This window comes from Schistocerca cancellata, chromosome 3, assembly GCF_023864275.1.
Source record: "Schistocerca cancellata isolate TAMUIC-IGC-003103 chromosome 3, iqSchCanc2.1, whole genome shotgun sequence".
Classification (NCBI taxonomy): Eukaryota; Metazoa; Arthropoda; class Insecta; order Orthoptera; family Acrididae; genus Schistocerca; species Schistocerca cancellata.
The window spans coordinates 214,533,443-214,605,531 of NC_064628.1; the positions used below are offsets into that span (position 1 = coordinate 214,533,443).

A 72,089-nucleotide genomic window follows, 5' to 3' on the forward strand; every position below is an offset into this window, starting at 1 on the left:
GGGATGTTCTCATTCGTATGAAGAAGGGTGATCAGTTTGTGGCAGTACGTTGATCAAATTATTGAGCAACAATTTCTACGTTTTGTTTTTCTTTTATCCGCAACTCAAAAGCACAGAACTGACGTGACTATCGCAGCGACTGTTCCTGTCTCCAGACTTACGACCCTTTTCCAAGTCAATCTACTTAACATTTTAAACATAAAGACTTGGCAACTTACCAGGACAGATCCGCGATCCTTATTTGGAGAAAATATACATCTTCAGTCTGTCGATCGCTATTTACTGTGCAAAAATAACCAGTTTCAGGCTATGTCACGCATCTTTATGTAATATTCGTAGTTACGCAATACGACGCCTTACAGAAGTACTGTCATCTTGTGGTGCAGTTCCTCTTGTTTTGCCCGTCCTTGGTACGAAAATGGGATGAGAAGTTCCGCCTTATGCAAGACACCTTTTTTCTGTTTTGTTTCATCCAGACATGTTTCAGCACTTTCGTGCTATCATCGGTGGGTTTAATTTTTTATTTTTAACTCACATGATGCTATTATCCATTCGTTTTGGCAGCGAAAACTCCGCCTATGTTTTGAGGAATCGGAAAAGTGCAGTGCCAAGCGACCATAGGTCACGAAGTAATCCTATTTACTTCGCTGACAACACAGGAGAACGCACTAAAACTTCCAAACTATGACACGTTGTATATTGTGCAGCACAATAGCTACCAAAATAAATGGACAATAACATCATGTAAGTTAAAAATAAAGATTAAACCCACTGATGATAGCACAAAATTGCTGAAACATGTGTGGGTGAAACAAAACAGGAAAAAGGTGTCTTGCATAAGGCGGAACTTCTCATCCCCAGAAGTACTATCTGTCTCACTGCGATATATACTCAAACAGTAAAACTGTTGTGTTTCTGTGAGACTTGTTACTGTGTAACTAAGTGTATGATATGAAAGTGAACGACGTAGGCTGATTAGGTCACCTTGAGACAATAAACAGTGATCGAGAGACTGAAAAAAGTGTCTTTTAAATACCTTCGCAGGAGAGCTTATGTGAAGTTTGGAAGATAGGAGACGAGATACTGGCAGAAGTAAAGCTGTGAGGACGGGGCGTCAGTCGTGCTTGGGTAGTTCAGATGGTAGAGCACTTGCCCGCGAAAGGCAAAGGTCCCGAGTTCGAGTCTCGGTCCGGCACACAGTTTTAATCTGCCAGGAAGTTTCATATCACCGCACACTCCGCTGCAGAGTGAAAATCTCATTCTGGAAACGTGCCCTAGGCTGTGGCTAAGCCATGTCTCCGCTATGTCCTTTCTTCCAGGTGTGCTAGTTCTGCAAGGTTCGCAGGAGAGCTTCTGTGAAGTTTGGAAGGTAGGAGACGAGATACTGGCAGAGGTAACGCTGTGAGGACGGGGCGGGAGTCGGGCTTGGGTAGCTCAGATGGTAGAGCACTTGCCCGCGAAAGGCAAAGGTCCCGAGTTCAAGTCTCGATCCAGCACACAGTTTTAATCTGCCAGGAAGTTTCATATCACCGCACACTCCGCTGCAGAGTGAAAATCTCATTCTGGTTCCTCGTATTTATTCAAAAATGCATTGGCGACACAATCTAAGGGGATAGGCAAAATAATTTGAACACCTGTACTTACTCGGGAATAGTTTATTAATAATAGGTTGGACCCCCATTTGCCCGTAATACAGCTGCGATTCTTCTTGAAATACTGGCATATAATGGTTGTAGAGTCTCCAATGGAATGTTATGTCACTCTTGGATCAGAACTTCTAACTCCTATAGTTCAGAGGGTGGCGGAAATCTTCTCCGGAGTCTGTGCTCCAATACCGCCCACAAGGGTTCGATAATGTCCAAGTCTGAGGACTGTGCTGCCCAAGGACGCCGCTGCAGTTCAGTTGCAGTTGTACTGTCCTGACTGTATGAATGAGAGCATTATCTTCCTGAAATATGGCATCAGTGTTGGGGAACAACATTTGAATCATGGGGTGCACCTGATCACCTAAAATGTTCACATATTTGTCGACTGTAACACAGCCTTTGAGAGTAATGATGGGACCAGTACAATATCATGATATGGCTGCCCACACCATCACAGTTCCACCTCCATGCTCTTAACCGTTGGACTCAAGCAATAAGGATTGTAGGATTCGTTTGGCGTCCTCCAGAGGTGAACTCGGCCCGATGTTGAACCATGTGACGTATTTCCACTGATCGTCCGTCCAGGATTTACGCTGCCGACACCATGTTTTACGTTTCTTTGCGTTGGTTGTCGTCACTAATGGTTTCGGTATACAGCTCGTCCATGAATATTTGCTTTATGGAGTTCTCGGCGGATAGTGTCGATAGATGCGGGGGCTCTAAGATGGCTATTGAGCTCTGCAGTCAATTTAGCCGCCGTAGTTTTGTGTTGTTTTGACACAATTTGTGTTGGGTTACGACGATCTCTGTCACTTAGTTTTGATTTTCACCCACTATTACGTTTACACGATGATGTCTTTCCGTGTTTCGTGTAGGCTGTCATTGTTGAAACAGTTGCTCTTGAAACATTCAATAAGTTGGCTGTCTTGGTTATTGATCCTCCAGAATCCGCCTCTCACAATCTGCCCTCTTTTGAACTCTGTTAGATCTTTCATTGCACGTCGACCTCGGCCTCTGAATGCAAATACGAAGTGTGCACTACTCGTAAACAACGTGCACTGATGCTTAGTCAAGTGGTTCAAATGGTTCTGAGCACTATGGGACTTAACATCTGAGGTCATCAGTCCCCTAGAACTTAGAAGTACTTAAACCTAACTAACGTAAGGACATCACACACATCCATGCCCGACGCAGGATTCGAACCTGCGACCGTAGCGGTCACGCGGTTCCAGACTGAAGCGCCTAGAACCGCTCGGCCACAAAGGCCGGCGATGCTAAGTCAGAACTAAAGAAGACGCGCAGTCCAGCGCGACACCTGTCTTACCTGCGTTGTTCACGGTCAAACACAACCATCCACTGTTCACATTAATTTGCCTATCCCCTGTATGGCCGTGACAGACAGCTGAGCGGTGGCAGGGTCTGTTGTGGCATCATTAACTCACCTTGCTAATCCAGGCACACACCCGTGATCCTCACCGTTCATTCTAGTAATCGTGCACCATCTCAATCTCAGTATGGGAACGTCCAACGGTCATGCGCTTTTCCGGGGGCTCTTTGTTTGATTATTTGTTTCCTGGGTTTGTTACAAGATTCAGTTTTTCACTAGCATTCTGATTTGCCTTTCCATTAGCGCTTCGTTGGTGGTATGGGCTTGCGACAAACAAATCGAATCTAAACAGCATTATCGCGACTACTTTGTTTGTGGTTGGTTAATTATGTAGACTTTAAAGGCAGAGTAAACCGCAGTGATTGTATAAAGTTCCTCAGAGATAATTACAAGGTGGATACAACAAAGGTGAACCTGAAAAATACACTCCTGGAAATTGAAATAAGAACACCGTGAATTCATTGTCCCAGGAAGGGGAAACTTTATTGACACATTCCTGGGGTCAGATACATCACATGATCACACTGACAGAACCACAGGCACATAGACACAGGCAACAGAGCATGCACAATGTCGGCACTAGTACAGTGTATATCCACCTTTCGCAGCAATGCAGGCTGCTATTCTCCCATGGAGACGATCGTAGAGATGCTGGATGTAGTCCTGTGGAACGGCTTGCCATGCCATTTCCACCTGGCGCCTCAGTTGGACCAGCGTTCGTGCTGGACGTGCAGACCGCGTGAGACGACGCTTCATCCAGTCCCAAACATGCTCAATGGGGGACAGATCCGGAGATCTTGCTGGCCAGGGTAGTTGACTTACACCTTCTAGAGCACGTTGGGTGGCACGGGATACATGCGGACGTGCATTGTCCTGTTGGAACAGCAAGTTCCCTTGCCGGTCTAGGAATGGTAGAACGATGGGTTCGATGACGGTTTGGATGTACCGTGCACTATTCAGTGTCCCCTTGACGATCACCAGTGGTGTACGGCCAGTGTAGGAGATCGCTCCCCACACCATGATGCCGGGTGTTGGCCCTGTGTGCCTCGGTCGTATGCAGTCCTGATTGTGGCGCTCACCTGCACGGCGCCAAACACGCATACGACCATCATTGGCACCAAGGCAGAAGCGACTCTCATCGCTGAAGACGACACGTCTCCATTCGTCCCTCCATTCACGCCTGTCGCGACACCACTGGAGGCGGGCTGCACGATGTTGGGGCGTGAGCGGAAGACGGCCTAACGGTGTGCGGGACCGTAGCCCAGCTTCATGGAGACGGTTGCGAATGGTCCTCGCCGATACCCCAGGAGCAACAGTGTCCCTAATTTGCTGGGAAGTGGCGGTGCGGTCCCCTACGGCACTGCGTAGGATCCTACGGTCTTGGCGTGCATCCGTGCGTCGCTGCGGTCCGGTCCCAGGTCGACGGGCACGTGCACCTTCCGCCGACCACTGGCGACAACATCGATGTACTGTGGAGACCTCACGCCCCACGTGTTGAGCAATTCGGCGGTACGTCCACCCGGCCTCCCGCATGCCCACTATACGCCCTCGCTCAAAGTCCGTCAACTGCACATACGGTTCACGTCCACGCTGTCGCGGCATGCTACCAGTGTTAAAGACTGCGATGGAGATCCGTATGCCACGGCAAACTGGCTGACACTGACGGCGGCGGTGCACAAATGCTGCGCAGCTAGCGCCATTCGACGGCCAACACCGCGGTTCCTGGTGTGTCCGCTGTGCCGTGCGTGTGATCATTGCTTGTACAGCCCTCTCGCAGTGTCCGGAGCAAGTATGGTGGGTCTGACACACCGGTGTCAATGTGTTCTTTTTTCCATTTCCAGGAGTGTATAACAAGCCTCCGTCCCTGTCTCTGACGAATGGGTGTGCTTCGAGGGCTGCTCTATATTTAACAGCATTATCTGTGAAGACGGTTAAGTGCAAAGCTATGCTACAGCTATCAGGGAAAACTGTTGGCTGTGCGTGTTGTGGCTAGGTATCCTGCATACTCGGTTCGCTAGACAAACAATCAATCACACGAACAACTCGTATTAATGAGTTTTATTACAACACGACAAGTACAAATACTTAACTTTGATCTGAGAATTCTTGTAGTCCTTTATACACGATCTCCCACAAGGGCACTTACACAGATGTGTCGCAAGCAAAGGGCGACATACAAAGTAATCAGTCTTCTTCAGAATAGACAAATACAAGTAACACTTCTGGTCATAGCGACAGCTTCTAACAAAAGTTTGTCAACTGAACTGCCATGCCTGCTGATCTCTAACTGTGCTACGGAGATGATGAGGCTACGATGCCAGGGCTAGCGTTGAAGCTGCTATCGAAGTGGGCCGCCACCAGTCAGGCGCGGTGCTTATGTTGTCTTCACTTAGGGGCCGCTGCCATCGCGTTGTCGTCCTGGAGGGAGGTAGGTCTGCGTGCGATTGGCTGATCTCTTCTCACAACCGTCTCTTCTCAGTCGTTCCTGACTGGCGTGCCGGCGCTGGCTTTACGCCGAACAGTGCGATCACAATGAAAAAAGTTAGGAATTTAGTTTATCAAGAAGAATGACACGAAAGAAGAATGGTCAAATGCTTGAAAATGAGCCGGTTCGTTTTCAGTTTTTAATGGATGTATGTGCTCGAAACATTTTACTGATTCGTGTCATCAAAGGGGTTTGAAAAGCGAACGACTGAATCTCCCTCCAAAAAAACAAGTTGAAGTTTGATACTGTTCTAACTCTGCAACCTCTGTCCCCCACGTTTAACTTAGGAAGCAGGTGTTAGCCTAGTAATGAAAGCCAAATTCGGACAGAAAAGCGAAGTTTTTAGTAAATGTATTATGAAGTAATGAGGAAAATACTAGAGAGAAAACGTTACCTATGAAAACAAATAACGATGTAAATGCGACAATGTGCATTTAATCCAACAATTAGACACTGTGAAAAAAGAAATGAAACAATTTAGAGAATACTGATTTAGAGGATCGCACCTCTCGGTGTAATACTGGATTACTTAAAGTAGAAAAAAAATTTCAGGAAGTTGTTGAGGGTTCTTTTTCTTTACTGTCAACAGAAAGTAGTTATGAAAGGACCATTTACTAATTGCTCATCAGAAGATATTGCAAGATCATATATCTTACATAGTTTGTTTTTAAATAAAGGACTGTCTGCGACTGCAAGTGATTCAACTCAGTGACTCACTGGATGATTGACTCTGAATGGCTGACTGGGTCTTCTGGTCTGCGGCGGCGATCTAAATACTGGCGGCCGAGAGGGCGTTGGTGGCACGTTTCGTGCGAGTTTGTCTTTGGCCTCACTTGATCTGGTGCCTACTACTGATCTTTTCACAGCCTCTTTGCCGATCGGCGTGCTGGCCACAGCTTACGCCAGCACACAATGATCTGCTATAAAATGAAAATCCCTGAAACTGTGTATGATTTAGACACATGTGTGCAGTGAGTGTGTAAGTTTCTGTATGGTGCTGTGACGCGAGAGGGTCGATGGTGACCTCACACTCACAGCACATCTGCATGTGAAACCTATCATGTATGCTTGTTTCTGTGGGATGTGGAGACACCGAAGCCTGCGCACACTGTAAGAGCCATTCCCATTGTATGCACTTCCTTATCTCTCCGTGTAATGGCCAGATGCCCCTAGTGCGTGTGGAACGTTACACAGCTGTAAATGCACCTTCAAACAGAGTTATACAACTCTGTTGCATCTCCCACAGCAGAGATGAAGAAGTCAATTTCTCTATGTTGAAGCATCACACACAAGCAGTATAACACATTTTCTGGCCACCCATAAATACTGTCCACTTCGCAGTCGCCTGAGCCAGTTTCAGGCTGCCGGGGAAATGAGCGACGGTTGGTTCAGTGTTATGAACATGGACCAGACTCTCCATAATCTTCTTCAATGGGTGGTGGTTGTATGCGATCATGCTGACATTGAGGGCGAGTAAATTCGCCATGGTGGCCGCTGTTTTCTGACACCTATTGCAGAAAAAGTTCTTAAAGTCAGTCAGAAGGCAACACCTTTCAGAGGTGCTGTAAGCAGGAGCAGGGGATAGCCAATGAGAATGCCTACATGCTGCTCCTGATTTTGACTAGTCGAGAGGCACGTACGTTAAACAGTTTTCGAAATGATTTTGGTGCTCCCAAAATCGAGGAGTCGGCTGTCACCCCTCTAGGACGGAATTCGTGTTTTGGTGTGGTTGTCATTGCGGAAGTCTGCAGGACGTGGTCGTTCGTTTTCAACAAAATTACTTTTCTGTTACGTGAAGTCTACAAAGCAATCGAAATGGGTCCCTGGCATGAAACCTTCCCGTCGAATAAATAAAAGAAATAATGATTGAACTTAATGCGTTTAGACGATAACCTTCCCGTCTAGAATAAAATAATTTAACTTACTTTCCATCTAATCAAAGAAAGAAAGAGAACGGAACTTTTTGTGCCTTGCAGCTTTCCTGTCTGGACTTGCTTTCGACAACGTGTCTGATCTGATAGTCTTTAGCGTACACAATGTTGTACGCCTTGTGCCTTTATTGGTAACAATATTAATGTGACTGATCAAAAGAAGATTATTTCGACGTGAACACAGAAGCTTACGCTATGGCCCTTAGTACTGGTTGTCTCTGCAGTGAACCTGAATTGCATGTCTGAATCTACTCACTCTGATCTATTGTTGATAATTATTTGGGTTGTTATTCATTTACTGGGATTGCAAATATGTGAGCGAAAACTGTACTACTTATTCATTTGCTTTTTTGATTGAAGTTACTGATGCAAAATTCAACGTCATTGTTGTTGTTGTGGTCTTCAGCCCTGAGACTGGTTTGATGCAGCTTTCCATGCTAATCTATCCTGTGCAAGCTCCTTCATCTCCCAGTACCTACTGCAACCTACATCCTTCTGACTCTGCTTAGTGTATTCATCTCTTGGTCTCCCTCTACGATTTTTACCCTCCACGCTGCCCTCCAATGCTAAATTTGTGATCCCTTGATGCCTCAGGACATGTCCTACCAACCGATCACTTCTTCTAGGCAAGTTGTGCCACAAACTTCTCTTCTCCCCAATTGTATTCAATACCTCCTCATTAGTTACGTGATCTACCCATCTAATCTTCAACATTCTTCTGTAGCACCACATTTCGAAAGCTTAGAAAACTCAACAAAAGTTAAATCTTGTGGTTACTGGGTTCAGTGAAAAATAATACGATATTGACTGAGATAAACTGATCTATTCTGAAAATGATTGAATATAAATTTTTAACTCTTTATAATGATTCAATTTATAAAACTTTAGTTTGGGGATCGTTTACATAAAACAGATTAAAAATGTAACAACGAACTTACAATAAGCAGTTGGTGCTTAAATACGTTTGATGTATTCATGAAGTCGATTTTTAATAATTCATAAATAATTACCAATTATATAATTATAGTATTCTTCAAGTAATATATAGCTGTCTCTACACACAACTTCACTGCACAAAGGTTGACTCAAGAGTGTTCTATCGACAATGCTGCGCGCTTCTCGCCACGCTCCCTATGTATCAATGCGCGGGCTCTCCCGCCAACAATGATCTTGGTACGGATACTTCACTGTCACCATCGATATGCAAAGAACTTAAATAAATTTTACAAAATACTTTTCTTAACATTTTTCTTACACACTATAGTTGTTATTTACATATTTCGTAGCTTATAAATATTTTTCATCAGTTTATTACTTTGATTTATTTACGTTTTGGCCTGGCTGATTTTCTATTGACATATTTCAGGCCGTCGAATTGTGCTTAAGGACTTTCCAGTTTTTCTCGGTGAGTACTGTTAAATTAGTGAGAGTGGAGTTGTTCGGTAAACAGAAGCATCAGAGCCAGGAGTGGTGTTGGATAAAAGTGATGGAGTTGATACCAATAGACTTCTTTCCGCGCAAATTTGAATGTGGCGTTTTCGAGAGACTTTTCCGTGTTGGTGTAAACTGTATTACTGTTTTATTGTTGTGCTTACTATCGGCGGGAGTTGCCAATAACCAGTTGGGGGCCTGATGTAAATTGTTACTATTTGTGGCAACCATATTGCACTCCGGTGGTCCGATCGCGAAGTCTTTCTTGATAGTAGTTACATAGATACAAGGCTTTTAACTATTGACCTTCGAGTTGTCAGAAGTTTTCTGTTTAGCAGGGGGCTGGGAGGGGGGGGGGGGGGGCGTTAACCTCAGTCGGTAAAAGCGGAAGCGGAACCCTTGTAGGATCACTTGGTCGTCTGTCGAACTCTTAAGAATCCTTATTCTCAGGAACGGGTAGATACGTCAAATTGAATTTTATGTCGCATATTGAGATCTACGGTTCATTGGCAGTGTAAAAAGTGCAAGCTTAAAATCAATGGAGTTATAACATACGGCCATTTAGGTCACATATTTTGATACGGACGCACTCAGTCGTCAGAACCTATAGGTCACTTCCCCTTCACAGTACAAGAAAAAACCGAAAAATATTAATTCCTAATTATATCACGCAACAAAAAATGTATTTTTGCTGTTTTTTGTCCGTCTGTGTGTCTGTACATCAATTAAGAAACCTTTTTCTCACGGACGGGTACAGGTATAAAATTTAAATTTATGTCGAGGACTAAGATTTACGGCCGGTCCATTGGTGGCGTAAAAAATGTGAACTTTAAGTCAATGCAGTCAAAAAAATAAGATTATTTATGTCACACATTTTGATACCCGCCATCTTACTCATCAGAACCTAAACGGTACTTCCTGCTGACATAGAATCACAAAATTTGGCAAGAAGCGAGGTTTGACAGTACAAGGAAAAATTAGAAAATCGTTAATTTGGAATTATAACACATGCAAAATACTTTTTTGGTAGTTGTTGCCAGTGTATCTGTTTGTCTGTTAAGTCACCTTTTTCTCAGGAAGGGGTGGAGGTATCAATGTGAAATTTATATCAAATACTATGTTGTACAGTTGCTTCGTGGTGTAAAAAATTTAGGCTTCTAAGTCAGTGTAATCAAAAGATACGGACATGTATGTCATATATCTTGATATTTACAAACTCACTCCCCCATACATATAGATAACCTATATACACTACTGGCCATTAAAAATGCTACACCACGAAGATGTGCTGCAGACGCGAAATTTAACCGACTGGAACAAAATGCTGTGATATGCAAATGATTAGCTTTTCAGAGCATTCGCACAAGGTTGGCGCCGGTGGTGACACCTACAACGTGCTGACATGAGGAAACATTCCAACTGAATTCTCATACTCAAACAGCAGTTGACCGGCGTTGCCTGGTGAAAAGTTGTTGTGATGCCTCGTGAAAGGAGGAGAAATGCGTACCATCATGTTTCCGACTTTGATAAAAGTCGGACTGTAGCCTATGGCAATTGCTGCTTATCGTATCTCGATATTGCTGCTCGCGTTGGTCGAGATCCAATAACTGTTAGCAGAATAGAGAATCGGTGGGTTCAGGAGGGTTATACGGAACGCCGTGCTGGATCCCAACGGCCTCGTATCACTAGCACTCGAGATGACAGGCATCTTATCCGCATGGCTGTAACGGATCGTGCAGCCACGTCTCGATCCCTGAGTCAACAGATGGGGACGTTTGCAAGACGACAACCATCTGCACGAACAGGTCGACGACGTTTGCAGCAGCATGGACTATTAGCTCGGAGACCATGGCTGCGGTTACCCTAGACGCTGCATCACAGACAGGAGCGCCTGTGATGGAGTACTCAGTGACGAACCTGGGCGCACGAATGGCAAAATGTCATTTTTTCGTATGAATCCAGGGTCTGTTTACAGGATCATCTTGGTCGCATCCGTGTTTGCGACATCACGGTGAACGCACATTGGAAGCGTCTATTCGTCATCGCCATACTGGCGTATCACCTGGTGTGATGGTATGGGGTGCCATTGGTTACACGTCTCGGTCAGCTCTTGTTCGCACTGACGGCACTTCGAACAGTAGACGTTACATTTCAGATGTGTTACGACCCGTGGCTCTACCCTTCATTCGATCCCTGCAAAACCCTACATTTCAGCAGGATAATGCACGACTGTATGTTGGAGGTCCTGTACGGTCCTGTGGACACAGAAAATGTTCGACTGCTGCCCTGGCCAGCAAATTCTCCAGATCTCTCACCAACTGAGAAAGTCTGGTCAATGGTGGCGGAGCTACTGTCTCGTCACAATACGCCAGTCACTACTCTTGATGAACTGTGGTATCGTGTTGAAGCTGCACGGGCAGCTGTAACTCCATTCCAGCTCTGTTTGACTGAATGCCCAGGCGTATCAAGGCCGTCATTACGGCTAGATGTGGTTGTTCGGGGTACTGATTCCTCAGGATTTATGCACCCAAATTGAGTGGAAAACACATGTCAGTTTTAGTATAATATATTTGTCCAATGAATACCCGTTTATCTGCTGCATTTCTTCTTGGTGTAGCAGTTTTAATGTCCAGTAGTGTAGTTCTAAGTCTAGGGGACTGACGACTTCAGATGTTAAGTCCTATAGTGCTTAGTGCCATTTGAACATATGTCACAAATTAACCCGGATCCCCCAGAAACGTTCCCGTTTAATCTGCGGACTTTGCCTCGCGCGACGCACGTCACCAAGGGTGTGTGAACAGAGGTGGCGGCCGCGGTTGGGACTTCGCGTGACGCCACTGAAGCTCCGAGGAACGTTTCAGCAGAACATGGAAAATCTTCTACCCTCCTCCTCCTTGATCGCCTTCTCTCCACCAAACCGAAAGCTCTGAGATAGTACCTCAATCGTTTCTCTCGGAAAATTAAGTGAAACGCTGAACACGAGCTGCGCCACGGTGGGTGCGGCGTTCGGCGGTCGGCGGCCGGTGCTGGGCGAGTGTCGGCCACGCGGCGGGGCGGCGTCCGGCCGCGACCGCAGCGCCGCGCCTCTGCCTGCGCCTGCGCTGGCTCCTCTTGTCTTCTGCGGTCTGCAGCGGCCGCGGCCGCGCCTTTCCCACACCGCACCAGGTAACTGCCGCCGCACTCTATTTACGGCGCCGCGCCGGCCGGCTCCCGTACGCACTGCCGCGCTGCGGTCGTCGCTTTCTTACAATCCGCGCGGGCGATACCTGCTTGCAGCGCGGTCGTCTCACACCAGCTCATGCCATTTATACCCGCGGAACGGTTTGGTCTCTTTTGCTCCATTTGACGATTTCTTTATGATGTATACAGGGTGCTCCTTTGATCGTGACCAGGCCAAATATCTCACGAAATAAGCGTCAAACGAAAAAACTACAAAGAACGAAACTTGTCTAGCTTGAAGGGGGAAACCAGATGGCGGTATGGTTGGCCCGCTAGATGGCGCTGCCATAGGTCAAACGGATATCAACTGCGTTTTTTTAATTGGAACCCCCATTTTTATTACATATTCGTACAGTACGTAAAGAAATATGAATGTTTTAGTTGTAACATTTTTTTCACTTTGTGATAGATGTCGCTGTAATAGTCACAAACGTATAAGTACGTTCTATCACTCAACATTCCGCCAGTGCGGACGTTATTTGCTTCGTGATACATTACCCGTGTTAAAATGGACTGTTTACCAATTGCGGAAAAGGTCGATATCGTGTTAATGTATGGTTATTGTGATCAAAATGCCCAACGGGTGTGTGCTATGTATGCTGCTCGGTATCCTGGACGACATCATCCAAGTGCCCGGACCGTTCGCCGGATAGTTACGTTATTTAAGGAAACAGGAAGTGTTCAGCCACATGTGAAACGTCAGCCACGACCTGCAACAAATGATGATGCCCAAGCAGGTGTTTTAGCTGCTGTCGCGGCTAATCCGCACATCAGTAGCAGACAAATTGCGCGAGAATCGGGAATCTCAAAAACGTCGGTGTTGAGAATGCTACATCAACATCGATCGCACCGTACCATATATCAATGCACCAGGAATTGCATGGCGACGACTCTGAATGTCGTGCACAGTTCTGCCACTGGGCGCAAGAGAAATTACGGGACGATGACAGATTTTTTTGCACGCGTTCTATTTAGCGACGAAGCGTCGTTCACCAAAAGCGGTAACGTAAACCGGCATAATATGCACTATTGGCCAACGGAAAATCCACGATGGCTGCGACAAGTGGAACATCAGCGACCTTGGCGGGTTAATGTATAGTGCGGCATTATGGGAGGAAGGATAATTGGCCCCCATTTTATCGATAGCAATCTAAATGGTGCAATGTTTGCTGATTTCCTACGTAATGTTCTACCGATGTTATTACAAGATGTTCCACTGCATAACAGAATGGCGATGTACTTCCAACATGATGGATATCCGGCACATAGCTCGCGTGCGGTTGAAGCGGTATTGAATAGCATATTTCATGACAAGTGGATTAGTCGTCGAAGCACCATACCATGGTCCGCACGTTCACCGGATCTGACGTCCCCGGATTTCTTTCTGTGGGGAAAGTTGAAGGATATTTGCTATCGTGATCCACAGACAACGCCTAACAACATGCGTCAGTGCATTGTCAGTGCATGTGCGAACATTACGGAAGGCGAACTACTCGCTGTTGAGAGGAATGTCGTTACATGTATTGCCAAATGCATTGAGGTTAACGTACATCATTTTGAGCATTTATTGCATTAATGTGGTATTTACAGGTAATCACGCTGTAACAGTGTAAGATGGCAAGAACTATGCCCCTGACATGAAGTCATTAAAGAACACCTAACTCACGTTGAGCGAACAGTAGGGCTGAACAAAAAATGACTTACAAGGCACAATGCATCTTGTAGAGGGTATAGTGTGGACGTGTTGAAATGATTAATGTCGGGTGATGGTTTTAAAGTAATTCACACGACATGAAAACTTTGTGGAAACGAGTCGATTTACTGGACTCTAGTTTACCCCAGGGAAGCATTTAGAGTTGACTGTGGCCGGCTGGGGAACGGCGAAGGGAAGCGACAATAGGCAGCTTAGGGCGGCTCAAGCTCTGAGAAAGCAGTAACGCGGTGTGGCCTCCAGCTGCCTTAAGATGAGTGACAGTGAGTGGGTGGTTGACCCCAACTCCATGCTGGTGTACCGGGAAACAGACAGAGAACTTGTACGCCTGTTGATAAATGTCCATCGTTTCGTTTTCTGTGAAACATGCGAGAAAGCCACGCAAAGCTACAGTGGAGCGGTCAACAGAGGTCAAAATATGCGTGTTCGTGACTATAACAACTTCACGCTGAATTCACGGTCCGCAGAGCCTAAAGTAAATCAGGTGAAGAGCGACAGCATGAAATACGCCGGCCTCCAATGGGAACGTAGGACCAAGGAATTTGAAGTACTCTCCTGGGAGCCAGAATTCCGGAAAAATTGGTGTTTGTGCAGACGCTAACGTTGATGGGTGGCCTGGGAGGAGCGAAATAGCAAAAGTTGAGAGGAAGGGAAATTTTGTGGGAATTTGTTCACTTCCCAGAGCAGGCATTGGTCGGCGCTGGGAAGCAACGCATAATTAACGCGACTTGCGCTGCAATTCGCGCAAGTGATTTTGCTGGAGGGGAAACCGAGGCGAAGAGCAGACTGTGAGAAGTCTCCGTACAGGTCTTCCATTCCCAGCTTGCCTAGAGTGCGGACGTGGCGTTCTTTACTCAGCTTGCATGAGAAAGAGTGAGCATCTCTGCAGTTTAGGACTTAGCAAATGGAACGATTGAGCTTGGAGATAGGAAGTTTTGGTTCAGCTACGTACTGAGCAAGATAGCTAGGAGTGAATAGACGAGCGTAGCCTTGCAGCACCACAAGGTCGGCCGACGTCCACACAACGACGCCGCTCCTTCACGCTGTATTCGGTGATATTGCGCCCGCTCCGGTCACTGATTAATTTGTTGGATCATGTCGGCAAAGTTTCCACGAGGGTTTCATGGGCCGTGTATTGGGGGAATTCTTCTCGCACTTCGCATTACGCCTGGGTAAGTCAATAGGAATTAATTTTGATTTATCGCGCTTTACTCCACGTAAACGCAATTTATTACCACTGCCTGATGGGAGAGTCATGTAATGTGATGATTGAAGGTCGGGAGTTAAAATAATTCAATCAAGTAGTTGAAATCCCAAGTCCCTTTCTTAATTAATTTTATGTTCAACATTTGCATCTGGTGTTCAATAGCTGAATATAACATCAATGTGCACCCCTTTTTAATTAAAAATGATCAATTCTGAATAAATTAATGTCAACACTGCCACCGCAGTTCAATCAGGAATCACAGGGCCATATTACTTTTTTGCGTTATCCGATATTGCGGTAGTTTTGCACTCTCTGTTGATCTGTTAGTCAATTAGTTGGGGTGAACACACGCCAAAACCAGCTAAGTGACGGGTGGGGAGTTACAACAGGATGCGTTCTCAGAAATGATAAGTTCACAAAGGTACATGTATCACATTGGAACAACCGAAATAAAATGTTCAAACGTAGCTACGTTCTGTATTTTAATTTAAAAAACCTACCTGTTACCAACTGTTCGTCTAAAATTGTGAGCAGTCGATATCCATTTGACCTATGGCAGCGCCATCTAGCGGGCCAACCATAGCGCCTTCTGGTTTCCCCCTTCAAGCTAGACAAGTTTCGTTCTTTGTAGTTTTTTTTCTTTTGACGCTTATTTCGTGAGATATTTGGCCCGGTCACGATCAATGGACCACCTTGCATATGCAGACTGAAGCGACAACTGAAAATTTGTGCCAAGCCCGGTTTCGAACCCGGGTTTCCAGCTTACTAGACGGATGCGCTAACAACTACGCCTCCGTCTAATAGTGGCCTTGCACAACAGCCTCTGTGACAGGGTGGGATAGTGGTTAGCGAATTTCGGCCTCGGTACAAATTTCATTCTTTGCTTCAGTCTCCATACATGCTGTTCGGAAATTTCCGTTACAAACTTCTATGACTTGTTGAGAGGAGTGAGTACATTATATTCTGAACAGGAACCCATGTCCGAACACGTACCGTTTCCCTGCTAGGGCAGTTTGAAAACGTGATTGCTAGGTACGTATGCAACAGGGTGGTGACGGTGGGGATAGTTACGTGGGATCGGCTCACGTCGTTCGACGTCATTCGTACCTCTCTTACCTGTTTCGAGCCTTATTCACGTGTCCGTGAGTTTTAGAGCAACACGGTTGAGCACACGTTTTTAGAATACGCCAACATGATCCTTCTGTATGCCGAAGCTCCCTGTAATGGAAGAGCTGCTCGTCGCCTTTACCAAGATCGTTCTCACAACGTGTGACTTCATAGCATACCCCTTTCGCCACAATTACGCAATTGCTTCGAGAAAGGGGTAACTGTCGTGATTGTCGTGCTCAAAGGAGACGCTACACAGCCGAATTGGAAGAGGCCGTTCTGCACCACGTTGAAGAGAAACCGTCGTCTAATCAATTATTTGTAAAAGTGGTCGCATTATCGACGTGCTTTCAAGTGGTCGCAGCACGGAATTGATACGTTTCCGGACATAGGTTCCAATCCTAAATATTGTCTACTCACACACGTCTACAAATCCTAATAGTGTAACGGGTACTTCAAAACATCATAGATGTTTCAGACTTGAAAAGGTCTCTGAAACTATACAGGCTTCATTTGATTAAAGCACCTACGCTTGGGTTTCAGACAGGATCCCCCATTTCATTTGATGCTGAGTTGCTATTCCAATACAGGAGAGCCTCAACAATGATCTTCGAGTTTAGGGAGAATTGAAGCGTGAATGGGCATTTGGGTTGATGAGGGAGCCGTGCTAGGATAATCCACGCAGTTGTGCAAAGACAACGCGCAAGCTGCAAGCTTGGTGTAGTGGTTAACGCATTTTCTTACTAAGCAGAAGACCTGGGTTCGAAGGCCAGCCTTGGTTTAAATTTTCATTTGTCGCTTCAGTCTGCATATATAAGCATAGATGTTTGAGACTTGAACAGGTCTCTGGAACCACATAGTCTCATTTGAACTCGTTCCAGCACCCCACAGACCAACATTTAAAGGCAGTCATTCAAACCTCAAGGTATGAGTAGGGACGCGAAAGGAATCACATGGAACTGTTCGCAACTGTTGTATCATTTGTCCACTGAATGTTCAAAAATGGTTCAAATGGCTCTAAGCACTATGGGACTTAACATCTGTGGTCATCAGTCCCCTAGAACTTAGAACTACTTAAACCTAACTAACCTAAGGACAGCACACAACACCCAGCCATCACACTGAATGTTCACTTATATTTTCCATGCACTTGATAATACCAAATAAAATAGAATAATCACCGAATTTCTCTGAATATAAGAGATTGTTAAATGAAAAAAGCAAGCCTTTTCAAATTTTAACCACAAATTGACATGACTAAACTTTGAATTCTTGCTAGTCCAAGGAATCAGTGCCGGCGACAATAAAGGAATAAATCGTAATAAAATCTCTGTTAAACAATAAGTAAGTAAAAGATAACTCTTGCACAATCTTCTTAAACAGACACAGTTATTAACTAAAGAACTGGTAATTTATAATAAACTCCCAAGCATGGCAGATCTGATAAATTTTCCTACATTCACAGGACGGACACAATGACAAATTAAGCTCACGCAAAGAATGATGATGATGATGATGATGAAGTCCCATCTCAGAGGGCCGTTGGGGACGATGAGGGATACCCGCACCGCCGTACTAGGCAAGGTCCTAGTGGAGGTGGTTTGCCATTGCCTTCCTCCGACCCTAATGGGGATGAATGATGATGATGAAGATGCCAATTAAAAATAGATGTCTAAGGAGATGGAAATCAGAACAGAAATAACATTAAAATTTTCCTGAGTACATCAAGCATGTATACAAATATATGAACAGGAAAAGGAACTACCTCAAAATTTAATTACAATAATGGTTCAAATGGTTCTGAGCACTATAGGACTTAACATCTGAGGTCATCAGTCCCCTAGAACTTAGAACTACTTAAACCTAACTAACCTAAGGACATCACACACATCCATGCCCGATGCAGGATTCGAACCTGCGACCGTAGCGGTCACGCGGTTCCAGACTGAAGCGCCTAGAACCGCTCGGCCACTACGGCTGGCATTTAATTACACCATTGCTCACGTATAGGCCTTTAGACAGAATACTTAGAAGTTAAAGCAACTACGTCCGAGCCTTAAGAAGGGAAATGCGAGACTTAACTTAAAGAAAGCAAGCCGCCAAGTTGAAATGCATCATTAAAGCAACAGCGGACACGCCTGAAAAGCAGGAAGGCGCGTGCAGGGACACAATAGCAACAGGTCCTAGCTGACGGCAATCGTCGAAATGTAGGACTCGGGCTTTACAAGGCTAAGAAGCGCTGCTAACAAACGCCACACAGTTGAGATACAGACTACAGAAATACAAATTACATCTAAGAGATTACGGCTATAAGCCCAAAAAAATCCCTCTTGAAATAGGATAGCAAATATGATTCCCAAAAAACTGCCTAAAGGAAATAAATCTTAAATCATTAGTAAGGGATGATAAAAATATAATAATTAATGTCTGCTCAAACAATTAAGTAAATTTTACACTAAAATTGCACCGCCAAGTGCCTACTGATACAAAGAGATAGAACAAATAAATGATTATGCTTACCTCATCAAGGGAATACTTCGTGACTGCATTACAAACAGTTGTTTCCTTGAATAATTCCTCAGGCTTGACAACCATCTAGAACCTAGTTTCAAAGCGTACATAGACTATTAATACATGGAATTCTGCATAAAATGTTAAAAGGCAAATTTACAAATATTACAACACGAAAAACATTTCAAACTCAGTGAACAGGAATTATGCCACAATGCTAATCACCAGGTTAATAAAACAGAGTAAAGAACTTTATTAAAGCTCAAACAACGAACTGTTATACATACGAGGCGAAATTTAAGTTTCACTAACAAACCAGTGAATTTGGAAGTGCTGCACGGCTTACTGGCCTCAGCAATGCACAGCAAGTGAAGGTCTCAGTGGTACACTTTATCGCCAACGAAGGGACAGTCACTAATTTACACCCAAAATTTCAACTAATGAAATAAAAGTGTGGTGTCACCGCCAGACACCACACTTGCTAGGTGGTAGCCTTTAAATCGGCCGCGGTCCGTTAGTATACGTCGGACCCGCGTGTCGCCACTGTCGGTGATTGCAGACCGAGCGCCGCCACACGGCAGGTCTAGAGCGACTTCCTAGCACTCGCCCCAGTGGTACAGCCGACTTTGCTAGAGATAGTTCACTGGCAAATTACGCTCTCATTGGCCGAGACGATAGCTAGCCTAGCCTTCAGCTACGTCGTTTGCTACGACATAGCAAGGCGCCATTATCATTTGCTATTTATCTTGTGATGCATGTACCGTCAGACCGATGTTCACCAATTATGGATTAAAGTTAAGTATTCCATCAGCTACGTACTTTATTTGCTACTATAAATTCCCTTAACTGTTCCAGACCTCACGCCAGCCTGCGTGAGCTTAAACGCGTGCCTTTCGGCTACCGGTCATAGTGGCTTGGCTGTCTTGCCAAATCACAACAAAAAGCAATGGTACAATACGGTTTCGGCGAAAATTAATCGCAGTAAATTAAAATATTCCAGGGATCCATAAGGCACCAACAGAAGAAGCACAGATAGAGCGAGAACAATGCTGAGCACAAAATTTTCCAGTAATGGTCTCTGCAAACCCGGACACGATGAGAGCAAAACTGCAAGCGTACAGGTGGGCATAGCACGGATGAAAACCGTCTATACAGCAGTGTGATTGGCACTACCCAAAGGAGTGAGTAGTCTATCTCGGCACAAACAGAACTAACGGCCAAAACCCACGCGTGATACCCCCACGCTGCGCGCCTCATACCTGTTCTCACCTCACAACCCACTGCCCGCTTGTTGCGGACTCTCTGAGCATGCGATCATCGACGAAAACTGCAAGTTCAATCGCGTCGCCTATTGGGGCGCCAGTGGAAGAAGCAACCAGGAAGACAGACATAAAATGAACTGCAGCCGCCACGGCTCAGTCATCAGAGAATATATACTCACTGTCGCGACACTCACTATTGTGAAAGTTGTTACCGTGAGGGCTGTTTATCGGTATATAGATAATTATTCCAAAAAGTATCGATATCTACCGGCGATATTTTCGCCGCTGTATATAGACGAATCGACAACCAAATGGCATTACAGACTATCGATATTTCTATTTTCATTAATTTTTTCCCAAGGTTTGGTAAATATATGAAATTGTTCTTTTGAAATTGTAGTAGAACATAATTTTACTTTCACTGTGTGACGGAGTCTTACTACTTTTTGAATTTTCATCACGTCCAGTCTTTCTCTTTCACTATGTGAAGTAAGTACATTTGGAACAGAAGAAGAAGTCCTATTGCACTGGGTGGTGGCATTGTGAATGGAATAACAAGGTTTCCTATGTGAATATATAGCACACCAGCTGCGTTAAAGAACGATTTTAACGCAACTAGTGCGCTATTTCTTCATATCGGCATTCTTCGATAACAGTTCCTGAAAATGATGAACAAAAATCTAGATGACTAGACTGGTCTATACGGTGAGCGGAGACGTGTGAGGGGAAATGCTGATATAATCGGCGCTCGCCACTGCCAACAGAAATGGAAACATTTAACTTCACCGAGAAATTTTGACACTAAACTGCTAGATCACTCTGCTATGGTCGCAGGTTCGAATCCTGCCTCGGGCATGGATGTATGTGATGTCCTTAGGTTAGTTAGGTTTAAATAGTTCTAAGTTCTAGGGGACTGATGGCCACAGCTGTTAAGTCCCATAGTGCTCAGAGCCGTTTGAACCATTTGCTAGATCACTGGCATTGGTAGAAATGAGAAAACATGGAAGTCGACATGAAGAGTTCCAGACAAATCCGAAACCAAGCGACGGACCCAATGGACACCTTTTATTGTGCCACTTATATGCAGTTACCATTGTTCACAAAGTGGTTATCGCCAAGTGTGAACGTGCATCGTTTACCTCTCAATTCTTGCTCTAAGGGGGATAAACAGGCTACTAGCTTGTTGATGTACGGAATATGTAATAATAAATCAGTACTTAAATATACAGCTCTAAAACCTGATTGTAGGCTTATATTTACAACGTGCAGTCGATATTTTTATTTTTCGGTACGTCGATGCTTCCCCTTGGATATATCGATACATCTTTATGATATATCGAGTGTCTGTAATGATATTTTTATAAATATCGATTTATTAATTCCCGACATCTTTAGAAATATCAACAGCCCTAGTTACCATCGGACAGCAGCAGCAACGCCAGGGCGCCTAGAGAACAAAATCTTGGCCGTTTGTTACAGTCATATGCTCCGTAAGATTTTTTATTTCCATATCTACGTAATTTACGGCACAGTATATTTTTGTATGTAGGGTACACAAGCAGTGTACCGTAGTACATAATTCTACTTCATTTCAACAAAAATTTTTATTGTTTACAGTAGTTTTGCTGTACAAAATATATTTCAGTACTACAATACTCGCCTCTTAGTAAGTTCGTGAAGGGGGCTAGGAAATACGATAATAACCTGACTATAGCAGATGTTGAAAATGACCACCATTCATCTCTTGGCACTGTTGGGCCCTGCTCAGCAAGCTGCTGAAGGTGGATCGAAGCTGGACTGCTAAAATTGCTGCAGTCTCATCCGGAATGTTCTGCTGCAGCACTTGAAGACTATGAGGATTGTTGTGATACACCTTAGATGCTTGTGGGCTCCCACACAAAGTATTCGTATACTGACAGATGCGATGACGTGGGTGCCCAGCTAGGGCCCCTGCTAACAACTCTGACGGGTGTGAGGATTTTGTACATGGCTACAAGGTTTGGCCGGCTGTATGGGCAGTTACTCCATCGTGTTGGAAGTAACTGTAGGTTTTTTCCTCCTCCGTTAATGCTGCCACAAATGGTTTCAAAATGTTGTTAATGTAACGCGTCGAAACCAGCGACTGATGAAAGAAGATGGTACCAATAATGCGGCGTGCAATGAAGTTTCGTGAAAGTCATGCGGATTCTCGGCTGCCCAGAACCTGTGATTTTGTGAGTTGACATAACCACTCAGGTGAAAGGCTCCATCAGAAATAAATAACTGATCTATGCCCAAAACATTCAGTGGTATCTCAGTGAAAAGCCAGTCACAAAACTGCGTCTCCTGACTTCAATGCATGAACAACAGATACTTGGTAGGGATGCATGTGTAGGTCCAAGTGGAGTGTTCGTCCGCGTGACCGACGTGATATGCCGGTCTCTTGCGACAGTCGTCGGTTTGATTTGGCAAGACTCTGAAGGATTTTCTGGTGAAATGCAGCCACATCTTCTGGAGTTTCCGAATTTCTTTTGGCTTATTTAGAACAGACCCCGTCTGACGCCGTTTTCGGAATAAGGTTCGAATGGCTTTCTCTGCTGGCCCTTCGAAATCATTAAACGCCTCAACGAACACGCGCTGCTCCATTGTGAGTACCATTGTTCCGTTTGCGCTGCTTCACTCCCACTGACAAAGCCCGCACTACGCTCTGTGGATCACGTGGCGGGCGTACACGTAGTGTGCGCGTCACAGGGTGTGGTTATATATATATATATATATATATATATATACGTCAGTCGTATCCACTCTTCCGAGGCACTTTCATTTGCCCCACCCTGTGTAATACAGCCAGCCGGTTTCAATAAGATTTAATTTGACCTGGTTTCAATACCGACTATAGGTGTCTCAATCAGAAAATCCAAGCCGGCCGCTGTGGCCGAGCTGTTCTAGGCGCTTCAGTTCGGAACCGCGCTGCTGCTACGGTCGCAGGTTCGAATCCTGCCTCGGGCATGGATGTGTGTGATGTCCTTAGGTTAGTTAGGTTTAAGTAGTTCTAAGTCTAGGGGACTGATGACCTCAAAAGGTGTGTCCCATAGGGCTTAGAGCCATTTGAACCATTTTTTAGAAAATCCAAAATAATTAATTGTAATGACAGATGAACAGATAACACGAGCAAAATGCTCTCATCATATAAAATAATTTCTTAAAGTGGTACTTAAAACCACATAAATTTGTAATTGTTGGAACTGACAAGTACCATTGTTATGTCAGTTCCAATACCTGTAATTATTATATGGTTTTAAGAAGTTATTTTATATGACTAGAGCAGTCTGTTCATCCGTCACCAGATGTCATTGTTTTGTATTTTGTGATGAAGATATCCATAGCCGGGGTCGAAACAAGGACAAGTTAAATCTTCTTGCAACCGGTTTGGTGTACAATAAAAATCGTACTTTTTATCCCGTATATAGGTTTTTCACTTGGGTGTTTGTGGCGCCTCTGACAGTTTGGCGCCCCAAGAGGCCGCCTATGCCGCGATGGCTTTAAACTGGCCCCGTAGTAAAATGTCAAGGTACGTGATAATAAAATAAATGTAAACAGAGAAAAAACTTGTGATTGTAATGACATACTCTACTGCACCTTACAAATCAAATAAATAGAGTATAAACAAAGTACTTCACGCATATGAAGCATATAAATGCACTTGCTCCGATCGACATTCCGTCTGAAGTTTTGCTCTGGTTTTTAGTCATTAGGATGTCCTTGTCAAAAACACAGTTGACGTCTTATTATCCCGTGCAGCATGAGGTTCTTAGAAAAAATGGTTCAAATGGCTTTGAGCACTATGGGACTTAACTTCTGAGGTCATCAGAACCTGCGCCTAGAACCGCTCGGCCACACCAGCCGACTCGACTCCAGTTTTACGACCACTCAACTCATTGCAAAATTTGGCTGGACTGTGTTATCACATCGACCGTACAGTCCCGATTTAGCGCCTTCAGACTTCCGTCTGTTTGGGCCTCTCAAAGATGGACTGTGTGGCGATCATTTTCAAAATTCGGATGCTGTTTTCAAAACTGTAAGGAAGTGGTTAGCTTCAGCTGGTTCCAATTTTTACAAGCGTGGCACGCAAGCTCTGGTTCATCGTTAGCAAAAGTGCATAAGGAATGGTGGGGACTATGTGGAAAAATGACACCCTGTAGCGCCGGCCGGTGTGGCCGAGAGGTTCTAGGCGCTTCAGTCTGGAACCGCGCGACCGCTACGGTCGCAGGTTCGAATCCTGCCTCGGGCATGGATGTGTGTGATGTCCTTAGGTTTAAGTAGTTCTAAGGTCTAGGGGACTGATGACCTCAGATGTTAAGTCCCATAGTGCTCAGAGCCATTTGAACCATTTTTGAACACCCTGCAGCTGAAATAGTGTTCTATTTAGCTGTGCTGTTGTGATTTACGGATCTCCTGTAGTTTCCATGCATAAAATTAGGAGGCATTACTTTCGGAACGACACTCGTATATTTAGCGTTTATTTTTGTTGGATTTGGATGTTACGGTATTCAGTGTCGACCGAAGACCATGTGGTCATTAATCCTCAAGTAACGGGAGAATCGTGCAGACGTCCGTGGCGGGTCAATGTGTTAGTGACAAGTAGTTAGTTGTAGAGGGACGGGGAGTGTGGAGTCACCCAGCGCAGTGCAACCTAGCGTAGCGCGGCTGCTGTGTGAACAGCGCGGCGGCAGCAGCAGCAGTGAGCAGGCAGTAGGGAGGAGGTAACGGCCGATGCGCCACGGTCGCGCGCCGCAGTCACGACCCCGCCCGGCCGGCCACCTCCTCGTGGATGCCACGCCAGTCCGGGATTCCTTAACGCTAGTACCGCCCGCCTGGGAACGCGGCCGCCACCGCCGCTCCATCACAACCCCCCCCCCCCCCCCCACAAGACCCGCGGATTTTGTCGCGATTGCTCGTCTCCCAAGTGAGTACCGTTCCCGTCAATGAGCCTGGCCTGGCCGCTACTTCCATGCGACTGTCTCCCGCAAGGAGGAGCGGAGGCGGGAGAGGGTGTGTAGCGCGCGCGGGAGGGGGAGAATGGTTAGCCATATTAACTAAACGTCTCCATTTTCTACATTAAGTTGATATTGTTCTGTTCACACGCAGTTTATTCCCAGACGTGGACTCATGTTTTTACTCTGATGAGCCAAGACATTACCGGCGGAAAAATTCGAACATGTTAATGTTTATTAACCGATTCCGACTGAAAAATTGGGGTACCAGCTGTGGTTCATTCTATTGTGTACCTTCTTGGGCAACTATAAAAATTTTCGCATGTGAACATATTCGTGGCCGCGCGGTTAGAGGCGCCATGTCAGTGACTGCGCGGCCCCTCCCGCCGGAGGTTCGAGTCCTCCCTCGGGCATGGGTGTGTGTGTTGTTCTTCGCATAAGTTAGTTTACGTAGTGTGTAAGTCTAGGGACCGATGACCTCAGCAGTTTGGTCCCTTAGAAATTCACACACATTTGAACATTTTTAGAACATATTCGTGCTCTTTTTTAACATGCATTTGTCAGGGCCATTTCAAGCATTCTGCCCAAGTCGACTGTTGGTGATGTGATCGTCGAATGGAAACGCGAATGAACAACCACAACGAAACGAAGATTTGGTAGCACAGTGAGTCTGCAAAGGGAGTTAAAAAATGGGTTAACATGGTGTAGCCACATTGCTAAGCGTCACTTGAGGTGGTGTAAAGAGTTACGCCACAGGACAATAATGACTGGAAACGAGTGATTTGGCTTGATGAATAACATGTACCCTGCAGCAATACGATGGAGGGGTTTGGGTGCGGCGAGTGTCTGGAGAAAGTTACCTGCCATCATGTGTAACGCCAACAGTGACTACAGACGAGGTGGTGTTATGACATGGGGATGTATTCCCTCGTTGGGCTGTTGTTCCCTTATTGCGCTTACGATTTACATAAACGATCCGGTTGATGGTATTGACAGCGGCCTTAGACTGTTTGCCGATGATGCTGTAGTCTACAGGAAAGTAGTATCACAGGAAAGTTGTGAACAAATCAGTGAGGATATGCAGAAAATAAATGAGTGGTGTAATGACTGGCAATTATCTCTCAATATTAGTAAGTGTAATCTACTGCGTATAACAAGGCGAAAATCCCCATTAATGTATGAGTAAAAAATAAATGATCAGTCTTTGGAAGCGGTAACATCAGTCAAGTGTCTGGGTGTGACTATTCGAAATGATCTCAAATGGAATGATCAGATTGCACAAGTAACGAGTAAGGCGAACTCTAGATTGCGGTTTATTGGTAGAATCCTGAAGCGATGCAGTCCTTCAACAAAGGAAATAGCTTACAATACGTTAGTTCGTCCAGTCTTAGAATATTGTTCGTCTGTATGGGACCCTTACCAGTTGGGTCTGGTTCAAGAGATTGAGAAGGTCCCAAAAAGAGCGGCAAGATTCGTGACTGGTACATTTAGCCATCGCGAGAGCGTTACAAATCTCATAGAAAGTTTGAAGTGGGTCACACTTGCAGATAGACGACGCGCTAAACAGAAGGGGCTGCTCTCTAAATTCCGAAATCCAATTTTCAACGAGGATGTAGAGCATATATTATTACCACCAACTTTCAAATCGCGTAATGATCATCATTCAAAGATAACGGAAATAAGAGTTCGTACTGAGGCGTTCAGACAGTCGTTTTTCCCCACGCGCGATTCGCGAGTGGAACAGAGGGAGGGGGGGGGATACGACTTTCGCGCGAATTGTGCCCTCCGCCAGACACCGCTTGGTGGCTAGCGGAGTATATATGTAGATGTAGATGTAGAAGACGACCGTAAATATGAAATGATGTGAAAACCGTTTACAGCGTAGTGTACTGCCTAGCGTAGGAGGACAGTTCGGAGATGATGATTGTTGTATCAGCGTGACAGCAGCGCATCTCGCCATAAAGCAGCATCTGTGAGGCAGTGTCTGTGGACAATAACATTCCTGAAATGAACTGGCCTGTCCAGAATCCTGACCTGAACCCAATGGAACTATTTTGATATGAATTAGGAAGTCGAAACTCAATGAAACATCTTTGGTATGAATTAGAAAGTCGACATCACTCCAAACCCAAGCATCCACCATCACTACCTTCTCTGGGTTCGGAACTTGATGTTGAAAGGGTTGCCGATCCTCCTTAGGCACTGAGGCACCTCACTGAAAGCACTCCCAGGAGAGTTCAAGCGTCATAAAAGCGAAGGATGAACACAGTCATATTAATGTTTATTAATAGATAGGCAGATACTTTTGATCAGACAGCGTATATTACCGTAAGGATGAGGTGGATTTTTAAATGTCAATTGAAGTTGGAAATGAATGTGATTTCTCCGAGATTTTGAAGAAAATTCTCCAAACTCAGGTTCCTGATTCTGAGACGGTGTCAGTGTTATCTAGTGGTACATGGAAAATTGTGCTTCATTCAGAGCATTTTTGATATACTGTTCAGGTAGATATGTTAGACTGTAAAAATGACATCATGTGACACAGTAAGCTGTTTAATTTATTCTTTAATGTACAATCGCTTCGGTCAGAGACTAGTATCAGGAAATTTTTTTTAACAATATATGCCAAAAAAACAGCATCGAAAATATAATATTTACAAATAATGTATGACCTAGCAGTACCAACAGGGGCACATTTTATGCTCGCCTTTTGTAAATATTGTAATCTAGTCATGTGATTAACGTTTTAAAATTTTGCAGACAGTATTTATTGTTTCTGATTAATATTTCCACCAAATTCTTTATTGCTTTAATCTTTTCATTTAATCGAATAATCTTTTCAGTTAATCGAAAAATTGAAGTCTACTTGATATACGATTGATATACGATATACGATTTTTTGCAACGAACGTGATATTCAGCATTTACAAGTTCTAGAAACTTCTTACGCATCAGTATCTCTTTAAAAAATGTGTTAATAAAAGTCAAGAATAGTTAAATAAATTTGCCTTTTTTATTTATTTTGGTGGTGCTCAGGAAGCATCCCACAACCCTGCTTTTAGTAAAATTTATTAAATTGCTTTGGTGTTGTTAAGACAGTACTAATAGATAGTTTCAGGCTCTGGATGTTGTTTATACATCAGTAAATCTTTAAAAGTATTTTGTTAATAAACATTTAAAAAAAATTAAGAAATTTGTATTTTTTTCGTGGTACCCCCAGTTGATACTATACGTTATGAAAAAGGCGTTGGTATTGCTAGCGATAATCATGCAGACACATGGAGTGTTGTTCACAAATATCTGCGCTGAATGGTGATATAAATCGGTCGCACATTAAAAAATAAATGAAACCGCAGCTTACAGCGTTTCCACAACGCATCAGATCTGTGGAAGAGAGTCAACAAAAATATTTTAGAGATGTTACAGTTGAAATAAGAGGATGCGTAATGATTCAGCAGACAGTACGGCGAAGAGAGAGTAAGATAATCTCTGTGCTTATCTGTTCGTAGCCATGATAATTGTTCGTAGGCAGAGTGGTGTGGTCGAAATATGGAACCTCAAAGACGTATCTCCCACAAGCGTTCTTCGTTAGTTCCGTCCAGCGTGAGATCTGATATTAAAATCCCTGGAGAACAGCATCACCTTCAGTAAGATTTAGTAGTTCTAGTGATTCTAGTAGTTTCCTTTTTAAGTTCAAGAGTAAATACTTTTTTGTACTTTTCTGCAATATATGAAGAGGTCATGACGCCTTGTTACAGACTTCAGCTGTATGTTCAGTCGAGTCTAAGCGATGATCCAGAATTATCCGTAAATTCATCGCAAGCGGGCTCTCTTAAAAAAGGTGTTCCAGATGCGACGTCACAGAGTAATCGCAGACAGCTTATCGCGATATGTCTCACGCTCACTCTTTTTTATGCATAGATTACTGCACGGAGAGCGCAACAAATCAGCCTTTAACAAACGGATACGCCAGCAGAATCGTTGTCGAGTGGTCGCAGCGTCGAGAGCAGCGGGTCTCCAGCCGTCCGTGACGGTCTCTCTCTCTCTCCCTCCCTCCCCCCTCCTCTCTCTCTCTCTCTCGCGATCGCATGCACCCATCCGCCCCTCTGCGCGGACTCGGGTTTTCCTTCCTCCTCCTCCACTTTTTATCTCCCTGGCCGACACCTCTGGAGTAATTGGATTCTCCAGCCGCCGCTGGCCTCCGTGCGTCCATCCCCGTCTCTCGCTGTCCTTTTCTGGCCCCGCTCGCCTCTATCTTCCTTCTCAATGCCTCTTGATCTCCCTTCCCGCCCTTTTCCTCCACTGGGTTTTTACTCCGACGGAACAATATCGCGACTGCCGGCGTGCCGCAAGAAAGCCAAGACTAACATTGTGCTGCGTTTTCTGGTGGTCCTGTTTTCATCGCGCCGTGGGAAGAGCCAGCGAAACGGCTTAATTTGGATCGGCAGCGCGTAAGGTGCCCGCTCGACACCCATAATAATGGCCCGTAATGGGATTTATTGACTTAACAGCGGGCGCTGGGGAGCAAGAAGTCCCGTGTCCGGTCTGCGCTGGAGCGCGCGCCACGCACGTCGCCTGTGCGTTTCGCACGGCTTCCGTCGTAGGCTGGGGCACCACTAGCGTTCCACTCTATCACAGTGTTTTCCAGCGCGACCTAACCAGGAGCGCTGTGAGAAAACTGTTGATGATAACAGTCGGCAGTATAACAGGTAATACAAAGGGAGCAACGAAGGACCAAGACCCTTTAGTCTATGATTACACAATTGCAAAACAATCACTGAAAGCGGTTACTTCCATCAAATATCTAAGAGGATGCGTACGGTGCGATTTAAGGTGGAACGACCACATAAAATGAGTCGCGAGTAAGGCAGATGACAGACTGAGTTTCATTGGAAGAATCGTCAGAAAACGTAGGCCATCAACAAAGGAAGTAGCTTACAAAGCATTAATTCGACCAATACTTGAATACTGCACGTTAGTATGACACAACTGCTAGATGGGACTGATAGAAGAGAAAAGGTCCACAGAAGAGCGGCGCATTTCGTTACACCTTCATTTAGTTAGCACGAAAGCGTCACAGAGATAATCAACCACCTACAGTGACAGACGCTGCACGAGATGCGTTATGCATCACGGTATGCTCTTCTGTTAAAGTTACGAGAGCGTAAGTTCCTAGAAGAATCAACAAATATATTGCTTTCTCCTCCGTATATCTCACTAAAAGACTATGAAGATAAAATCAGAGATTCGAGCGCACAAAGAGGCTTGCCGGAAATCGTTCTTATCGCGAACTATTCGCGACTGGGACAGGAAAAGGGGGGCAGGGCAAGTGGTACATAAACTACCCTCCACCACACACCGCAAGCTGGTTTGTGGAGTAGAGATGTAGATGTGGAAAATTGTAGCATAACGCCTCATCGACATCGATGTCGTTGGAGGCTGACCCAAAAGATTAGATTAGATTAGTACTTGTTCCATAGATCATGAATACGACACTTCGTAATGATGTGGAACGTGTCAGGTTAATAAAAGGTGTCTATACAAGATATTACATTACACAAAATATTACATGACACTCAATAATATTTTTTGTGGAGGTTGGGAAATTATCCACTTACTATATCCAAGGAGTAGAAGGAGTTGCCATTAAGAAATTCTTTTAATTTCCTTTTACATGCTATATGGCTATCTGTCAGGCTTTTGACGCTATAAGGTAAGTGACCAAAGACTTTCGTGGCAGCATAATTTACTCCCTTCTTAGCCAAAGTTAGATTTAACCTTGAGTAGTGAAGATCATCCTTTCTCCTAATGTTGTAGCCATGTACACTGCTATTACTTTTGAATTCATTCGGATTGTTAATAACAAATTTCAAAAGTGAATATATAAATTGTGAGTCTACAGTGAAGATTTCTAGCTCTTTAAATAAGTGTCTGCAGGATGATCTTGGATGAGCTCCAGCAATTATTCTGATTACGCGCTTTTGTGCAATGAACACTCGTTTACTCAATGATGAGTTACCCCAGAATATGATGCCATATGAAAGCGGAGAATGAAAATAGGCGTGGTAAGCTAATTTACTCAGATGAATATCGCAAAAATTTGCAGTGACCCTAATAGCATAAGTAGCTGAACTCAGTGTGTTTTTTCCAGTTCAAAAAAATGGTTCAAATGGCTCTAAGCACTATGGGACTTAACATCTTAGGTCATAAGTCCCCTAGAACTTACAACTACTTAAACCTAACTAACCTGAGGACATCACACACACCCATGCCCGAAGCAGGATTTGAACCTGCGACCGTAGCAGTCCCGCGGTTCCGGACTGCAGCGCCAGAACCGCTAGACCACCGCGGCTGGATTTTTTCCAGTTCATCCCCTCATCAATGCATAAACCTAGAAATTTTGAATATTCTACCTTAGCTACGGGTTTCTGATCGAAGTCTGTATTTAATAATGGTGTCATTCCATTTACTGTGTGGAACTGTATATACTGTGTTTTGTCAAAGTTTAATGAGAGCCCATTTGCAGAGAACCACTTAATGATTTTCTGAAAAACATCGCTTACAATTTCACAAGTTAATCCTTGTCTGTCGGTAGTGATAGCTGTACTTGTATCATCGCAAAAAGTACCAGCTTTGCATCTTCGTGAATATAGAATGGCAAGTCAATATATATTAAGAATCGCAGAGGACCCAAGACCGAACCTTGCGGCACCCCATTCTTGATTGTTCCCCAGTTGGAGAAATCACCAGTTTTTTGCATATTATGTGAACTGTTTATTTCAACTTTCTGTACTCTTCCAGTTAGGTATGATTTAAACCATTTGAGCACTGTCCCATTCATACCACAGTACTTGAGCTTATGTAGAAGTATTCCATGATTTACACAATCAAAAGCCTTTGATAGATCACAAAAAATACCAACGGGTGACTTCCGGTTACTCAGGGCATTTAATATTTCATTACTGAAAGTATATATAGCATTTTCCGTTGAAAACCCCTTCTGGAAACCAAACTGACATTTTGTTAAAACTTTATTTTTACAAAGGTGTGAAGCTACTCTAGAATACATTACTTGGAAGAGAGATTGGGCGGTAGTTGTTGACATCAGACGTATCTCCTTTTTTATGCAGTGGTATAACAATGGCATACTTCAGTCTATCTGGGAAAATACCCTGCTTCAGAGAGCTATTACATATGTGGCTAAGAATCCCATCTATTTCTTGGGAACAAGCTTTTATTATCCTTCTGTAAATGCCATCAATCCCATGTGAGCTCTTATTCTTGAGAGAGTTTATTGTCTTCCTAATTTCAGGCTGTTATATTAGATGCACACACTTAGCGGTTTATTTGATTGTTGCATCTGTAAGGGTACAGATATTGATGCTGTCCCGGGCAGACAGAATCTATGCTTACGCACCTTTGATCCAACCAATTAGCGTCGTTGAGGAGGGAAGTCCCATTGTACCAGAAGGGTGCTGCTTGTCGCCTGGCGTTTGCTTTGGTGCTTAAGTGAGTCAGTCCCGCCTGAGCCTTCTTAAAGATGGGATCACTAGCGTACGCGTGGTACGCGATATGGAATGAAAGACATTAATTTGCGGAACTGAAATTACTTAGATAACCAGGGGATGCTTTTAAATTATGGACGACCATAAAGAACTTACCAGCAATGGCAAAGGGTTCTGAAAGTGTTAAGTGCATGAATTCGGTTGCAGAGCGAGTGTTATTAGGCTCGTAGTGATTATCTTGCCTGTGATTTAAGTACAATAAACCGAGAGTTGTCAATTCAGTGTGAACCTCATTTAACGTGGTAATATTAATGACGGTATTTTTTGAGATATGTGATTAAGAAAATGGGAATTGTAGATAGACACGCGTCTGCAGACACGGTTAATAACTTTCTGAAACTGGTGCTTTTACGTTGGGAATAACTTTGTCCTCCATGATGTACCAACCATCAAGTCCAATTGCCTATTAAAATTCAGACAGCCAAAGTACGCTAGTTACATGAAAGCAGTAATTTACACATGTGTACAGGGTTTGTCGACCTAGATAGATTTCAACGACGTAAAGCGTTGTAAGGTGTTGTGCCACGCTTTACGTACTGGGATTCTGTTAGTAAAGAGACGGTAGAAGCTATGAGTATGAGAGAACTTCAGCCAGGGCGGGAGACAGACGCTTAGTGTTGCTTGGAAAGTATCTCTCGACGCTAAGCAGCAACAGAGAAATTCTCCGAATTGTTTGCATTCGTATGCCTACCTGACGTATGCCGGCCAATGACAAGCAGGCTACGTGCTATAAATGGCCACCAGCGGCAACGGCTTTAGAACCACCTTCCTCTTTGATTTCCTATGTAAAGTTCTGCAGCTTGCTATACTACAACCACTCCACAAATTCGTTACTGATCACTACATCCTCCACCCAGAACAGTTCGGGTTCTATGCGGAGCGCTCCACAATCTACCAGGCACTGCACCTGTACAGCACTGAATCGAGGAGATCAACGAAGGAGTATTCCTTGATTTGGAACAGACTTTTGACCGTCTCTGGCAAGATGGTTTGATATTTAAATCAGATTCTTTAAGTCGTCCAGGACATGTGTTAAAGATGATACATTCGTTCCTGTAGGAGATGTGATTATTTGTCAGGAAAGGCAGTCACTGCAGCAGTGTTAAACCAGTTACGTCTCAGGGCTCATGTTTGCGATTTGCGCTTTACTCTATCAGCCAAACAGCGTACACAAGCAGGCAGCAGCGGAAATTGTCCTGTAAGCCGATGGTGTTGCACAGTTCAGGTGCTATCACAACCTAAATCATGTTGTTAGGCACCTCCAGACAAAATCACTCAGTGGTGGCTTGGCTGGAGGGTAGAAATCAGTCCTGACAAGAACTAAGCAATTTTTTTCACTACTAAGTTCAATCTCCCGAACTGCCGTTTCACAACTGGTGACACTGACTTGACTTAGTGTCACTCTGTCAAATACCTTGGAATTACTATAGACGAGAGACTGAGTTTGAAATCACACATAAACTGTACGGTCAACAAAGTCGGTGGCCTATTTTACCAATTACACCCGCTCCTTAAGAGTGACTATCAGACGACGTAAAATTGGCATTCTAGAGCGGCATCGGCCTTCCGACCATCTTGTATAGTTTGGTAGTGTGGTCTCTTGGGATTTCTCGGAGTGATTGACTAATGGTGTGATTTCAGGTAAACCAATAAACCATTTTTCTGCCGGCACTCATCTGAAATAACTGCTAACCCTTCAGAATAAAGTATTTCGGGATACATCCAATGCTCACCGCTTTTCTCTCAGCCCTTACATTAGGCCGGCCGGAGTGGCCGAGCGGTTCTGGGCGCTACAGTCTGGAACCGCGCGACCCTACGGTCGCAGGCTCAAATCCTGCCTCGGGCATGGACGTGTGTGATGTCCTTATGTTAGTTAGGTTTAAGAAGTTCTAAGTTCTAGGGGACTGATGACCTCAGAAGTTGAGTCCCATAATGCTCAGAGCCATTTGAACCATATGAACCTTACATTAGACAACATTTAGGGCAACCATCCATCCGTCAAATCATTCTCAAAAAATCCATTAAATATTATATGAAACAAATGTTTCGCCCCATAATCTTATAAACTTACTATGTCAAGAACCCTCAAATTCACAAACACCGAAGCTGACTCTCACACGACGGTTCAGGGACTGACATACATTTAGACGCTACACTAACAGTAAAACTGTATACAGACTATATTTAATCATTTTTCTAATCATTTATAGCACAGACAGAATTCAGATGGGCACAATACCCTGTGGAGATTCTACAGTAAATAGGACAGTATCGCTTGTCCACGTATGGCTTGTCCACGACATTCAGACGCACCTCACTAAGACGATGCAGATGATCGTCTAAAACTAGAGGTTTTACCCCGATCTGACACGGCAAGAAAACCGACAACGTTGTATTCACCAAAGCCTCCTGGTTTGGAAGGAAGGGACCTTTCCGCCACCGAAAGAATGTGTGTGTTCTCAGTAGAGAAGCAGTAACAGCAGAGTGTGTGCTGAGTGACTTTGAACGGAGTCACTGGATGTCATCTGACATATAGACATGGCAATGCAGCCCGTCATAAAGCAGCGTCTATGAGGCAATAGTCTGTGGACAGTGACATTTCCGAAGTAGACTGGCCTGCCCAGAGTCCCGATTTGAACACAGTGGAACATCTTTGGACTGAAATTAGAATTATATTAATGCCTTCAGCTGCTAACGGGCGTTGACATATATCAACGGGGACAGGTGAAATTGTGTGCCCCGGCCGGGACTCGAACCCGGGATCTTCTGCTTACGTGGCAGACGCTCTTTCCATCTGAGCCACCGAGGGCACAGAGGATAGCGCGACTGCAGGGACTATCTCGCGCACGACTGCCGCGAGACCCACACTTCTCACCTTGTATGTCCACACACTACATTCGTAGTGTTCCACCCCAACACACTCATTACTCGTGGAAGACATTCTTACCAAGTCCCGAAGAGTTCGGGGAATATGTGTGCATCCGCACAGAAGAAAAAGGTCATGGCCGGCGTTGCCAGAACTATATACTTATATGGATATGGTGTCTGTTCTTTCGGACATGTCCGAAAGAACAGACACCATTCATGACCTGCAGCTGTCTAGAACGAAATTAGAACTATATTAATATCTTCAGCTGCAAACGGGCGCCGATATATATCAACGGGGACAGATGAAAATGTGTGCCCCGACCGGGACTCGAACCCGGGATCTCCTGCTTACATGGCAGACGCTCATGAGAGTGTTGGGGTGGGACACTAAGAATGTAGTGTGTGGACATACAAGGTGAGAATGTGGGTCTCGCGGGAGATAGTTGCTGCAGTCGCGCTATCCTCGGTGCCCTCGGTGTCTCAGATGGATAGAGCGTCTGTAGTATGTAGACTGTACGTGGAAACAGTTTAGTATTCTTTTACACTGATTTGTCTATAGCTGTAGTCTAGTCCCGAACCGACTGAGTGATGAGTACGATAGCTTCTAGAGCTCCCCTTTGGGCTTTTCTTGGCAGCAACTAGGGATGATCCCTGGTGCTCTCTTCAGGTACTGCTGAAAGTGTCTGAGTGGAGTGCTTTGTCAGTTTGTACACGCGTCTGGTGCATGGTTGTCTACTTGGGAACTGTTAGTGTGACGAAGTGCGGAAGCATAAAATAGGTCTTCACTTGTGCGGCCTCTGTTAGAAGTAAACCTTAATTCAATCGAATCTGACTGCTAAGGCATCTCGGCACATTTCTGAGTGTGGCTATGTTCCGTACCTTCTGGACGACACAGCACACACCGACATCTTTACCCAGGCGTCTACCTAGCTCTACGGCCTCCAGAGCGCGACGTGAGTTGGTTCAGCTGCGGCCAGCGTGTGAAGGTGCTGACGGCGGCGGGAGGCGGATCGCCTGCCAGCGGCCGTGTGTCGGATCGGTTCGCACTGCCCCCGCTACTGTGCTACCGCCGCGGTCACGCATGGGCGCAGCCGCGCCTCGCTCCAGCCTGGAATGCATTCGGAGCCGCAATAGGGCGACTCGCCGCCCAGCACAGCGCAGCAAACCGGAAGAGAGGCGTATTCACTGCTCGGGGCAGCCCAGCTCTCCACCTCTGGTCACTCCAGTCGCACAGTTTCATTCCGGCTCACAGTGCTGCCAGACTCTGGCTGCGTGTCGCAAACAACGGACGTCGTGACAGACGTGAGAAACTGTCGAAGTGGTTAGACCACTGACGTGCTCACACCTGAATTATACTTTAGTTTTCAGCGGCAATTAAAAGACTTATTTAAAACAAGTAATACGTGACATTGCAGAAAATGAAGGGCTATTTTAAATATTTTCAGAAAGTTTTTTTTTAAATTATACAAATTATTTTAATTGTCTAGATCGCAAACAATATTCAATATTAATTTCATAACTAGTGTCGGTTGTCCACACAGCCACACGTTTAAGACATGCAAAGTTGGTACTTTTTGCCGATGATACAAGTATAGCTATCACACCCAACAGACAAGAATTAACTGGTGAAATTGTAAACGATGTTTTTCAGGAAATCATTAAGTGGTTCTCTGCAAATTGGCTCTCATTAAACTTTAACAAAACACAGTACCTACAGTTCCACAAAGTAAATGGAATGACACCATTGATAAATATAGACTTCGATCAGAAATCGGTAGCTTAGGTAGAATATTCAAAATTTCTAGGTGTATGCATTGATGAAGGGTTGAACTGGAAAAACACACTGAGGATCTGCTGAAACGTTTGAGTTCAGCTAGTTATGCTATTAGGGTCATTGCAAATTTTGGCGATATACATCTGAGTAAATTAGCTAACCATGCCTATTTTCATTCTCTGCTTTCCTATGGCATCATATTCTGGGGTAACTCATCATTGAGCAAACGAGTGTTCATTGCACAAAAGCGTGTAATAATTGCTGGAGCTCATCCAAGATCATCCTGCAGACACTTATTTAAAGAGCTAGAGATCTTCACTGTAGCCTCACAATATATATATTCACTTATGAAATTTGTTATTAACAATCCGAACGCATTCAAAAGTAATAGCAGTGTACATGCCTATAACACTATGAGAAAGGATGATCTTCACTACTCAAGGTTAAATCTAACTTTGGCTCAGAAGGGAGTAAATTATACTGCCACGAAAGTCTTTGGTCACTTACCTTATAGCGTCAAAAGTCTGACAGATAGCCATATAGCATGTAAAAGGAAATTAAAAGAATTTCTTAATGGCAACTCCTTCTACTCATTAGATGAATTTTTGGATATAATAAGTGGGTAATTTCCCCAACCCCCACAAAAAATATTATTGAGTGTCATGTAATATTTTGTGCAATGTAATATCTTGTACAGACACCTTTTATTAACCTGACACGTTCCACATCATTACGAAGTGTCGTATTCATGATCTATGGAACAAGTACTAATCTAATCTAATCTAATCGTGTCGACGTATGCAGTAGGATTAGAACGCGTCGTCTGCATATCTTGATACATTCTCATTTACATCCCACAAAGGCACAAGTGTGTGCTTCTCCAGAATGAAAGTATGTAGTTCCAGAGACCTTTTCAAGCTTCAAACATCTATGATGTATACAGGGTGTCTTTGTGTAGAGTCGTTCAGGGGTTTTTGTCTAGTATTTGGCCTGATGTTACCAATTTAGTTTTTGCTGTGTGTAGCTGGAGTCAGTCCAAACAAACACCGCTCATCACGTGTCTCGTGTGACGCCCACTGCCGACGGAAAGTGTCGGTTAGTTTACCGTTACGAACAAAACTATTTTTAAGGTGTGGTTTTACGTGCCCATTGGATACAGCGGTACCAGATTAGTATAGTGCGATATTCGTGTTATCGATATGTATTAAAAAGGACAATAAAACAACAAGAATAACCAGTACTCAAGCAGTGACAGCACAGCCCCAGCCTGCGCCGACTACTACTGCCACATAGTACCAGCACTGCTAAGACGCGGCTGGAGTACTGGTTATCCTTCGTGTTATGCTGTCCCTGTTAAAACACACAGATAACACGGATATCGCATTAGACTAATTTGGGACCGCTCTTTGAAGTGGGAACGTAAAATTCCGCTTTAAAGATCATTTTGTCTGCACCGGGAAAGAAACCGAAGGACTTGATGAGCAGTATTTGGGTTTACTCCAGCTACAAATTGTAAAAATTAAATTGCAAATATCTGCTGCAACACCAAAGAAAATGCGACTGGCGATTATTAGTAGGGACACTTCCATATGCAGACTAGAGACGAATGAAAGTTTGTCGCGGCCTTGGTACAAATTTTCATTCGTCGCTTCAGTATGCATATACAGGGTGTTACAAAAAGGTACGGCCAAACTTTCAGGACACATTCCTCACACACAAAGAACGAAAATATGTTATGTGAGCATTTGTCCGGAAACGCTTACTTTCCATGTTAGAGCTCATTTTATTACTTCTCTTCAAATCGCATTAATCATGGAATGGAAACACACAACAACAGAACGTAGCAGCGTGACTTCAAACACTTTGTTACAGGAAATGTTCAAAATGTCCTCCGTTAGCGAGGATACATGCATCCACCCTCCGTCACATGGAATCCCTGATGCGCTGATGCAGCCCTGGAGAATGGCGTATTGTATCACAGCCGTCCACAATACGAGCACGAAGAGTCTCTATATTTGGTACCGGGGTTGCGTAGACATGAGCTTTCAAATGCCCCCATAAATGAAAGTCAAGAGGGTTGAGGTCAGGAGAACGTGGAGGCCATGGAATTGGTCCGCCTCTACCAATCCATCGGTCACCGAATCTGTAGTTGAGAAACGTACGAACACTTCGACTGAAATGTGCAGGAGTTCCATCGTGCATGAACCACATGTTTTGTCGTACTTGTAAAAGCACATGTTCTAGCAGCACAGGTGGAGTATCCCGTATGAAATCATGATAACGTGCTCCATTGAGCGTAGGTGGAAGAACATGGGGCCCAATCAAGACATCACCAACAATGCCTGCCCAAACGTTCACAGAAAATCTGTGTTGATCACGTGATCGCACAATTGCATGCGGATTCTCGTCAGCCCACACATGTGATTGTGAAAATTTACAATTTGATCACGTTGGAATGAAGCCTCATCCGTAAAGAGAACATTTACACTGAAATGAGGATTGACACATTGAACTGGTTCTCCCGTAGCACTCTCCATACAGTGACGTGGTCAACGTTACCTTGTACAGCAGCAACTTCTCTGACGCTGACATTAGGGTTATCGTCAACTGCACGAAGAATTGCCTCGTCCATTGCAGGTGTCCTCGTCGTTCTAGGTCTTCCCCAGTCGCGAGTCATAGGCTGGAATGTTCCGTGCTCCCTAAGACGCCGATCAATTGCTTCGAACGTCTTCCTGTCGGGACACCTTCGTTCTGGAAATCTGTCTCGATACAAACGTACCGCGCCACGGCTATTGGCCCGTGCTAATCCATACATCAAATGGGCATCTGCCATCTCCGCATTTGTAAACATTGCACTGACTGCAAAACCACGTTCGTGATGAACAATAACCTGTTGATGCTACGTACTGATGTGCTTGATGCTAGTACTGTAGAGCAATGAGTCGCATGTCAACACAAGCACCGAAGTCAACATTACCTTCCTTCAATTGGGCCAACTGGCGGTGAATCGAGGAAGTACAGTGCATACTGACGAAACTAAAATGAGCTCTAACATGGAAATTAAGCGTTTCCGGACACATGTCCACATAACATCTTTTCTTTGTGTGTGAGGAATGTTTCCTGAAAGTTTGGCCGTACCTTTTTGTAACACCCTGTATAAATCATGGGTGTCATGTGTATAAGACAGCCAACTAGTTGCAATAAATGGTGATATTCAATTAACTTTAACCATAGTTCCAACAGATTTAAACCCGTCTTCTTCACAAGAACAAGACCTTGATTTTAGGGACTTAAACTTTAGAAATGGATACCCAGATCGTTGCTGACGTGCTTCATATGGAGATCTTAGATCGCTTTACTAAGTGACTGTTTGCTAGTGTGGAGTTTGTTTCTTGTCCTTCCGAAGAAGAAGGGTTTAAATCCGTTGAAATCATGCTTAAAGTTGATTGAATACCAGCAATTATTGCAACTGGTTGGCTGTCTTATTCGCCTGATATTCTGTAACCGTTGCTGAAGTGCAGCCAAGTTCAAAATATTGAAAAACATCATGTGCGCTTATCATTTGAGAGACTGGGAAGCTAGTCGCAAATGATAAAAACTGTCGAACTGGATCACCACAAAATATCTGGTGGTCATATTTGATAGATCTCTTACTTTCAAGAAGCACTGCGTGAACTGCAAATCAAAAAGTTCTTCTGCAGAAACTTGCTTGACCACAGTGGGGTAGTCAACCTGAAACTCTAGGAATCTCTGCAATGGCAGCACGCTATTCTGCGGCAGAGTATGCATGCCCTGTCTGGTACAATTCAACACATGCCAAATAGGTGAACACAGCTCTCAATGACACTTGCAGAATCATAGTAGGTTGCTTGAAGTCCAGCGGAATCCCTTTACCACCTCGCAGGAATAGCACCACCCACTGCGCGAATGAGAAATGAAAGGAAGTGGAGCATGAGAGAACGCATCCGCCGTATGGACACGAACTACAGTCCCAACGAATGAAGTCAAGGAGGAGTTTCCTTACGACGGCACATATGTGTCAGAACCACTGCTGAAAAAGCTAGGCTCAAGCTATGGAGGGCTACGACCTACCTTCCCCCTGGCTGAAAAAGTTACAGGAACTCTACCTACTGGCTATGATGAGAAATGGGCGACATGGAAGTCTTTGAATACACTGAGATCTGTAGTTGGCAGGTCAAAGGCTAATTTGGCAAGACTGGGCTACACTGATCAAGATGACTGTGAATCATATGCTTCAATGCCGACTGTGTCTAGCCCAGTGCGCAGAAGATGAAATTCAAGGCGCAGAAAATGCACTGGAAGTGGCCAAGTTTCGGGCAAAAGTAATATAGTCGTAACTGTGTATAAAATGTATGTTTCTGATATGAGATTAACTATAAGAGATAACTTCAATAAAGTGCTGGGTATACCAATGGGACAAAAAAGTGGCATTCTGAACCACGCTTATTAAAATCGTACTTCAGTATCAAAGTTTACAATTCACCGTTACAAAACGTAACTTATCGAAACCAGAATCGGTCGCAGGTTCGAATCCTGCCTCGGGCATGGATGTGTGTGACGTGCTTAGGTTAGTTAGGTTTAAGTAGTTCTAAGTTCTAGGGGACTGATGACCTCAGAAGTTAAGTCCCATAGTGCTCAGAGCCATTTGAACCATTTGAAACCAGGACAATGAAATATACAAGCATGGAAAGTAGATCAAACTTATTTGTGACCTGTTCGAATTAGTGAGCAGTCTTATAGGTTCGAAAAGGACAGAAACAATCTATTCGAAACAGTAGGCAGTCTTATGGAATCGAATAGGACACAAACAAGTTTGATCTACTTTGCATACTTGTATATTTCGACAAGTTATGTTTTGCAATATGAATTGTAAACATTTTATACTCAAGGTCAATTTTAATAAGGACGACTTCTTTTTATCTTGTTGGTATAGCCAGCACTTTATTGAAGTTCTCTATTATTTAAGAATGTACGAAGGTGTGTAGACATTGCGGTCTAACTTTATTGTATACGTTGACATAATGTTTTTTACAATGATTGATCTAAGGATAGCTGTGTGAACAACAGAACAAGTTATCAAATCAATGCTATATTTTTTCAGAGATTTTGCACAAATTTTTTGAAAAATTTTAAAATGTTTCTGAAAACTGTTGAAAAATAGTTTATTATCCGGTACAATCATGTATAAATTCGGCGAGGAATTGACCGGCCATACTCAGATCATGTCAGGAACCAATAGTTCACTTACGAGTACACTGAGGTAACCACAATCTCAGTGACTGACTGATGGCGGAAACAGAGAAACCACTGAACCCTTTAAAACCTGTGCAGGTGAAATATACTTACTCACGGTTTTCAGTTTACTGTAGTACAAGAAATACCTCGTTGATCACAGTGAATCACTCCCTTTAAAACCTGTGCAGGTGAAATATACTTGCTCAAGGTTTTCAGTTTACTGTAGTATAAGAGATACCTCGTTGATCACAGTTAATCACTAAATCTCCGTACTCAGAAACCCCAACAGTACTTTCCAATCAACTCGAGAGAGCCCACAACACCTAAGGCGGTTGTCAGCCGACTTTCTCGATCTCGTGAGCTCCACTAAAATCGCTTCAACAGTAAGGCCTTTCAACCAAATAAACTCAGTAGCTAAATTTGGGAAATATCATGCGCCACTTCGCACCTGTGCTAATAACACTTTGTAGATCACACATAAAAGCAATTTAGGAGGATTAGGGGAACACTGGCGAATTATCTCCATAGTGGAGAAAACCTCCTTCCCGCGCATACCAGTAACTTTTTCTGCTGTGGACACTACTCATAGGAGGACGAGCATGCAGGCGCGGCCAGGGAATGATATATACCGAGGTGACAAAAGTCATTGGATACCTCATAATATCGTGTCAGATCCCCCTTTGCCCTGCATAGTGCAGCTATTCGACGTGACAGACTCAATAAGTCGCTGGAAATTCCTTGCAAAATATTGAGCCCTGCTGCCTCCATAGCCGTCTATAATTGCGAAAATGATGCAGGTGCAGGATTTTGCACACGAACGACCTCTCCATTATGTCCCATAGATGTTCTATAGGATTCACGTCGGACGACCTGGATGGCCAAATCATTCGCTAGAATTATAGAGAAAAATTGAGGCCCGTTGGCTTGGGGCATTTCCATCCATAAAAATTCCATCGTTGTTTGCTACCAATGGTCTCGAAGTAGCCGAACATAACCATTTACAGTCAATTATCAGTTCTGTTGGACCAAAAGAACCAGTACATTCCGTGCAAACATATCCTACATCATTATGGAGCTACCACCAGCTTGTACAGTCCTTTGTTGACAACTTGGGTCCACGGCATCGTGTGGTCTGCACTAAACTGGAACCCTGATTTCAGATCTGACCAAGTGAAATCGAGATTCATCTGAGCAGGCCGCGATTTTCCAGTCGTCTAGGGCCCAACCGATCTAGTCATGAGCCCAGGAGAGGCACTGCAGGTGGCGTCGTGCTGTTAGCAGAGGCACTCGCGTCGGTCGTCTGCTGCCTTAGCCCGTTAACGCCAAATTTCGCCGCACTGTCCCAACGGATACGTTAGTCGTACGTCCCACATTGATTCCTGCGGTTTTCATACAGTGTTGTTTGTCTGTTAGCACTGGAAACTCTACGTCTTGGTCGTTAAGTGAAGGACGACGGCCACTGCATTGTCCGTGGTGAAAGAAAATGCCTGAAATTTGGTATTCTCGGTACATTCTTGACACTGTGGGTTTCGGAATATTGAATTCCCTAACGATTTCGAAAATGGAATGTCCCATGCGTCTAGCTCAAATTGGTATTCCGCGTTCAATGTCTGTCCGCGGCATGTGGCCATAACCACGTGGGAAACCTGAATACAAATGACAGCTCCGCCAATGTACTGCCCTTTTATACGCGATACTACCACCAGCTGTATATGTGGGTATCACTGTCCCAGTATATTACATCATGTTTCAAATCATCCCGTTATAACAGATTAGCATGTCCGGCCACCGCAGCCGCTCTTCTACTACGTGCGTGAACGAAATCGGATGTTGCTCCTGATAATGAGTAGATAAAAACTGTAAACAGGTGAGTATTGGGTCTCTTTAATTCCCTAATAGTAACGAGTCACTAAATTTCAAATCATTTCGTGATCATTGATAGCTACTAAAAATGACTGAATTATCTACAATGTACATGGTGATTTGATAAATGGGGACAAACTGCAGGTACGATGCCCGAGAGCGTGAGAAGCAAAAGAGATCAGATGGACATGTGGCCAGAAATGCGTTCCAAGGCAGGTTCACCCGCTTGGGGGTGGAGCAATATCTTTGCGAGTATAAGTTTCAGTATTGAGCGTGCACATGAGAATGCACCTGGCATATAGTAATGTTCAGTCTGCACCAGTATTTAACTCCACACATCTCAGCTAGTGTTTTAACTCCACACACGGGAGGGCAGTGAGCTGAAGCGCCATCATATAGTAACCACATTACCCTCAACCACCAAAGACATGTCATCCAGCAGCGGAGAAAGGGTCAACCGAAGACTGTGCAGATATATATCGCCTATGGGGCGGTTCCACGAGGCGGTCGTCAATAATCGCCGCCCACACATCGAGGTTGAACCGACGGTGAAGGTTCGCTGCTGTCACACCACGGGGATTCTTTGTAGCCAACAGGTGTGTGTTGCGAAAGTTGACGAAGCCGCCCTTCGTACAGGTAACCTCATCTGTGAATATGACGAATGACAGTTTCTGATGATATTATATTGATAGCAAATAGTGAGTATAATTTACAAAGACTACTTTCATCAATTTAATGAAACAGCTAATCAATATAACGTGGAAATCTCCTCTAAAAAAGCTAAAACTTTGGTAATATCAAAAGCACCCGTACGTTGTAAATTAGAAGCTGATGGTGCGTCAATAGAACGAGTGAAGAGCTTTAATTATCTAGGGGCTGTTATAACAAGTTATAAAGACTTCACTACGGAAGTGAAAAATCAAGTGACGAAGGCAGTAAAGGTAGCCGGATGCCTGCAAAATATTGTGTGGAGAAACAAATTCATGACAGCTGACGTGAAAATAGAAATATATAAAACAGTAGAGTTCTGTTTTGACATATGCCGTAGAAACTAGAACAGAAACGAAAAAGATAAAATAAAAATTAATGGCAGTGGAAATGAAGGTACTAAGACAGACACAAGGTTCAAATGGCTCTACGCAGTATGGGACTTACCATACGAGGTCATCAGTCCCCTAGACTTGGAATTACTTAAACCTAACTAACCTAAGGACATCACACACATCCATGCCCGAGGCAGGATTCGAACCTGCGACCGTAGTAGCAGCGCGATTCCAGACTGAAGCGCCTAGAACCGCTCGGTCACAGCGGCCGGCTGACACAAGGAGTACCCACGTGGATCAAAAGAACAAATGTGTCGATAAGGGAACAATGTGGTACACAAAATATAAATAAAGAAAAAAGAAATTGTAAGGATCGTGTAGAAAGACCCTTCAAGACTAGCTAAAATTTGTAAGTATGGACAACCACGAGGGAAACGACTACCGAGACGATCACCCAAGAGATGGGACAGCAGTTACTGAAGTACATCCACGGAATGAGGGAGACAAATCAGCAACAGAACCGTGGCCGTGGCGCCAAGTTATAACACTCCTGTCTGCCACTGCTATACCATAACCTCAAAACTGGAGGCAATTTGCAAATCAGAATTAATTTGTTGGAGTAATAATGGTATAAAGCAACAGAGCAGTGTTACCCCCTGAGAGGAATTTTGTTATGTTGACCGTGTTGTACCTAACGGAGGTGGCTTATCGGAAGTGAAAGTCAGAATTACGTAAATACACTCCTGGAAATTGAAATAAGAACACCGTGAATTCATTGTCCCAGGAAGGGGAAACTTTATTGACACATTCCTGGGGTCAGATACATCACATGATCACACTGACAGAACCACAGGCACATAGACACAGGCAACAGAGCATGCACAATGTCGGCACTAGTACAGTGTATATCCACCTTTCGCAGCAATGCAGGCTGCTATTCTCCCATGGAGACGATCGTAGAGATGCTGGATGTAGTCCTGTGGAACGGCTTGCCATGCCATTTCCACCTGGCGCCTCAGTTGGACCAGCGTTCGTGCTGGAAGTGCAGACCGCGTGAGACGACGCTTCATCCAGTCCCAAACATGCTCAATGGGGGACAGATCCGGAGATCTTGCTGGCCAGGGTAGTTGACTTACACCTTCTAGAGCACGTTGGGTGGCACGGGATACATGCGGACGTGCATTGTCCTGTTGGAACAGCAAGTTCCCTTGCCGGTCTAGGAATGGTAGAACGATGGGTTCGATGACGGTTTGGATGTACCGTGCACTATTCAGTGTCCCCTCGACGATCACCAGTGGTGTACGGCCAGTGTAGGAGATCGCTCCCCACACCATGATGCCGGGTGTTGGCCCTGTGTGCCTCGGTCGTATGCAGTCCTGATTGTGGCGCTCACCTGCACGGCGCCAAACACGCATACGACCATCATTGGCACCAAGGCAGAAGCGACTCTCATCGCTGAAGACGACACGTCTCCATTCGTCCCTCCATTCACGCCTGTCGCGACACCACTGGAGGCGGGCTGCACGATGTTGGGGCGTGAGCGGAAGACGGCCTAACGGTGTGCGGGACCGTAGCCCAGCTTCATGGAGACGGTTGCGAATGGTCCTCGCCGATACCCCAGGAGTAACAGTGTCCCTAATTTGCTGGGAAGTGGTGGTGCGGTCCCCTACGGCACTGCGTAGGATCCTTCGGTCTTGGCGTGCATCCGTGCGTCGCTGCGGTCCGGTCCCAGGTCGACGGGCACGTGCACCTTCCGCCGACCACTGGCGACAACATCGATGTACTGTGGAGACCTCACGCCCCACGTGTTGAGCAATTCGGCGGTACGTCCACCCGGCCTCCCGCATGCCCACTATACGCCCTCGCTCAAAGTCCGTCAACTGCACATACGGTTCACGTCCACGCTGTCGCGGCATGCTACCAGTGTTAAAGACTGCGATGGAGCTCCGTATGCCACGGCAAACTGGCTGACACTGACGGCGGCGGTGCACAAATGCTGCGCAGCTAGCGCCATTCGACGGCCAACACCGCGGTTCCTGGTGTGTCCGCTGTGCCGTGCGTGTGATCATTGCTTGTACAGCCCTCTCGCAGTGTCCGGAGCAAGTATGGTGGGTCTGACACATCGGTGTCAATGTGTTCTTTTTTCCATTTCCAGGAGTGTATTTGAACAGTACGAACAAAATTTTTCCTATCTGCACTGTTCAACTGATAAAGAAAACGGTCGCCAGCCTAACTAGGCAAGAGAATGATTAACGTTCTCGTTTAAGAATGTAGGTATAAGTAACTAAAACGGACAAACACAACCTAGACTTGGCCACACGCGAGTGCAATGAACTCTCACACACACATGTTTTAATACTGAAGCTAACAACTGGAGCAGCACAAACTATTTGCAAAAATATAACAGATACCTAAACACACTATTACTTTCATAGCTTGTTCAAACTGAACGGTCTTTATAGCATTACTATTAACATTCACTGCAGGATCATAAATTGGACATACGTTAAGTCTCTCTCAGTTAAATACTTTACTATTTAAAACGGAAATTAATTGGAATCCTCTAACAGGTTGTTTCTCACTATCATTTGAATAAAGAAATTATGGTTTTCATAATTAGTGGTCTCTCCGTTACTTGTTACCGAGAATTAACACAATAGACAAACTGTGGATCCTTTTATATTGTTAATATGCACTTCCAATACACAAGAGAGACAAACACTTAGCAAACATGGCCATATAACTTTTCACAACTGCAGTTTTCCATTTTTACTACAGTGAGACACAAAATTAACATATGTGTAAGATACTGACTCACCTTCTGCGATTTACAACAGGCAGTAATGTGATTATTTACTAAGCAAAACTTTATAAGCCTCTGTCTTAAGAACTTTTAATTTGAAGTTGGCAACAACACATTAATAAGCAGTTTAACTAGGAAAATTATTTTCAGCAAGCATCATTAACTCACTCTCTTGCCACATTAACTTTAACTTTCTTTTTCCTATGTTCAAGAGGCATTAATTAGCAAAAACACTGACCTTTCTGTTCTTTCAGTAGGGACACTCGGTAATCACTTTAGTTTAAACGGAGAGGAACCTGAGAGGTGTTATGATAAGGAAAAAATCAAGGTAGGTACATAAATTCAGTTATAAATTACCTTATATTTGTGCACGTTAAAACATCCAATGAGCTGATCCTTCACTGTACATTATTATAGCATTCCGATACAGTGATTGCGCGATGTGGTGGCAACTGCATGTTGGTAGGCGGATTTGCAGACAGAATTACTGGACTTTGGCCCGTCTTGGTGACAAGGATGAATACCAATTCCAGAATCGTTCCAGCTATTTATCCATCCATCCGAGGCATTGGAAAGTAGCAGAAAAAAGCCTCTCTTGGAACCAGGACAACATGCAACATTTACATGGCATTGCACAGTTTGGTAGCTTGTCCCCGACTCATAGCTTGTCCCCGACTGACTCTTGTTCCACCTTTTCTACCTAGGCCAACCACAATTTGCGCGCTCTACACAGTTCCGTTCCCGAGGGGAACCACTGCACCTTTTACATACAAACTCACTAAGAACCCTAAGTGAGGATCAGCAGTTTACATAACAGCAACCAAATGCATTAAAAAAAAAACAGAACATTTTCACATATTGACATTTCTACCAAAAATTATTCACACAAAATTACAATTCTATACACTAAGTTTTGTTCCCTCCAATTGACACAAAGAATTTAAACGACAGATATACTACATTGCATAGAATCAAACCATGACTCAAAGTTTTTACAAAGAAAGGAGTATACAGTTTTATGTTATTGTTCAATCAAACAATATTTACAGAAGCTTAACGATGTAATATTAAATGAAACAAAAGCAAAATAAATCAGTACAGCATTAGAGCTATGGTGTTACAAAGTCCGTAGGCAATTACGCGTCGTACGTGATAATGATAGTGCCAGTTATGGATAATGTTCCACACAGTCGTCTGGCAGAGGTGGGAATTATCTACCTGTGCTGATACCGGAGCCACTGTCAAAGATCTTTTCTCTCCATCTTCAAGTGGTTACACCTCGCATGGTACGCATTTCCGACCATGTATCCATATCACTTTTTTCTAGTCCTTATCCTACTTTCCTTCAGTTTGTACCCGTTTAGCAAAATCCCACTGTATAACAACTGCGTGATGGGCCTCGGCAGAAGCGGCTGCCCTTCATTCTGTGACCAGACCGCCTGACCATGACTTGCCTCCGCTGGCCTTGCGCTCAAAAGAGCTAAGAGTTGACGGTGACGACAACGAAGCCCTCTTGTGGTTCTTGCGCCGTCGCACGGGCCGTCACAAGCCACCTGCGCTCTTTCGCAGCTGCAGGTGTGTGCTCTCGCACACGCGCCTACTGCGTAATCTGCGCTCCGCAGTGCTCTTTCGCGTTTTTTGCAGTAACCAGATTCCAAAGTAAACACACTTCTGACCGTCGTAAGTCTTATAAATCCTGTTTAGGACATCCGCGTTCTCTCTCACAACTTACTAAGTGTCCGACGACAATTATTATGTCACCGTTGTTTGACGATGATGTCTTGCACTGACAGTGATAACGTAATACTTTCCTCGCAAGTACAATTTTGTCCGTAGCTCGTGGTCTAGTGGTCACCGACACGGCAGCTCAGCGTGTTCGGTCAGACGGCTGGCTGACATCTGTAAAATAAAAAAATAAATTAAAATTAAAAAAAAAATCTGAATGAAATATTCAACAATCAACTTGAGCAGATGTCATGTGACGTCCATCCACACCAAATTCCGAGAGCAACAACGATCAAAATAAATAAAAAGTGGTTGGCGTGACTGCTTCTAGACTCCCAATAGGGGCGGAGATTTTCTTCGCTCGTTGGCTGAGTGTCTGAATTGTCCTAATAATTTCATCTCACCCTCATCACAAAGACACGTAAGTCGCCACAGTGACGTCAAACAGAAAGACTTACACAAGGCGACCGAATAACTCCTGGACAATAATGGTTCAAATGGCTCTAAGCACTATGGGACTTAACATCTGAGGTCATCAGTCCCCTAGAGTTAGAACTACTTAAACGTAACTAACCTATGGACATCACACACATCCATGCCCGAGGCAGGATTCGAACCTGCGACCGTAGCAGCTCCGCGGTTCCGGACTGAAGCGCCTAGAACCGCTCGGTCACAGCGGCCGGCTGCTGGCCAATAATGCCGTATAAGCATTTTCATTAGTAAAAATTTTTCTCTTCTTTTCCCCTTTTGGCAACTAATTGGTTCATGTGCGATGTTTCAAAACATAACAATAATGCACCATTACTGAGAGAACTCTGAAAACAATGCCGAGGAAAATACGTCGCCAGTAAACGCACTTTAGTTAGCTAGTTATACATTCCATGCAAAATTTACAGTTTTTGATCGAAATGATGTGGAACGAGTCAGTTTACAGGATATCTTCACATGAATAGTTTCGGTGAGTGATTATATGCTGGCCATTTTACATGTTCCTAAATCGTATACTGGCCTATATGCAACGTTTACAAACATATTATTTCCCCCCACTTACGCAACTACACTTAAAAGTACATGTTTTTTTTACAGACTACCGATTTTCATATGTCAATTCGTCTACGGAATTGAAGGATTTCTCTAGAAGAAATGACTTTAGGTCAGACTAAAAACTCACATTAGTACATGTCATTGGGTAAATCATCAAAAAAATTTGGTGTATATTGCACTCGTTTCTAAGGCACTGAAAGCTTTAATAATGAGTAATAAAGATATTTTTTCTTCTAGTGTTGTACAGACATCTCTATTCTTCACTAATTGTGATGGATTATTTATATAGAATTTCATTAGCGCATAATATATATGTAGAAGATGTTTAGCCCCTTGGAGAGGAACCTAAAAGAGGACTGCGGAGCCGGCCGGTGTGGCCGAGCCTTTCTAGGCGCTTCAGTCTGGAACCGCACGACCGCTACGGTCGCAGCTTCGAATCCTGACTCGGGCATTGATGTGTGTGATGTCCTTAGATTAGTTAGGTTAAAGTAGTTCTAAGTTCTAGGGGACTGATGACTTCAGATGTTAAGTCCCATAGTGCTCAGAGCCATTTGAACCATGACTGCGGATTAACACCAGAGATTATTATTAACGCTCTCATTTGTGGAGATCGAAACTTTGTTTCTAAGTGATGCATTTATCTCAGAAAATTATTCCATAATACATTATTGAGTGTACATATGTAAAATATGTTATGAGGTTGATTTGTTTCCAAGAATAGTCACTGCATGAACAGCAAAAGCAGCTGAAATTAACAGTTTCAGAAGATCAGTAATATGTTTCTGTCAGATCAAGTGTTCATCAAAATCAACACCCAACAATTTGACACATTCTTCCCTGGTTAGTGAATCTTGCTCATGTATCATATCAATTGATGGTAGGACTCTGTTTGTTGTACACCACTGAATATAGCCTGTTTTCTCAAAATTAAAAGTGGATTCATTTTCAGGAACCACTTAATAATGCTTTGAAAACATCATTAACACCATTCTGTTACTTTCAATGTAATGGGACATATTATAACAGTTGTATTATCTGCAAAATACCAATTCTTCGCGATGAATGTTAGGTGAAAGGTCAGCCACATATACAAGTTGGTCAGAAACAGTCTGGAAAGCTTATAAAGACCCAAGTAGTGGGATCTTAGAGAGATGATATGTCGTTTCCCGTCCTCTCATGCAGGTGACCTAACACATGACACCCATCATTACTACAGTTCAGTTTCGATTCTCTGCTGGTCTTTATACGGTGTGGTCGGAAACAGTCTAAAAAGATTGTAAGAGCGTTGCAGGGGAAATTGTGCTGAGAAATAAATGTTAAGAAAAAAATTCGATACGTTGCACCGATGCCGAGTTATTTAGTACTGAAGCTATCCATTCAGGTCGTTGCGCACACTGAAATGCGGTAATACACAGACATCTTTAGTTACATGAGTTACCACCTGTTGAAATGCTCATTACCAATTAAAATGTACTTTATTCGGAAGTGATAAACTGAAGCTAGGAGAGCAAAAGCTACGTTTGCTCGGTGTGAGACCAAACGAAGAGAGCGTTTGGCGACACCGCCTCTGACAGGCTGCTTGAATCTGCGCTCAACGACCTGATTGGCTAACTTCAACACTAAACAATTCCGAAACGGCGTTACGTATCGAATGTTTCTCTCAACAATCATTTCTCAGCAGAACCTACCCTGTAAAGCACTTACAAGGTTTTCATACTATTTCTGAGGACTCTGTGTAACTGACAGGAATGAGTCGAAACTGAATTGTAGTAATGATGGGTATCACGTATCAACAGCATGAGTGGACGGGAAACGACATGCCGGCTCTCCAAGATTCCACTACCTGGGTCCTATGGAGTGTCGAGCAGAATTACTTTTGTATTATCGTTATGGCATTCCTTATACTGTATCAAGAAGTAGAACGCAATTCTAAATGGAGGCGGGTTTGTCGTCTTGTCGACAAAGAGCTGATTACAGACAGTGCACAAACCAGGGAAGCAAATGAGCAGTGTGTTTCTCAGAACCTTGCACCGACAGGCCGTCGTGTGATAATTTACAGGTAATCTTCTAGTTTTAAATACTTGCGGCTGCTGTAGTTAGGAAGGACAATTTTATTTTATGTGTGTGTTATCTGTATTTGTATTTATATATATTTGGTGTGTTACGAGTAACTTATTTATTGTACTATAAAAGCATTGAAACTCTAAGCGGTTACATGGAGGCCATGGTGCACACCATAGCAAACAAAGGTGGTCTGTTGTGACCACATCGCCACTGGGTCTTTATCTTGCGCGTGAGAGCTTGCGCGACCGCAGGTTCTACAAGATACAATTGCAAACTAATTTTGTTTTTTTTTAAGAACATATTTTAAACACTGGAGTTTCATTCTTAGATGTTCATGCACTGTCATTTGCTGTATAATTTATTTCAATAACTTTAAGTTTTTAATAGTGATTTTAATAATTGCTTTTGTTTGCAGTTGTTTTAATTAAATTAATTCTAATCAAGATTATCATTTTGTACGTAGCAGACGTGTTTTATTATAAAAGAAAAATCTGTTTCCCCGCACTGGGTTTTTAAATATTTCAAATAAATTTGTTTAAAGTATTACGGTTTTTATTTAAATCCAGCACCTTACCACTCCACCATCTAGCTCTCTACCATTTAAAAAAGGCATACTGCTGTTCATATCTTTGTAAAAAACAAAGCTACAACGAAGGCAATCATGCTTTTTGATATGCCCTGACGGCTAAAGAACATTTGCTTGAAACATTTTGTAATTTGCATCTGGACAAATAGTTATTTAGGGTGGTCAAGATAAATGGGACACCCTGTATATTAAGGTACCAATCACACGGAAAAAAATATAAAACGATGCACAACGAGGGAACTGTCTGAATGGGTTGACTTGATGCGCACATAAGGGCAAACAAATGATTACACTTTCAGAAAAATTATCATTTATTCAAGAGAATGATCAATTCAGTAACGTGTTCGTCTAGCTCAGGCTATTATGCATGCTGTTATTCTGTTTGGCACTCATTGATAGAGTTGTTTGATGGCCTTCTAAGGATATCGTGCCAAATTCTCTTCAGTTTGCGCGTTACATCGTCAAAATCCCAACCTGGTTTGAGGGCACTGCCCATATGGCCACATAGTTTTCATAGGTGAGATATCCGGCGACTTTGTTGGCCAAGGTAGGGTTTGGCAATAAGGCAAACAGTAGAAACTCTCACCGTGCGCTGGCGGGCATTGTCTTGCTGAAATATAAGCCCTGGATGGCTTAATATGAAGAGCAAAAAACAAAGCATAGAATATCGTCGACGTACCGCTGTGCCGTAAGGGTGCCGCGGATAAGGACCATAGGGGTGCTATTATGGAATAACACGGCACTTCAGACCACCATTCCTGGTTGTCGGACTGTATGGTGGGCGACAATGAGGTTGGTATCCCACCATCGTCCAGGGCATCTCCAGACACGTCTTCGGCCTGAAATTTCACTGACTCGAGCAAAATTGTCTTGAGTGACGAATCCTGCTTCGAAATGTGCCCCGATAACCAACGCAGTCATGTCTTGAAGGTAAGGTGGAATGACGTCTATTAGATTTCAGTTACCAATAAATTGCCGCCTCACCACAATTACGTTATGTGCAAGCCGCGTCAGTTTCTGCAACATGATAAAACACGAGGATATTTCGTCATACTGATACGACGTGATATCACATAATAGTGAATATGTAATCAATTTTCATTCATTAGGGAAACACATGGCAAAAACATTTGACTTAAAACGTGAATCTTTCCCGATGAATCAGGTTTATTCACTAGCCTCCACAGCCATATTATCCTGCTAGTAATGCTATTATATGCGTATCCAGAATAACATTTATCATTATTCACCAGTGGAAGAAAATGTTATCCCATTATCTAGAGCCACAGCACTATGACTACATGATAAGAATTTGTTACATTTAGTTCCTTATTTCTAGGCACACATCTTCTATGACGTCTTTTTACCTGATTTTCTGAGCAGTTGTCTTATTTCAACAAGAAACCGTATAAATAAGAGACATATTAATGAAATCGATAACTGTTTACAACATCTTATTTGACATTTATAACAAATAACTGTTCTCTTTTGACTGGAGAAAATATGCGAACAGATTACCAATGCACAGTATCTGTATTAAACAGTTCTATTCAGTCTAAATGTCTGCAGCAATTGTAATATGTTTGTCTGTGTGACAGCCTACAAACAGAAAACGAGGAATTTGACTTGAATTTTAAGTGAACAGCTAATGTGTCCCCCGTGTTTTACATACGTTAATAATTACGTTACTTCTGATCGCAAAAGCACCCCTTACAAAACGCCAACCATAATATTAGAAAATGGTACTCCATGATAACCATTAAGTTCAGAACTGCTTCGTGTGCAGGTGTTGTACTGATTGTGCTGACTTTGTTGTTTCCCCTCCCCAAAACATCAACTTCTCCCACCGAGTGCTCTAAAACACCTGTACAGTCGTAAATGAAGAACGTGGGACACTGAACCAAAAAACCCCTCCGCCAGGGAGCCACTGCGCTAGTCCTTCGCGGAGGTCGAATCGGAAATCAGGTTCGCCGGTAAAAATCGTGAACTCCCAATGAAAAGCGAGTTATTCAATCGGGCCCGCGTTAGTCACGGCGGGGCGTTATGTGTTCAGCTCGATACGGAGACGATTTCAGTCGCGCCATAGTGGGAGCGGGGTGTCGCAGTTAAATTGGAAATCGAATTGCGGGCCTCGGAGCAGAGGCGTGCTCTGGTGACACCAATGGACGCAACAGCACCTTTGTTGATCATTGTTGATGGTGTCCCAAGGGGCGACACTTGCTTCCAGGAACGCGGTAATTGGTTTCTTCTGGGAACGTGTCGACGAGAGACTGATGGAGGGCGCCCAAACGCGGCTCTGCTAGCCCAAGGAACGCTCAGTGTCCTAAGGGAAGCCGTGGCTGACTGCATAAGGGTTCATGGCAGCTTCGTTCGCGGAATACTAATGCCTATAGTTTTTGGCTGGACATTAAGACATTTTGTGAGGTATGTGTGTGCAAGGTAATCTCACGCTCTGCAGCGTTTCTGCAAGCGAATGAAATCAGAGGATCCGTGCGAAACTTGCGCACTTTTTTAGTTTTCTATAATGACTATTTGGAATAACTGTAGTCGTTGGGATAAGGGTAGTTGTGGGAATGAAGAGGAAACATTTTTAAAAATTAGCCAAACGACGTGAAATAAATAATAATCATGAATTTATGAAACATGCTTGCATATATGTTTCCATGCTTATAATTTTGATCAAAACTCTGTACAGAGCTTTATTATAGCACGGTGTAAACGATATTTGGCGTAAGAATTTCTTCTTTACGTACTTTTTGTTTTTAATTTTCCTTAATGGATACAACAACGTTAGTTAGCTTATTTACCCTTGAAAAGTCTGCATACAATAGTCCGTGAATAAAGACGGGATTCGGTAAATACAGTTCTGCTCTTTGAAGCTTTTGTCACTGCGACTTGTTTTCAGATCACAAATACAATTTCAATAGGCAAGTGTCTTCCTGCCAACTGAAAAGCCATGCTTGGATCAGATGCCGTTAAGTTTTTCCGTGGTATTACAATAGTGTTTGTGGTGTCAATCAGCTAAGCATTAACTGTAAATTCATTGAATTTTGTTACAACCATGCGTGCTTCATATAAGTTTATATAGCGGCAATTGTGACGGGTCTAATGAACCTAGGGATTCTACCGGAGACAACTGGTTCTCAATCCACTCGTCGGATTGCACGGAGGCACAATTGTAGCAGATGCGAAATGTATAGATAAGAACTTAGTGTCCTCTTCTTACCTGGTATATCACTAAAGCCACAATAACGTCTACATGCATTTTGAGAGTTTCATTGCACTTCGTACTTTATGTAAGAACATTAGCCCGTTGTAGCGATAGGTAAATCACAATTTAATTCGATAATGACAAATGTGTTTGTCGTTTCGGAAAGTATATTCGTTTAGAAAAATCGGCTTGTAAGACTGGCAGAGATAATGGACTATAGCAGTTGAAATGGTTATTACTTACGACAATGCTGTATATAAATTATTCAGTTAATAAGTACATTAAAACAAAAAAATTATTTGTAATAAGATAATATGGAAAGGGAATTTCATTTTCGTGATTAATAAGGTAGCGTCGTAAAATATAGATAAGAAGCTGGGCATCCATGATGTCTTTTTGCCTACGATAGTTAAAAGTTCTTCTATGTTAAAATTTTCCACAAATAATAAATTTTAGGGGAAAATCGATACGCAGTGTCATAAACTGGTTTAAAAATCTTTCTAACGATACTTCATTTATCCCCGTACTGTTAGAACGTATTGAGAAAAATGTTTGTGGACTTGAGAAATGATATATATGATGACTAACAGCAACAATAATTTGTGATTGCATTGCGAGCCATCTTCATCTAATACACGATCGAGATAATCCTTATTGTTAATGTGATGGAGTAACAGTAGGAAATATCAGTCACACTTTTTTCGAATGTAAACTGTATCCATAGCAGCAAATTGATTTCATTCAACAGCCAGTCAGATGTCATCAACCATTAGCAATTATAATGGCAATTAAGATCAAAAGCAACATAAGCATGAGAAGTGATACGTACAGGCCGAATTCGACCTCCATCGACAATATTTCTGAAATTGTTCAGGACTCTTCCCTGAGTATTTTGGTATGAGGAACCCGTTGTCCTTGGCGGCTCACCTCAGAGTAATTACATACATTTTGAATGATTTCTTACCCCCTTTATCTTTGCATCTGCTTTGCGCTGAAAATGTCTGCTTAACAGTGCAACGATAAATTATATTCGCTTTCTTCTTTGGCACCGAACTGGTTGAATTCACCCTCTGTACTTACTTGTGATAACTGTAATGCCCACTTTACTTACCGCCCTCAATTATGCGTTCAATACTGCTCGGTTCTGCCCCTGGTTTTTTTCTCTGACAGTTCGAGTGGTTCGTAAAGAATGATTCACAGCAGTCTGCACAGGTTTAGTGATAAACAATTGGGTGATATGCAACTCGTGTATGTGTTCACCGCATGCTATGATGAGCTGTTCCCACTGCGACGACAACCACATTACTTATGCATTTATCTGAGGTCTGTTGCACGATTCTTGTGTTTTGTGCTACATTTTTTGGTGATTGCATATAACATTTTCCGTGTTGGGTAGGTATATTTACAGAAACAAATGTAATTGGGGTACCAACGTAACATAATCATAACTTTACATAATCTATAATCATGTTGCGCAACACTTTTTGAAATGTACACTCTCGACATGTCAGCAGTAAACCGGTCCGTGATGCGTAACGTCTCCGTTGTAGCGTCTCCTAGTGGAGTTTGTCGAGCAGCTCCGTAACGCTAACGACCACTTGACCGAAAGCCCCGCAGTCCGTTGGATGTTCTCTATCTCTTCTATTATTCCTACTTGGTAAGGCTTCCAGACTGACAAACAAAAATCAAGAATCGGTCGGACAAGTGTAATGCAAGCCTGTTCATTCGTGGGTGAATTATATTTTCTTGCCATTCTCCCAATGAATACTCTGGCATCTGGTTTTCCTGCTATTTGTTCTACGTGGTCATTCCACTTTGGGTCGCTCCGAATGGTAGCTCCTAAGTGTTTTACAGATGTTACTGTTTCCAGTGATTCTTTGGCAATAGTGACAATAGCTTAAGGGAACAGTTGTGGATCTCTTCACCTATTTTGCGCAATACGTAGCATTTACTTACGTTCACATTCAACTATCAGACATCAGATATGAGATTGCTACATGAAGAGACAGGTATACACTGAGTTGACAAAACTCGTGGGATAGCGATAGGAACATGTACAGTTAGCGGTAGTATCGCGTACACAAGATATAAAAGAGCAGTGAATTGGCGAAGCTGTCATTTATAGTCAGAGAATTCGTATGGAAATGTTTCCGACGCGATTATGGAGGCACGACGGGAACTAACAGACTTTGAACTCAGACTCGCAGTTGGAGCCAGACATCCCATTTCGAAAATCGTTAGGGAATTCAATATTCCGAGATCCACAGCATCAAGAATGTGCCGAGAGTACCAAATCTCAGGCATTACCTCTCACCACGGACAACGCAGTTGCCGACGGCCTTCACTTAACGGGAGCAGAGGCGTTTGCGTATATTTGTCAGTGCTAACGGACAAGAAACACTTCGTTAGTGCCTTTGCTGACAGCACAACATCGTCTGCAGCACCTCTCCTGGGCTCGTGATCATGTCGGTTGGACCCTAGACAACTGGGAAACCGTTGCCTGGTCAGATGAGTCCTGATTTCAGTTGGTAAGAGCTGCTGGTAGGCTTCGAGAGTGGCGCAGACCCCACGAAGCCATCGAACCACGTTGTCAACAAGGCATTTTGCTAGCTGGTGGTGGATCCATAATGGTGTGGGACGTGTTTACATGAAATGGAATGGATCCTCTGGTCCAATCTAACCGATCATTCACCGTAAATGGTTATCTTCAGCGACTTGGAGACAATCTACAGCCATTATTGGACTTCATGTTCCGAAACAACAATGTCATGCCACCGGGCAACAGTTATTCGTGATTGGTTTGAAGAACATCCTGGGCAATTCGAGTGAATGATTTGGCTACCCAGATCTCTTGACGTGAATCCCACGAACATTTATTGGACGTGATCGAGAGATCAGTTTGAGCACAAAATCCTATACCGGCAACAGTTACGCAATTTTGGACGCCTATAGAGGCAGCATGGGTCAGTATTTCTGTAGGGGACTTCCAGTGACTTGTTGAGTCCATGCCACATTGAGTTTCAGTACTACGCCAGTCAAAAGGAGGTCCGAAACGATATTAGGAGGTATCAAATGATCTTTGTCACTTCAGTGTAAGGTATGTACCTCTGACAAACATCCATTACACCCCTTACACAGTCACCACCCTCCTCCTTCACGATTGATGTCTGGGAAAGTTTCATGAGGACAACAGATAACACTCTCCAACAGACGTGTTCCCGATTATCTGCGATGTTTGCACATTGCGATCGCCGGGAAATCTAGCTGGTGGTTTCACTGAAGAGGAAAACTGTAAACAGGCACGGTACTGAGATCGCAAGGTCAAAAGACAATTTGCAGAAATGGGGTTATCCCACATCAGTAGTCCTTGTTTACTATGGAGTGCAACAAACTACAGAGCAGGTGCAACAACGTATAATATGTACTGCAAGACGTACCATTTATGACCTGATATCCCAAAAGCTGGACTAAAGTTGCTTGTATTGTCTTTTCTTTATTTTTCGTATATACCAATGTAGATTATGATCTTAAAGATGTACTTTGATGCCAATAAATAAGTAAAACTACCAATGCGTGCACCAATTGTCGGTTCTCTGGAGTTCTTTCTGCATTTCACTGCAGACTTCTTGCGTTACAAGCGTCCTATAAGACAACAACGCAAACAACCTTGTTGGACAACAACATCGTCCATGAACATCCCTAACGACTCGGCAACGTTATCTGCTAGATTGTGAACATGAATTGTAAATGTTAGCGGCCCTGTAACACTCCCCGAGAATACTCCAGAAATTACCTTTACATTTGTCGAGTTTGTTTCGTTAAGAACGACGTATTGAATTTTACTTAGGAGTTTCTCAGCTGTCTCCGTTCTTGTGTCACAAGCTCCAGCAATAATCTTCACTGATGGCGTCTCACAAGCGGACCGCGCCTGCTCGTCATCACCGATTTCGTCAAAATTTATGGTATACCATTTGTTGCCCAGAAATGAAACCAACAGAAGTGGGAGTTCCCGATGGATGAGCATTTAGAAAGATATAGCATTTCTGGCGCGGGTCGTGCCCGGCATGAACCTTTTACGTTGGTGTCCACTAAGGGCAGCGGTTGCAGCAGTGATAAGAATGCAGAACGCTAGTCCGACGGTCGAGAGTTCGAGTCCCGAGGCAGAAACATTTTTCCTTTCTTATTTTCAGTTTTACGTTACTTACACCGCAAATAAATCGAAATAACTCTCAATATATTGTATTTATCAAGATTTTTATAAAAAGCATGAAAAGGAAAGACAAGGGAAAACATGAGATTGAAAGACATACACGATAACTTCCTATATAAAATTAGATACTTTTATTACTTTACTCTTGATGATTTACATGTTTTTGTGTAATGTTCATCGTATAAAGAGAGGAAGCAATAATTTTCTCGACACCTTGATAACTTTATGAATGCAACAGTTTTTTTACAGTTACGTTAAAGTTTCTATACAAAAGCAAAATAGTTTACATTCGCAAAAAGTTCTCTCTCATCGAGCGGTTGGGCAGCAAACCAAGCGTAACGCATCATTTCACCAGACATTGGCGAGGATAGCTAGTGATGTTCAATGAAACGTATTTTGATCCAGTCTCCTCGGGATGCGATTTCTTTTTCTCTCTCGGTGAGATAAGAGCAGTTTTGAAGCTTTTTGATTAAATTCTTTACCTTAGGATAAAAACAAACATAGCAGGGCTGCATTAGCGCTGTGCATTTCAGGGAATCCTATTTTAAGAATTTATTTGCAACCCCTAATTTTTCTTTGCCTCTTCTTTTCATACCGCGTACGAAAATCTTAATAAATGAAATAGACTGCAGTTGTCCGCAGCTCGTGGTCGTGCGGTGGCGTTCTCGCTTCCCGCGCCCGGGTTCCCGGGTTCGATTCCCGGCGGGGTCAGGGATTTTCTCTGCCTCGTGATGACTGGGTGTTGTGTGATGTCCTTAGGTTAGTTAGGTTTAAGTAGTTCTAAGTTCTAGGGGACTGATGACCATAGATGTTAAGTCCCATAGTGCTCAGAGCCATTTGAACCAATCAAGATTGCAGTTATTCCGATGTATTTTCAGTGGAAGTAAAAACAGATAATAAAAGAGGTCCTGCGTAGAGATTCTAACCCACGGCCCTCGGTTTACCGTGCCGTACTCTTCGTGCTACGCTAAACGTTGTGTCGAAACTATGCTAATGTAAACGGCTGATGTCTTGCCCAACGTGCATCGAAAAATGCCATTCTTTTTTCTAAACTCTTGGCCATATGGAGCTCCCACTTGCGTCACTTTCATGCCTGCCTAAGCCCTGCACCTTCCACAACTTTGGACGAAAGCGGCGACGAGGGGTAGGCGCGGTCCACTTGTTGCGTCCGTGTTCTGTGAATGCGGGGCTGAGCAGACCTCAGCTCAGTAGCTCTTCTAACTTCCAGTGCTTGCTAAAAAAATTTGGAGAGAAATTCCGTTTATTTATTTTCACTTTACTCAAATATGTTTCAGCACTTTCTGTGCTTTCTTCGTTGCGATTTTGTTTGTTATTCTATCTCGCATGGTGCCGGTAGTTTTATATTTAATACGCATTCTACAACTTCTCACGGTTTTTGATGCTGTTGTATTGCGTTTTCAAATATTAATTTCCTCTAATATCTCTCTTTTTGACTGTTACACACTCATTTTATTTATTTTACCACATCAGTACAACGTTTCTGCTGTCAGCTCAGGGCCATGTTGTAGCTACAATCAGTATTTGCAGTACCGCCTGTGTCCAGTTTTGCGCACGATACAGGGCTTAGCTGCCCAAAATACAATCAGCGCGCTGATTCTGGTCTGCAGTTGTTCAATATTTGTTGTATTTGTTTCTTGAACTTAGTTAGTCTGTGTATCCGAACCACGTTGTTTGCTGTTCACGCTATAAATAAATCGCATGTAAGGAAGTAGAACGATATTCACAAGCATTTGACATATTTAAATATGTTGCACATTTCACCGTTTGCGAATATACTCCACCTCGCACAGTTGATGCATTACCAACGTAACGCAGTGCTACCAAAGTCTGACCACTTATGGACGGTACGGTTCTTCGAAATGAACACTGCACTTGGTGAAAACTGTAACACTGAAACAGACATGCGCAACCTATAAGAACTTTATACCACAGATTAAGAACGTGACAACACATAAATAGTAATATTACACGTTAATACATCATCTTTGATTATGAGAATTCAGTACGACGTTCGACCTCCTCTACAGAGCCGCTGAATGCCATGATTTGAAATGAAAGAGGGCCTGGGTATATTTCTGCTTGATATGCGTCTGGCTGCATTTAAAGACTGAAGACCACAACAACTACAATCTGATTGTGATACAGTTTCGTTCCTGAAGCATGTTCTTGAACAACCACACTATGATTATGCTGACGTACATTAACAGCATCTAACTGCAGTGGTACGTCACGTCAATCACGGGTCTAAAGTAGGATAAGGACAAAAAATGGTTCAAATGGCTCTGAGCACTATGGGACTTAACTGCTGTGGTCATCAGTCCCCTAGAACTTAGAACTACTTAAACCTAACTTACCTAAGGACATCAGACACATCCATGCCCAAGACAGGATTCCAACCTGCGACCGTAGCGGTCACGCGGTTCCAGACTGTAGCGCCTAGAAGTGCATGGCCACCCCGGCCGGCAGGATAAGGACATAAACGATCTGGCGCATAACGCCAGAAGCTCCACGAGGCTGTTCGCGGATGATGCAGTCTTATACAGGGAAGTCGCAATATTAGAAAACTGTGACGAAATGCAGGAAGCCATGCAGAGGAATGGCACTTGGTGGAGAGACTGGCAGCTTAGTGGAGATACTGGTAGGTGACCCTTAACGTAAACCAGTGCAAAGTATTGTGCATAAATACGCAGGAAGACCGGTCACTGTATTATTATGCAATTGACGAACAATCGCTGGAAGCATTCAACCCATTAAATTTCTGAGAGTATGCGTACGGAGTGATCTAAAGTAAAGCTGTCAGTGAAAATTAATCTTAGGAAAAGCAGATGCGCAACTGACAATCATTCAGAGGATCCTCAGGAAGTTTAGTCCAGCAGGAGAGATGTAGTTTACAATATCCCCGTTCGATTGATACGTGAGTATTGCTCGTCAGTCTGGAACACCTATCAGATAGTGCTGATAAGCGAAATACAGAAGTAAAGAGTAAAGGAGAGTAACGCAATAGGTTGATTTAGTAAGAGCGACAGAGCAGCGTATATGCCCATCCAGCTCCAGTGGCTGGAATAACGGTGTAAAAGTACGAGTAATTTTTTATCGTACCCATTTTGTACTGTCGAACACATACCCATTACGGAGTATGCGTTACTCGTTACTTTCGTCACACAACGTCGTTACTGATGTAGCCGTAACACACAAGCAGTTTTTTGCTAACCTAAAAAGTTGTGGGAATTACTGTGCTCGTGAATGCACCATTCGCGTAGGTTCACTTTCCTGAACACCTTTTCCTCTTCTTCAGCAAGGCGTCAACGAAATTAACGGTTGAATTTGTTGTCATATCAAAATAATTGCAAACTGAATCGTCACAGGACACACGATCGCCGACCAGTAGTTGTATTACGGACACTTTCCTTAGCCCTGTTAAAAATCCCGTTTGACGTTGTGGGTTAACGAGAAGCCGGCGATTTGCCGTACGGCGGAAACTGTAGCGTGTCGAACGAAGGAATTGGAGGCTTAAGAAGGCTACAGACTCCACCCGAGTCGGACACGAGTTGCATGTGGGTAGGAAACATGGCAAGTCGCAAAATGTATTCGGTTCTCTGTGTCACTAACGACTTGCACGTTTCAGAATAAATATTTGGAGGAATACGAAAGCTACCGAGTTAGGAAGAACTTGCGAGAAAGGAGCCAGCCGTGTAACGGAACATTTCAAGCAGTAATGAAACGATTGTTTGAGTCTCTTTGGAATATCCGTTTCTCAGTAACGATTACATACAATATTCAACAGCCATAACTCAACAGGAAAAGGAGGCCGGGGGGGGGGGGGGGGGGAGGGGTAAGTGACAAAATACCCTCCGCCACACACCTTAAGGTGGCTTACGGGGCATAGTAGTAGATCAGTGGTTCCAAAACTGGATGTAATTGCCTTCTGAGAGGTAAAATGAAACTTTCTGAGAGATAAAAACAAAGTTTCGTTTGTGTCTCGGTCACGAAAGTAAATTATTTTTGAAAGATCGTTACTGTTATCACAATTTCGTAAGACTTTAATACTGGTTTCAAAAATTACCAAATATTACGTACTTTTTCAATACTAGCGTTAAAGTATAACACTATATGGTAGAGGTTACTGCTCGTGAAGCGAGTATATTATATTACATACTTTTTCAAATAATAGCCTTAACGAGTAACACCAAATGGTAAAGGTTACTGCTCGTGAAGCGAATATATGAACATCTTTCATACATAGCGCACCCACTACACACATACTTTGTACCCTGCACCTATGACAGTAAAACTGAGACGTATACGTCACTTAACCTTAAATATCTCATGGAAAATGGAAATGAGCGTTTGGCGTCATTGGCCGGGAGGCCCCTCGCGGGGCAGGTCCGGCCGCCTTGGCGCAGGTCTTATTACATTCGGCGCCACATTGGGCGACCTGCACGCCGGATGGGGATGAAATGATGATGAACACAACACAACACCCAGTCCCTGAGCGGAGAAAATCTCCGACCCAGCCGGGAATCGAACCCGGGCCCGGAGGACGGCAATCCGTCACGCTGACCACTCAGCTACTGGGGCGGACTAAATATCTCATGAAATGCCTTCACTGAGTTGTAGGAACTTCCTGGAATGGGCCAGAAATTGCTTCGTTATTCACTTCGCAACGACAGATGAACAAACTGACAGCACAACGTAACACTGACTATGTAACGGCTACTACATTGCTGTAGAATGTACATATTGCATTAGTATTGTTGTTATTATTATTATTTGTCTGTTGGCTTCTGTATCGGGTTCTTCGGTCTACGTTTGTTTGATAATTTTTCTGACGTTTCTCCAGCACGAGTGGCTAGCATTGTCAAAGCTTCACCCTCCACTACCATTGTTGGACTGCGATGGAGGGTGAAGCTATGACAATGTCAGCCACTTGTGCTGGCGAAACGTCAGAAAAATTGAAACTTCCTGGCAGATTAAAACTGTGTGCTGGACCGAGACACGAACTCGGGACCTTTGCCTTTCGCAGGCAAGTGCTCTACCAACTTTTTTATCTCATTTTGTTCTACATTGTTCGTTGAATTTGTTCGTGGCGGACGTCCGATGACACTCGTTCAGGTTGTTCGTTGATCAGTTTACTCAGTCTTTTATTACAGAGGGTAGCTAAACCCTCTGACCGAACACGCTGAGCTATCGTGCCGGCCTTTTCGCGGGGCAAGTACTCTACCAACTGAGCTACCCAAGCACGACTCACGACCCGTCCGCACAGCTTCAGTTCTGCCAGTACCTCGTCCCCTACCTTCCAAACTTCACAGAAGCTCTTCTGCGAACCTTGCACAACTAGCACACCTGGAAGGAAGGATATTGCGGAGGCATGGCTTAGCCACAACCTGGGGGATGTTTGCAGAATGAGATTTTCACTCTGCAGCGGAGTGAAAATCTCATTCTGGTCATAAAAATTATCAAATAAACGTCGGCCAAGAACCGGAGACAGATGGAAACCGGTAGTTTGTCAACTAGTGCCCACGACAGCGTAGATAATATTGTGTTATTATTATTATTGACTTTTTTTTTTCTCAGACTTAAGTCTGGTTAAAAATGGAACGTGACGCGGACCTCGGTCAAGCGTGACTTCCTTGTAACTGTATGGTGTATGTTATATTGCATTTAGGAACTTTCGGGTAATTGAACATGTATCAATAATTACAGATTTTTGTAGTTGTATATATATGTTTGGATGTAGCTGTATTGCATTGATGTACTGGTGAATATTGTGAGGTATGACTCCTGTAGTTGATAGTATAATTGGGATAATGTCGACTTTATCCTGATGCCACATGTCCTTGACTTCCTCAGCCAGTTGGATGTATTTTTCAATTTTTTCTCCTGTTTTCTTCTGTATATTTGTTGTGTTGGGTATGGATATTTCAATTAGTTGTGTTAATTTCTTCTTTTTATTGGTGAGTATGATGTCAGGTTTGTTATGTGGTGTTGTTTTATCTGTTATAATCGTTCTGTTCCAGTATAATTTGTATTCATCATTCTCCAGTACATTTTGTGGTGTGTACTTGTATGTGGGAACGTGTTGTTTTATTAGTTTATGTTTTATGGCAAGTTGTTGATGTATTATTTTTGCTACATTGTCATGTCTTCTGAGGTATTCTGTATTTGCTAGTATTGTACATCCGCTTGTGATGTGATCTACTGTTTCTATTTGTTGTTTGCAAAGTCTGCATTTATCTGTTGTGGTATTGGGATCTTTAATAATATGCTTGCTGTAATATCTGGTGTTTATTGTTTGATCCTGTATTGCGATCATGAATCCTTCCGTCTCACTGTATATATTGCCGTTTCTTAGCCATGTGTTGGATGCGTCTTGATCTATGTGTGGCTGTGTTAGATGATACGGGTGCTTGCCGTGTAGTGTTTTCTTTTTCCAATTTACTTTCTTTGTATCTGTTGATGTTATGTGATCTAAAGGGTTGTAGAAGTGGTTATGAAATTGCAATGGTGTAGCTGATGTATTTATATGAGTGATTGCTTTGTGTATTTTGCTAGTTTCTGCTCGTTCTAGAAAGAATTTTCTTAAATTGTCTACCTGTCCATAATGTAGGTTTTTTATATCTATAAATCCCCTTCCACCTTCCTTTCTGCTTAATGTGAATCTTTCTGTTGCTGAATGTATGTGATGTATTCTATATTTGTGGCATTGTGATCGTGTAAGTGTATTGAGTGCTTCTAGGTCTGTGTCACTCCATTTCACTACTCCAAATGAGTAGGTCAATACTGGTATAGCATAAGTATTTATAGCTTTTGTCTTGTTTCTTGCTGTCAATTCTGTTTTCAGTATTTTTGTTAGTCTTTGTTTATATTTTTCTTTTAGTTCTTCTTTAATATTTGTATTATCTATTCCTATTTTTTGTCTGTATCCTAGGTATTTATAGGCATCTGTTTTTTCCATCGCTTCTATGCAGTCGCTGTGGTTATCCAATATGTAGTCTTCTTGTTTAGTGTGTTTGCCCTTGACTATGCTATTTTTCTTACATTTGTCTGTTCCAAAAGCCATATTTATATCATTGCTGAATACTTCTGTTATCTTTAGTAATTGGTTGAGTTGTTGATTTGTTGCTGCCAGTAGTTTTAGATCATCCATGTATAGCAAATGTGTGATTTTGTGTGGGTATGTTCCAGTAATATTGTATCCATAATTTGTATTATTTAGCATGTTGGATAGTGGGTTCAGAGCAAGACAGAACCAGAAAGGACTTAATGAGTCTCCTTGGTATATTCCATGCTTAATCTGTATTGGCTGTGATGTGATGTTATCTGAATTTGTTTGGATATTAAGTGTGGTTTTCCAATTTTTCATTACTGTGTTTAGAAACTGTATCAATTTAGGATCTACTTTGTATATTTCCAAAATCTGTAGTAACCATGAGTGGGGTACACTATCAAAGGCTTTTTGGTAATCAATGTATGCGTAGTGTAGGGACCTTTGTTTAGTTTTAGCTTGATATGTCAGCTCTGTATCTATTATCAGTTGCTCTTTACATCCTCGTGCTCCTTTGCAGCAGCCTTTTTGTTCTTCATTTATAATTTTGTTCTGTGTTGTATGTGTCATTAATTTCTGTGTGATGACTGAAGTTAATATTTTGTATATTGTTGGTAGGCATGTTATGGGGCGATATTTAGCTGGGTTTGCTGTGTCTGCTTGATCTTTAGGTTTCAGATAGGTTATTCCATGTGCAAGTGTATCAGGGAATGTGTATGAGTCTGCAATGTAGCTGTTAAATAATTTAGTTAGATGTGAATGTGTTGAGGTGAACTTCTTCAGCCAGTAATTTGCTATTTTATCATTTCCAGGGGCTTTCCAATTGTGTGTAGAATTAATTGCTCGGGTGACTTCATGTTGCAAAATTATCACTTCAGGCATTTGTGGTATCATCTTGTATGTGTCTGTTTCTGCTTGTATCCACCGTGCATGCCTGTTATGTTGTACCGGGTTTGACCATATGCTGCTCCAGAAGTGTTCCATGTCTGTTATGTTTGGTGGATTGTCTATTTTAATGTGTGTGTTATCCATTGTTTGGTAAAATCTCTTTTGGTTTGTGTTGAATGTTTGGTTTTGTTTCCTTCTATTTTCACTTTTTTTGTATCTTCTAAGTCGTTTGGCCAATGCTTGCAATTTCTGCTTTTTTTCATCTAATTGCTCTATTGCTTCTTGTTGTGAGATTTTACCTAACCTTTTTCGTTTTTTGTCTGATATTTCATTTCTTATAAATTGTGTTAACTGTCCGATGTCTCTTCTCAGTTTTTCTATTCTGATCTGTAACCTGTGTTGCCATGCTGGTTTTGTGGGTTTCTTCTGTGTGTTGGTTTGTTCTGATCTCTGCCTAGTGTGTATATTTAGTGTAGTGAGTGCTCCTATATAAACCAGTAGTTGTAACTCTTCCATAGTTGTGTTTTCATTTATTTTGTTGTGTATGATTGTGTTGATAGTTTTTATTGTTGTTTCGACTTGTGGGTTATTTGGCGGTCTATGCAAGAATGGTCTAATGTCTGTATTTGTGTCTTTGTATTCTATATATGTCAGCTGAAATTTCTCTTCTATATCTAACACGTGTCTCTCTTCGTGTTCTATTTGTGCTTGTTCTGGTGGCTGTCTTAAGATTTCGTTTTCCTCTGATTGTTTAATTGATGCGTGTTGGTCTTTGTTTGTTTGCTCTGGGATGTTTGAGTACATTACTGTGTTTTCTTCCTCTTCTGATTGCACATTATTTTGTTCCAGTATTTGTTGTACTTGTTGTTTGATGTTTTCTAATTCTGACTGCGGTATCCTGTTATTTTTGATTATTACACGGATCGGATCAGCTAGTCGTTGTTCTGTTAAAAATTTTAATTCCGGGTATCTGGTAATAAATGTTGTGTATACTTGTGATCTGTATCCAGTTGTGTTGGTTCCTAGGTTTGTTGCTTGGTAATAACAGAACATGAGGTGTTGATTAACTTCATCTGACCATCTCATCCTCTGTCTTTGTTTTCCTTCTAGGGTGGTTGCAGGAAGCATATCCTGCAAAACACCTCTATTCGGATTTAAATCCTTTTCCAGTTGGCTAGCAGTGTCGTTACCATTGTGGGCGGGCATAGGGTTCAAGCGTCGTCCCCGACCATGACGGCACTTGTCCGAGGCTTCTTTAGTTCTGTCCTGAACCAAGTAATCACAATAAAAGGGGGGTTAGCCCTATTAGTGGTTTGTTCTTTTCGTCGCCTTTTACGACTGGCAGAACATACCGGAGGCCTATTCTTCTCCCGGGCCTCCACGGGGATTATTATTATTATTATTATTATTATTATTATGAGTATTAGGGCAATGGTGGGACTCAAAGCACTGACAGCCTGAAGTCTTCTAATCCGTGTGATTTCAGATATAAGAAGTTTAGCAATAAAGTCGCTTGCAAAAAGTAAGAACAGTGCCCACATTTTGTTGAGGTAAAATGGGGTTGCAGGTTAGGTTCAAAATGGTTCAAATGGCTCTGAGCACTATCAGTCCCCTATAACTTAGAACTACTTAAACCTAACTAACCTAAGGACATCACACACATCCATGTCAGAGGCAGGATTCGAACCTGCGACGTAGCGGTCGCGCGGTTCCAGACTGTAGCGCCTAGAACCGCTCGGCCACCCCGGCCGGCTGCAGGTTAGAGACAAAGCAAGTATCACTATGAAGAGGAGTGGGGTAGAGGAAGGTTATTTTTTAACAAGTGTCTACACTCAATGTGGATAATTAGCTTTCTTTTCTGAGAAGGAGTAGCAGGCAGCACTGGCGATGCACTGACAAGGGAACATCCCCATCGCACCCCCCTCAGATTTAGTTATAAGTTGGCATAGTGGATAGGCCTTGAAAAACTGAACACAGATCGATCGAGAAAACAGGAAGAAGTTGTGTGGAACTATGAAAAAATAAGCAAAATATACAAACTGGGTCGTCCATGCGTATGATAGGCAATATTAAGGGCATTGTGAGGTGAGGAGCTCCGTGGTCCCGTGGTTAGCTCGAACAGCTGCGGAACGAGAGGTCCTTGGTTCAAATCTTCCCTCGACCGAAAATTTTAACTTTTTATTTTCAGTTTATGTGAAAACTCTTATGTTTTCATCACTTTTTTTGGAGTGATTATTACATCCACAAGAAAACCTAAATCGGGCAAGGTAGAAGAAACTTTTCACCCATTCGCCAAGTGTACTAGTTAGGTGGGTCGACAACATATTCCTGTCATGTGACGCACATGCTGTCACCAGTGTCGTATACAAAATATCAGACGTGTTTTCCTGTGGAGGAATCGGTTGACCTATGACCTTGCGATCAAATGTTTTCGGTTCCCATTGGAGAGGCACGTCCTTTCGTCAACTAATCACACGGTTTTGCGGTGCGGTTGCAAAACACAGACACTAAACTTATTACAGTGAACAGAGACGTCAATGAACGAACGGACAGATCATAACTTTGCGAAAATAAAGAAAGCAAAATTTTCAGTGGAGGGCAGATTTGAACCAAGGACCTCTCGTTCCGCAGCTGTTCACGCTAACCACGGGACCACGGCGCTCCTCGTCTTACATTGCCCTTAATATTGCCTATCTTACGCATGGACGACCCAGTTTGTATATTTTGTTTATTTTTTTCATAGTTCCACACAACTTCTTCCTGTTTTCTCGATTGATCTGTGTTCAGTTTTTCAAGGCCTATCCATTGTGCCAACTTATAACTAAATCTGAGGGGGGTGCGATGGGGATGTTCCCTTGTGAGAATTGCATCGTCATTCTATAAAACGTTGTTGTAAATAAGCAGTGCTAGTTGTCTCATCGACTCAATAGTTCGCGCTTTAATAAAATGCCCACAAAAACTAAATAACATTTCGCAGTTTAATAATAAAAGTGTTCAAAGAAAATTATTTTTCATTCTGATGTTTAGTAAGGCGCTAATGTTGATGATAGTGCTTAGCAGAAGGGGGGAAATGGGGTACTAGCTAATGTGTGGTCTCACAAAGGTTGGACAGCACTGTTGTAGATGAAGATGTAATTCAGAATAGCAGAGCGTGCCACGCCTGTGTTGACAGAGTCAACTCTCGGCCGCTGTCGGAGGCTGTACACAGGTTGGCAGTTATCCAGGCGTCCAGCGCCTTAGCCGGAGTTTGCTG

The 72,089-nt window shown here is 43.3% G+C and overlaps 1 non-coding gene across 1 annotated transcript; it reads right to left on the reverse strand.

The window, feature by feature from the left end:
* Positions 1-35,170: 35,170 nt before the first annotated feature.
* Positions 35,171-35,245, reverse strand: Trnat-cgu (transfer RNA threonine (anticodon CGU)). The gene has a single exon. It is a non-coding gene; the product is annotated as a tRNA-Thr (tRNA).
* Between the last annotated feature and the right edge of the window lie 36,844 nt (positions 35,246-72,089).